Source organism: Pongo abelii, chromosome 5 (assembly GCF_028885655.2).
Source record: "Pongo abelii isolate AG06213 chromosome 5, NHGRI_mPonAbe1-v2.0_pri, whole genome shotgun sequence".
Taxonomy (NCBI): domain Eukaryota; kingdom Metazoa; phylum Chordata; class Mammalia; order Primates; family Hominidae; genus Pongo; species Pongo abelii.
In genome coordinates, this window is record NC_071990.2 from 50,082,736 (window position 1) to 50,154,824 (window position 72,089).

The 72,089-nt window shown below is 36.1% G+C and overlaps 2 protein-coding genes and 2 long non-coding RNA genes across 9 annotated transcripts in view; 1 reads left to right on the forward strand and 3 right to left on the reverse strand.

Moving 5' to 3' along the window:
- Nucleotides 1-12,270: 12,270 nt before the first annotated feature.
- LOC129059952 (uncharacterized) lies at nucleotides 12,271-26,362 on the reverse strand. Of its 4 annotated transcripts, XR_008526199.2 has the most exons (6): nucleotides 26,122-26,362; nucleotides 23,543-23,690; nucleotides 19,967-20,093; nucleotides 18,352-18,694; nucleotides 17,650-17,714; nucleotides 12,274-12,520 (listed from the first exon to the last, which is right to left on the reverse strand). It is a non-coding gene; the product is annotated as an uncharacterized LOC129059952 (long non-coding RNA). The 4 variants fall into 4 exon arrangements; XR_008526200.2 differs by lacking the exon at nucleotides 18,352-18,694; XR_008526202.2 differs by lacking the exon at nucleotides 19,967-20,093 and having other exon boundaries at nucleotides 12,381-12,520.
- A 3,984-nt stretch (nucleotides 26,363-30,346) lies between these two features.
- On the reverse strand, nucleotides 30,347-51,048 carry CRISP2 (cysteine rich secretory protein 2). 3 transcript variants are annotated; one of them, XM_024248333.3, is made up of 10 exons: nucleotides 50,914-51,048; nucleotides 49,916-50,019; nucleotides 48,679-48,715; nucleotides 46,525-46,599; nucleotides 38,553-38,669; nucleotides 37,690-37,777; nucleotides 36,248-36,393; nucleotides 35,741-35,838; nucleotides 33,757-33,845; nucleotides 30,347-30,886 (listed from the first exon to the last, which is right to left on the reverse strand). In XM_024248333.3, the coding sequence occupies exons 4-10, from the start codon at nucleotides 46,588-46,590 to the stop codon at nucleotides 30,759-30,761; spliced, it is 732 nt and encodes a 243-aa protein (XP_024104101.1). In that variant the 5' UTR covers nucleotides 46,591-46,599; nucleotides 48,679-48,715; nucleotides 49,916-50,019; nucleotides 50,914-51,048; the 3' UTR covers nucleotides 30,347-30,758. The 3 variants fall into 3 exon arrangements, with proteins under 3 accessions (XP_024104101.1, XP_024104099.1, XP_054413594.1); XM_024248331.3 differs by having other exon boundaries at nucleotides 50,894-51,034; XM_054557619.2 differs by lacking the exon at nucleotides 50,914-51,048 and adding an exon at nucleotides 50,809-50,855.
- On the forward strand, nucleotides 50,978-54,465 carry LOC129059953 (uncharacterized). Its single transcript, XR_008526203.2, has 3 exons — nucleotides 50,978-51,205; nucleotides 51,622-51,843; nucleotides 54,099-54,465. It is a non-coding gene; the product is annotated as an uncharacterized LOC129059953 (long non-coding RNA).
- Nucleotides 54,466-65,744: 11,279 nt separating this feature from the next.
- The window catches only part of CRISP3 (cysteine rich secretory protein 3), a 9,009-nt gene continuing 2,664 nt past the window's right edge, over nucleotides 65,745-72,089 (reverse strand). The window contains exons 4-7 of the mRNA XM_003776853.4: nucleotides 71,014-71,159; nucleotides 70,507-70,604; nucleotides 68,473-68,561; nucleotides 65,745-66,176 (exon numbers count right to left, since the gene is read on the reverse strand). Coding sequence (XP_003776901.4) covers nucleotides 66,049-66,176; nucleotides 68,473-68,561; nucleotides 70,507-70,604; nucleotides 71,014-71,159 — 461 coding nt within the window. The 3' untranslated portion in view covers nucleotides 65,745-66,048. The remainder of the gene's footprint in view (nucleotides 66,177-68,472; nucleotides 68,562-70,506; nucleotides 70,605-71,013; nucleotides 71,160-72,089) is intronic.

The following is a 72,089-nucleotide window of genomic DNA, read 5'->3' on the forward strand; positions in this document are numbered from 1 at the left end:
CTTCGAGGTTCTTTGTTTAGTTGAGAGAATTGTGTTTGGCCATAAGATTGGCTATAAAATTTTAATTTTAATGTGTACTCCAAAGGAGTATTTTACTATTTATAAATTTGAATAGTCAGTTAATGACTTTAATTTTACCCATTGAAAATAAATGTGCCTTTTAATAAATTATCTTCCTAGGAGAGAAAATGAAATAGTGCTTAAAATTAAATATACAATTTGAAGAAAATAGATTTTATATTAATCTCCAAACCTCCATGTGTTACGACCAGGATTATTTAAATAATAAATTTATGACGTTTTCAACTAATATCATCCTTTGTTTGATTCTGGTATTAGTGTCCATCATTTATAAAAATGCTATTCATGTTACCTTTATGAATGAAGCAAAAATTCCTTGAGCTCCTCTGAAAAGTTAGCACGAGTTGGCTGTTTTCTGTTTCTGCAACTGTGTATATATAGCATATGGGATTCTTTATTTGAAACTGCATTTAAAATAAAAATAAAATTAAAATTAACATTGAATTCTTTCCAAAATACTTACTAGGATTTTTTAAAACCACAGTTGATTACATTGGCTCAATTGTAATCGCATCTTTTTTTATTCCAATGTACAAGAACTTTCTGTTCTCCTACTGTTTACAATAGTAATGCCATAGGAGCAAAGATTGCAGGTACATCGTGCCTGTTTCTGTTGTCGCCACTTATTTGGCTAGGGAATAGGGAGAAATAGTTGATGGTTCTGAAACCTCTCCTGAGACCATGTGAGATATAAAGGTATGGCTATGCACATCCTGGGAGTAGGAAGAGTTTTATCTTTTCCTAACCTCTTCTATCTCAGGTTGCTATTGGAAATTTTTTTCTTAGAGTATAAACATGGGGCAGACTAATGTGGTAACATATAGAATTGTCCAGGAGACACTTTAGTTTAAGAACATTCAAGTAATAGACAACCATTTTGCCCCTTGCTGGACCATCCTAAAGAAAAAAAAATGACCAAGTAAAGAATCTTCTGCCCTACAAGTATTAACTTTCCTCTTTTCTTTTCTGAAATCTCTGAGGATGGTGTGAGAATGCTTTCTGATGGGACTGGTTAGCTCTGAGTTTTAGAATGATACTCAGATGAAGCTAAATTCTGAGTTCTTGTTACTTTTGACTCCTCCTGTGACATAGGATGCATAGTCAACACAGTCATCTTATATGTGTGTGTTATAGCATTTACACAGGAAGATTATCAGAAAAATTATTCAAAATTTATGTCCCATATGAGGAAGGTGAACATAACATTTTTGAACACATATGCATACAGAGTCAAAATCCACCGGAGAAAAGCAAATGTCGGTTCATTTTGTTACTGACCCTTCTTGTCATTTCATGTAAGTAATTTCTTTAATTTGTGCTTCAGTTTTCTCTCCTGACAAATCATAATAATTATATAAGGAGGTAAGCCTTCTTAAGTTAAAACTCTTAAGATATCAATTTGGGAATTTACTGGTTTTGAAAAACTTGGACAAGTTAGATAACTTTTCTGAGTTTTATAATTTTTTAAGCTGAGAATACTTACATTAATAAAAATAAAAAAATGTGGGAGATGTTCCACTGTTGTGATTGTCACAAAATAAGTTGTCAGTGGATGGTAATTTTCATTATTTTTCCCAGTATGCATTTTTAGTGGTCTCAAGAAAACACATGAGGCTATAATGTATATTAATCTACTTGGAGAACCAGAATTAATATTGGACTGATGTATCAATAATGAAAACTGAGATGTATTTAAATTAATTCTTTTATATATGATGTCATGACTACTCTTACTGAAAACAAACAACTAAACCCAAAATTGGTCAGCATAACGTTTTTAGCTGTATTAATGTTGAAACAATACAAACAAGAAAACCAAATCATGTGAAAAGGTGAATTAGCTCAGCAACTCAGTGCATATTAGTATGGCTTCATTGTATAGATTCTAAAAATACTAATCATTAGCTGATCACCACCATTTTGAGTGTAAAGATACCTCCTTAATGTTAAAAATATTCACCAACCTATATACAATATGGTAGTTTTAGGATTTATTGATCGAGAAAATACACAGTAACAAAAAACAAATGAGGTTTCCATTTCACTTTTCAGTGAGTTTGCATTTTAATTATTTTGTCATAGGAGTATATGCACAAGTTGTATATCCAAGTCTGTCTTCACTGAAACTGGGGCTCATTGTTGAACATATCTAAATTCTACAATTTAGAGGCAAAATGGGGTGAGAACTGTTTTTGTTAATTTTTGTACAAATGTAAACCTATTTTTTTCCATAGTGCATACAAAGTCATGGAGGGAGATTTGAGATTTAAAATGCAATAAATTATCATTTGTTTCTTCATTAATTCCTTCAAAAACTTCTCCAATGAGCCTGTGTTATGAGCCAAGGGGGTGCGGATACAACAGTGAATTAAGACAAAGATGCTATCCTCATGCTATTGCCACTTACAGTTTTGTGGGCAAGAAACACAACAAACAAACATTTTATAATATAATTTTGCAATAATAGTGACAGAAGTGTAAGGTGCAAGAGAGTGAGGGGGTGTGTGAGTGTGTGTGTGTATGTGTGTGTATGTATGTGCCTGTGAGAGAGAGAATGTATCAAGGAAAGTCTGATGAGATAATTAACATTTGAGCAGGCTAACATTTACATATTTGGGGAAAGGTATTTCTGGTAGTGGAAATAACATGTCCTAAAACAGTAAAGAAATTGTCATGTTAGAGCAACATAAAGAGGACAAACTAGGCTATAGGAGGGTAACCAAGGAAGGGTGATAGGAAGTGAGGTCAGAGATTTAGGTGGGGTTTCATCATCAAGGGCCTTGCAGGGCATGATTGCTATCAGACAAGTTTGCCTCAGAGGTAAAAGCAGTTATGAGAACTCTTTAAAAATAAAATTTTTGCTGCCTAATCTTTTCCCACAAGTTTGGCAAAAATTAATACAGCTTTCTAATTTCTGAATTCACATTTATATCTAGGAAGCTATGTGTTATTCTTTTTTTCACATGCAGTTAGAGAAATGATCTCTTCCTATTTTTGACTGCCCCTCAGAACTTTTTATTAATAATTCTGTATTAGTGGTGGGAAGGGGAAATAGCTTCCTATTTTATAAAACTCAGACTTCTGGGGCACTTGAAACTGGAGTTTATCTTTAATTTACTTTTGGTTCCAGTTTCTAGAACCTCAAATTTCTTGTTAGTATGGGGTCCTTTCTTCCACAATCAGAGAAAAAATTAATTAAATATGGGTATTGAGTCATCGTTGTTTATGAAGAATGGAATTATATCTGGGTGAGATGGAAAGGTAGATGTTTAGATTATGACTTTTGTGTAGTTTGAATTTTTACAAAAAACCTGAATTCTTTTACATTTAGAAAAAGAGAAACTTGTAGTTCCTTATCATTTCAACATTTTCCCTTCTCCTCTCTACAGGCTCACTTTATCTACTTCTGTGATTTTAATGTAAAAACCTAAATTTCCTGTTCTGCCATTTCTTTTGAGGCCCAGAGTCTTTTGTCTAATTAACTACTGAATATTCCACAGACAGTTAAAACCCAGGGTATCTAAAATCAAAGTCACCAATTTTCTGTCCCAGACCTGCTTCTGTTCCATATTCCCAGTCACAGCTGATGGCATCCCATTCCACCTATTCTCCCAAGTTAGAATTCTGAGTCATCTTTGCTCTTTTTTCTTTCTCCCTCATCCTCAGGTCACAGCACATTGTTCAACTGTAAGGTTATTTCTCAAATAGCACCTTGTCTCCTTTGCCATTTACTACTGCCTCTTACCTAAACTTGTGCAATAGCCTCCTGTCAGTTTCTTCAAATCTGTTCGTCTCCCATTCTTCTTAATGGTGTGCTTATAAAAATACAGTATGTGAATGACTTTTACTTGTTCCCAACGGTCTATAAGATATACAAAAATTATTCAGCATGCCATGCAAGTCTACTTACAATCTTTTAAGTTTGATATCTGGCCTCATAATCTAGGGTCTGGCTGCAACAAAATACTTGTCATTCTTCAAATATTTGCTCAGGCTTTTCTCTTCTATGGTAATGTTACCTTCACTCTCTAAGACATACATGGATCTTTCATTTCCTGGTAAATAAGCTGCCTCACATCGTTCAATATTAAATGTAGTTTTCTTTGTGAGTTCTTGCTGTTCTCATGGTTGCCCCTTTCTATATTTCTAAGAATTCTCTTTTCTGTGTCCCTTTCCTTATCTCACATTTTGTTATTATTAGCTGACAATATGTCCATCTCTTTTATAATACAGGAACAGCCTAAGAGCAGGAGCTATTAATATGTCTATCTCATTTATCTTCATGTCTACAGAACACACCACAGTGTCTGTCTTATAGTATGGGTTCAATTAATGTTTAGTGACATTAAAAAAGGAGGAGGAAAAGAAGAAGAAAAATGCAAATAAACCTGGGAGAGAACACAGTGTCTAAAATGTTACTGTGAGTATTTTTGGATCCTTTATTGAGAATATTAGGTTACATAGTAAAGAAATTTTGTGTTTGGTCTCTTACAACACAAAAGCCCTAGTAGTCAAATACCAGAGAGAAAGGTTTTATACACAGTTGAAAAACGGACACAGAGAATATTGGTTTGAAAAGTTATATATAAACAGCTCCTTCTTCATCATATTGCCCAGTGATGATTATTACTTCAAAGGTTGGTCTGGATAATATTGCTTGAAATCAGTTGTGTTCACCTTAGCACATGATCAGAACAGCCTGTGATTATTACATTAATTCTGAAACCCAAACCCCTCTGTTTAAGTGTGAAGAAACTGAGACACAGAGGAGTTGTGAGGCATGTCTGCATTTCTTATTATGGATATAATTTGATTCTGTGCAAAGCCTAGAGACTTCCAACCCCCATCATCTTTTATAGCTCCTTTTAGAGAAGATTGCAAATTCCCAAACCCCTAACATGGGATATACACCAATAAATTTAACACAATTGGTTTCATGGGTTAAATTTCCCTCTATTGGGATACTAAGTTGTACAACTAACTTGAACTAAATCAAGATCTGAAATCTTTTATGAATGCTCCATGTGTCCTATTCTTTAATTTTTTTATGAATGCTCCATGTGTCCTATTCTTTAATTTTCCTCTAGTCCTCTCCATCATGAAATAGCAATTCCCTAGTTCTAGTTGTTTGGTTCAAAAATCTTAAATGTAACCTTGATTTTTCTTTTTTGTCTTACATTCTACATCAGATCCATCTGCAAATCCTGATAAGCCTCCATTCAAGACATATTCAGAATCTCACATTTTCTAGTTACTGCACAGCAACTACTTTGTCCTAGGTACTTTCATCTCTTGTCTATAACATTTACCATATTTTCTTGTCTCCTTACTTTGGCTCTTGCCTGAACATAGCCTAATCTTATAGTACTAGAATAATCCTATGAAAACATCAATTGTATTATCTCATTTCTCTGTTTAAACCCTCCAATGGCTTCCATTTCACTGTGAAACCAAGCCAAAGTCCTTACAAATGGCCCTCAAGATTCTACATGATTTGCCTTCCTCCCTCTAGTTCTCTAATCTCCCACTATTTTCCACCTTACTTACTGTATTCTGGCCACACCAGCCTCCTTGCTTCTTTGAATTGTGGGCACTCTCCTATCTGAGTATTTTAGCCCTTGCTGTTTTTTCCCTGGAGCGTTCCTCCATGGAATTCCACATGGTTCATTGCCTTATCCCCCTTCAGACTTTTCTTCAAATGTTATCTTTGCAGTGAGGACTTCCCAGGATAGCCTGATACTGTAACTTCTTCTCAGACCACAGGTATCCCTTATCTCCCTTACCTGTTCAATTTTTCTCCTTGGGGCTTATTACCATGAATCACGTATTTTCCTAATTTATCCTCTTAATTGTCTATCTCCCTCAAACTCCAAAGATGAGAACCACAAGGACAAGGATTTATGTATGTTTTGTTCACTTATAAATTCTTAACATTGGTAACGGTGTTTAACACATAGCAAATACTAAAAAAGTGGCTGAGGGAAATAATGAAGGGTTCAAAGCAAAATACACAAAAAACTGCAACAAAAACTTTTTATGTGTCAAAACCCTTCACAAAATCAATGAATCCAGGAGTTGGTCTTTTGAAAAGATCAACAAAATAGGCCGCTAGCAGGACTAATAAAGAAGAAAAGAGAGAAGAATCAAATAGATGCAATAAAAAGTCATAAAGGGGATATCACCACCGATCCCACAGAAATACAAACTACCATCAGAGAATACTATAAACACCTCTATGCAAATAAACTAGAAAATATAGAAGAAATGGATAAATTCCTGGACACATACACCCTCCCAAGACTAAACAAGGAAAAAGTTGAATCTCTGAATAGACCAATAACAGGCTTTGAAATTGAGGCAATAATTAATAGACTACCAACCAAGAAAAGTCCAGGACCAGACAGATTCACAGCCAAATTCTACCAGAGGTACAAAGAGGAGCTGGTACCATTCCTTCTGAAACTATTTCAATCAATAGAAAATGAGAGAATCCCCCCTAACTCATTTCATGTGGCTAGCATCATCCTGATACCAAAGCCTGGTAGAGATACAACAAAAAAGAGAATTTTAGGCCAATATCCCTGATGAACATCGATACCAAAATCCTAAAAAAAAATACTGGCAAACCGAATCCAGCAGCACATCAAAAAGCTTATCCACCACGATCAAGTTGGCTTCATCCCTAGGATGCAAGGCTTGTTCAACATACTCAAATCAATAAACGTAATCCAGCATGTAAACAGAACCAAAGACAAAAACCACATGATTATCTCAATAGATGCAGAAAAGGCCTTCAACAAAATTCAACAGCTTTTCATGCTAAAAACTCTCAATATTGATGGACTGTATCTCAAAATAATAAGAGCTATTTATGACAAACCCACAGCCAATATCATACTGAATGGGCAAAAACTGGAAGCATTCCCTTTGAAAACCAGCACAAGACAAGGATACCCTCTCTCACCACCCCTATTTAACATAATGTTGGAAGTTCTGGCTAGGGCAATCAGGCAAGATAATGAAATAAAGGGTATTCAATTAGTAAAGAGGAAGTCAAATTGTCCCTGTTTGCAGATGACATGATTGTATATTTAGAAAACCCCATCGTCTCAGCCCAAAATCTCCTTAAGCTGATGAGCAACTTCAGCAAAGTCTCAGGATGCAAAATCAATGTGCAAAACTCACAAACATTCTTACACATCAATAACAGACAAACAGAGAGCCAAATCATGAGTGAAATCTCTTTCACAGTTACTACAAAGAGAATAAAATACCTACGAATCCAACTTACAAGGGACGTGAAGGACCTCTTCAAGAACTACAAACCACTGTTCAACAAAATAAAAGAGGACACAAACAAATGGAAGAACATTACATGCTCGTGGATAGGAAGAATCAATATCGCGAAAATAGCCATACTGCCCAAAGTAATTTATAGATTCAATGCTACCCCCATCAAGCTACCACTGACTTTCTTTACAGAATTGGAAAAAACTACTTTAAAGTTCATATGGAACCAAAAAAGAGCCCGCATAGACAAGACAGTCCTAAGCCAAAAGAACAAAGCTGGAGGCAACATGCTATCTGACTTTAAACTATACTACAAGGCTACAGTAACCAAAACAGCATGGTACTGGTACCAAAACAAATATATAGAACAATGGAACAGAACAGAGCCTCAGAAATAACACCACACATCTACAACCATCTGAGCTTTGACAAACCTGACAAAAACAAGCATTGGGGAAAGGATTCCCTATTTAATAAATGGTGTTGGGAAAACTGGCTAGCTATGTGTAGAAAGCTAAAACTGGATCCCTTTCTTACACTTTATACAAAAATTAACTCAAGATGTATTAAAGACTTAAATGTAAGACCTAACACCATAAAAACCCAAGAAGAAAACTTAGGCAATACCATTCAAGACACAGGCATGGGCAAGGCTTCATGACTAAAACACCAAAAGCAGTGGCAACAAAAGCCAAAATAGACAAATGGGATCTAATTAAACTAAAGAGCTTCTGCACAGCAAAAGAAACTATCATTAGAGTGAACAGGCAACCTACAGAACAGGAGAAACTTTTTGCAATCTACCCATCTGACAAAGGGCTAATACCCAGAATCTACAAAGAACTTAAACAAATTTACCAGAAAAAAACAAACAACCCTATCAAAAAGTGGGCAAAGGATATGAACAGACACTTTTCAAAAGAAGGTATTTATGCAGCCAACAGACATATGCAAAAATGCTCATCATCACTGGTCATCAGAGAAATGTAACTCAAAACCACAATGAGATACCATCTCACGCCAATTAGAATGGCGATCATTAAAAAGTCAGGAAACAACAGATGCTGGAGAGGATGTGGAGAAATAGGAATGCTTTTACACTGTTGGTGGGACTGTAAACTAGTTCAACTGTTGTGGAAGACGGTGTGGCGATTCCTCAAGGATCTAGAACTAGAAATGTCATTCGACCCAGCAATCCCATTACTGGGTATATATCCAAAGGATTATAAATCATTCTATGATAAAAACACATGCACATGTATGTTTATTGTGGCACTGTTCACAGTAGCAAAGACTTGGAACCAACCCAAATGTCCATCAATGATAGACTGGATTAAGAAAATGTGGTACATATATACCATGGAATACTATGCAGCCATAAAAAAGGATGAGCTCATGTCCTTTGCAGGGACATGGATGAAGCTGGAAATCATCATTCTCAGAAAACTATCACAAGGACAGAAAACCAAACACCACATATTCTCACTCATAGGTGGGAGTTGAACAACGGGAACACATGGATACAGGGAGGGGAACATCCCGCACCAGGGCCAGTCAGAGGGTGGGGGTCTGGTGGAGGGACAGCATTAGGAGAAATACCTAATGTAAATGATGAGTTGATGAGTGCAGCAAACCAACACATGTATACCTGTGTAACAAACCTGCATGTTGCGCACATGTACTCTAGAACTTAAAGTATAATAAAATTAAAAAAAAAAACAAAACTTTTTTTGTGTCTTGGCTTTGCTTGTATATACAACTTCTGTTGAAAACACCCTCTCTTGGATCACCAAAGTGTCCCCTTAACTACTTGAAATCATTAGGTGTTATATTAAATATAGGCTGACATACTTATTAGAACATAATAATAATGTAAGAGTGAATATGTTTAAAATGTAATGCAATTACTAAAAATATAATTTTAAAAAATGGAAGGGTCACATATTCAAGGATGGCCTAGTTTATTAATGCTAGACGATTATTTGTAAGAGCTGTGACTACATGTAATAATTAGTCTCATAGAAGAAAGAAGCCCATTGCTTCTTGGCTCCCATGGCGCCATGGTTGTGTTTTCTAGGAAGTCTGAGGCAGCTGGATACTCAACCCCATGACTGTCCTGTTAGATCAGTTAACATGGATTGGTGACCTTTCTTTTTGTCCTTTAACTAGACAGGGACACCTCAGTTTCTCAGAATCAGTAGAATGTTGAACATACTCACTAACCCATCAGGTTCTCTGCCATCAGTCTTGTGCCCTGTCTAAAGTTTTGAAAGGCTATATTGCTTCACCCTTGAGCTAAAGATCTTATTTTTTTGAAGTCTGGCCTAGGGAGGCTGGGAGATGACATTAAATCTGTTTTATCCATTCCATGCTGTTGTGTAAAAATCCACTCACTGAAAAGATAAATATCTTGCTCTTTGTTTCATGTTTAAAATTATAGGTTTTTAAATAAGATTATAACATAATGTTCAGGTAAATCTAATATATGGAGGAAGACAGAATCAATAGGACCACAGAGAAGAGAATCTGGTGACTTGATGATATTGAAAACTTTTGGCTCCAACAGTGTGCCCACTTTGGGACTTTTTAGTCATAAGAAGTCAGAAAAAGCTCCTGCTTTGTTTAAGTCATTTGGAATTAAGTTTTACGATTTTTATAACAAGAGAGCATTAATATATCTATGTAGTTAATTAGGAGCTTACATAAAAGAAGATATTTTGAAATTGTACACTGTGATGAGTAAGATTAAAATTCACATTTATAGACTATCTATTACAGATCTTGGATTCAGCAGATTCGGCATGCATGTATTAAAAGTAAGTTATGTTCTAGGTATCGGTGACATCAAGAGGAAAATAAAACATCATATCACTCCTTTGAGAGATAAAGCAGAAAAGCCTGGAGTACTACAGCAAGAAGAAACTACTTATTCTTACTATGCCATCTGATAGGGACTCTGATACAGTTTTGTTCTGTGCTCCCACCCAAATCTCATCTAGAATTGTAATCCCATTGTGTTGAGCGAGGAACCTGTAATTCCCATGTGTCAGGAAGAGAAGTGATTGGATTATGAGGCAGTTTCCCCCTTGCTGTTTACATGATAGTGGGTGAATTATCACGAGATCTGATGATTTAATAAATGGTAGTTTTTCCTGCATGCTCACACTCTCTGCTGGCACTTTGTGAAGAAGGTGCCTGCCTCCCATTCTGCAATGATTATAAGTTTTCTGAGCCCTTTCCAGCCATGAGGAACTTTGAGTCAATTAAATCTCTTTTCTTTATAAATTACCCAGTCTTGGTTACTTCTTTATAAAAGTGTGAGAAAGGATTAATGCAGACTCCCAAACTGTTGCATTGGGAACTATTGGGAAGGGGAAAATGTTGGGAATAGAGTTTATAACCAATTTATGAAAGATCATAATATTTCCAGTTAAATGCTGTATTCTATAGGAAAGATAACATTTTGGAGGATTTTTAAGCAGAAAAGAAACACATAATAAGTATGACCCAGGAAGAATAGTTTGGTAGCAGTGTACATGATGAATTGAATTTGTGGAGATAAGACATTCATAATTAGTAGACAGGGAATACAATTTAATGAGATTTGCAGATGGCTCTCAGATTCTTACAAACCCAATCTTTTCCCTTGTTGTTTCAAGAATTTGTAATAGGTCATGGTTTTCAAGTATTTTCCTTAAGTCATATTTTATTAAAGACTCCCATACATAATCATACTTTAGAAAATAATATCTTCATGTAGTCTAAGCAAAATAATAATGATGTCTAATGTTTGCATAATGTTTACCATCACAAAATGTTCAGAAATATAATGTTGTGACATTACAAGATTCTGAAGTAATGGGGCAGGAATTTTTATTTTCTCACTTAGAAAACTACGACTCAGAGAGTTAAGTGATTATATTATATGATGTGTGAATTCACATAATGGAACCAGATGTAGATCGTTATTCTCTAGAGCTTTTTATTTATTCATATGGTGTCACAGGAGGCAGAACTGGGCTAGTGCCTACTTTTTTCCACCAAACAAAAGGAAATTAATTTAGTTTTTCACCTACTTTATCACCTTGACTCAGTGACCTGAATGTATACAAAACCAAAGTCTTTTCCTCTGCCTTTTTTTTTTTTGAGACAGGGTCTTGCTCTGTTACTCAGGCTGGTGTGCAGTGGCATGATCTTGGCTCACTGCAGCCTTGACTTTCCAGGCTCAAGTGATACTCCCATCTCAGCCTCCTGAGTAGCTAGGGCTACAGCTGTCCACCATCATGCCTGGCTAATTTTATTATTATTATTATTGTTCTTAGCAGAGATAAAGTCTCACTGGGTTACCCAGACTGGCCTCAAAATCATGGGCTCAAGTGATTCTCCCACTTTGGCCTTCCAAACTGCTGGCTCTGCCCTGTTAACCTTGACTTTAAGATTGTTTGTTATCCCTGACAGCTGCAGTTCAATAAAAAATTTGGCAAGTCAGCACCCTAACTCATCACTTCAAGTTTCCAATAAAGATGATAAACTGAATTTGCATCCTTGTTAGTAATGATCACCTCCAGTAAATAGAGATCTTCATTTTAGAAGATAACATAAAATCTATCCACATTGTTTTAATATATTGAGACCAGTATCTTCTATGAAGTCTAATCAGCATTTACAAGACATATTAGAGTGTCAATATATATTCAGTATATTTTTAAATGAGAGACTATATTTTGTTTGCCAGAGCTAGGCATAATCTGCTGGTTATCCAGTCTGTGTACAATCATAAATATAAATTTTGTATATCAATGTCCACAGTTGCCTTTTAATTTCTGTGTTTTTGTTACAGGACTGCCACGTTTGTATGCTCATTGTGCAGCAATGGACCAATACACTGAGGCAGCAGGGTTTACAGCCGAGAATGAGTTTAATAATCACAAGGCCTTTGAACTAGGAAATGAGAGGAAATCTCAAGCCACGAATTTGCTTCATGAAGGGGTCCTTTCAGGGAATTGTGGAGGATGAGAAGCTGAAAAATTTGGATTGTTGATTGGTCAGGGTAAGTGGAATGTAATCATCAGGATGTAGAAACTGCATTCCTCCATGAGTCAGCTTCTTCAGAGCAGCTGGCATCACTAGTTTTGTTGGTATGTGGAACCTAAAGAATAAATTCAAAAGCAAAGCTTATCATCTCACAATGCCTTAGATTTTATCTATGGAACAGAAAAGGAACAAAGAGTCTTGTGACAAGGGCTACCTTATACTGGGGTAGTAAGCAGTGACCAGCTACAAGGAAGAGGATGAAAGGGCAAGCTGGCTTAATGATTAGTGCTGATTGTGCTGCAAGCTTAGGTGAGCTTTATTTTTTTCCTTAATCAACTTTGGAAGCACCACTGGTGTAGTGGTATCATGCAAGAGTCTCTTAATCAATTTTATAAAGTTATCTTGGGGATGGTTTCATTCTTGTTGATCAAATGTATTGTGGTATGTTCTTTCCATTAAGTTTTTAGATATTTTTACTTTGTCTTTCAAATTTACATGCACCAAGCATTTAAGATATCAACTTACCATATTGAAATAAAAAACACTGTATTAACAAGAGAGTGAGAACATGGCATTCAACTAAACTTTTATGATTCCTTGTGTTTATTATGTTTCAAAGGGAAGTTGGCTCTTATTCCTTCCTCCCATAGAGTTGATGTTTCATGTTTAACAAAGGGGTATGGATGACAACTATTCTTTTCTTTGTTTTTGGTAGATTGAAGGGCAGGTAGTGTTCTTTCACATACACTTATAGCAGGAAATACATTAAGGATTTCCTTGGCAATATAAGTAGCTTCTTATAATGTCAGTCTCACAAAATACAGTCCTGTGGGAATTATTGTTGTTTTCATTCCTTATTTCCTTATTTATCTATTCATTAAATTATTACTCAATAGCTCACGTCAAGCGGAGTACTGGGTGCAGGATACTAAACAGAGGACTAGCTAAACACACAGCAAGCTTAATAATGAATAAATGTATACTTAAGGAAGTCTAGGTAAAGCCTGAAAGACAATCTTTTAAAGGACTGGAACTTTATAAGGAAATAGGTAATGAAGGCAAATATGATTATAGTGGATGCCTAAAAAATAATGGTATTCAATTGTAAGTTCTTGGTATGATCACTGAAACTGGAGTTAGAGAAACTGGGTTTAGGATCAATGTTAGACTTGTAACTCCTACTAATGATCTCTGCAACCTCCTCTGTTGGAGTTCCAGTGTTTCTGTCTCTCAGAGTGAAGGGCCATGGAACCTCAGAAGGACTTCTAAGCTTTGAGATAACATACTTGCAGGGTGAGTACATCCAAAGAACTGCATTCAGAATTAAAAAAACAAAAATAATATCTAAAATAGAATACTAGGGAGGTGTTCAGAAACAATTCAACACAACAAGTATTCCCTAAACATCAGCGTGGATCTACAGGGTGCTAAGCCCTTTAGCGAGCACTAGAGAAGAATCATCCATTACTCCAAATAGCTTATATAACCTGATTGGGTTGATGAGGCATGCACAGCTCACATGAGCAGTGTTGTGTCCCCATTTCAGCATGGGTCCACTTTCCAAGAAATGCCATTCTAACTCTAGAGGCTTAAATAAACTCCAATTGCTTTTCTACAGTGTATGGTTTTTCCATAAAACTTAGGAGAAAAAATTTCCATCTTATTACACTTTCCCAGAAAAGAGTTCTGATAGATTTGTTATTATCAAATCTGAACAGTGGAGACAAAAGAAAGTTACTTACAACCAGTGCAACTTGCTGTCTCATCTCTTAACTAGTTCTCCCCAACTCCCTGGCTTTCTGTTTCTCTGGTGGGATTGGGATATTTGTAATTGCAGAGAGTGTAAATGTGATAGCATTGGGATTTAAATTGAAGGAGGTAAGAGAGAAGAGTCTCTAGCCTGATGCACTATCATGTGCGTTACCATTAAAACTAGCCTTTGCCCACACGCTTCTGATCACTGTACACCAAGCAGGAGAAGCATCAAGTAGATACTTTCTCATTTGAATTCCTCCTACAAAGGTTTTTCACCTGCAAAGGGGGTTAGGTGGCCACTTAATATCCCACAGCGCCAAAAACAAAGCAAGCATAAGAATGTCCCTGACTCCTCAAAATGATCATAGCTACTCATGTCTGTTGTATGCCACAGAATCTGTGTCCCAGTTGCTCTGTGGGATGTCCTAATGAAAGGGCCAATTTTAATACACTTTGCCTCCCTATCACTATACTTCAGATACCAGTTCAAGTACTCTGTTAAAATTTAATATCAGAATAAAACATAATGCTTTGCTTATGTTCTGCACAATGCACTTTAGAATGAGACTTTTATTTGCCTTGAGTGAACATTTTCCTATAAAGGCAATTTAGATTTGCATGAATACATTGGTAGTCTTGTCATACTGTTGTCATAAGTCACTTTTGCACTTAAAAAAGCTCTATGTCTTTGTCATATGAGATACTTGTACACCAAGTATTGCTCAACTTGTTCTTTTACAATTGATTTTTAACCTAAATTCCATCTTAGTTACTACTGCATTCTAGCTTTTGATGTTTGCCACCCTTGAGTCTGTCAGTTAAGGTACAGTATTAGCCACCTGTTCAAGATTAGGATGATTCTGTTCCCCTTTAAGGACTCCTCTTTTTATCATGACAAGCTATTTAGAAAGGTAAGCAATGTGATAAAAAGGTTGTTTTTTGAACTTAAAATGAGAGCAAAGGGAAAAGGTTTTGAGAGGCATTTTATTCAGCTCACAATAAGGTTAATGGAAGAGTCCTATCCTGGGTGGAATATTCTCCCCTAATGACTGCACTGGAGTCTGACAAATTTGGTGTCTGCCTTCCGTATTCCATGCCTTAGGTCAGTCAATCTCAAATTTTCATAGTTAGAACGCACATTGCTGAATCTTACCCCAGTTTCTGATTCAGTGTTTTTTTTTTTTTTGACATTTATTTATTTATTTATTTATTTATTTATTTATTTATTTATTTTTGAGACAGAGTCTCACTCTGTCACCTAGGCGGGAGTGCAGTGGCATGATCTCAGCTCACTGCAACCTCCGCCTGCTGGATTCAAGTGATTCTTGTGCCTCAGCCTCCCAAGTAGCTGGAATTACAGGCACGTGCCACCATGCCCAGCTTTTTGTATTTTTAGTAGAGACGGGTTTTCATGATGTTGGTCAGGTTGGTCTCGAACTCCTGATCTCAGGCAATCCACCCGCTTTGGCCTTCCAAAGTGCTGGGATTACAGGTGTGAGCCACTGCACCCAGCCGACTTTTATTTTAAATTAAGGGTATATGTGCAGGTTTGCTGCATAGGTAAACTTGTATCACAGCAGTTTGTTGTACAGATTATTTCATCACCCATGTATTAGGCCTAGTATCCACCAGTTATTTTTCCTGATCCTCTCCGTCCTGCATCCTCCACCCTCTGACAGGTTCCAGTGTGTGTTGTTCCCCTGTACGTGTCCATGTGTTCTCATCATTTAGCTCCCACTTATAAGTGAGAATATGTGGTGCTTGGTTTTCTGTTTCTGTGTTAGTTTTCTAATGATAATGGCCTCCAGCTCCATCCATGTTCCTGCACAGGACATGATCTCATTCTTTTTTATGGCTACATAATATTCTATGGTGTATTTGTACCACATTTTCTTTTTTCCAGTCTATCATTGATGGGCATTTAGGTTGATTCCATGTCTTTGCTATTGTGAATAGTGCTGCAATGAACATATATGTGCATGTGTCTTTATGATAGAACAACTCATATTCCTTTCAGTATATACCCAGTAGTGGGATTGCTGAGTTGAATGGTATTTATGACTTTAGGTCTTTGAGGAATTGCCACACTATCATCTACAATGGCTGAACTAATTTACACTCTCACCAACAGTGTATAAGCATTCCTCTTTTCCACAACCTTGCCAACATCTGTTATTTTTTGACTTTTTAATAACAGCCCTTCTGACTGGTGTGAGAAGGTCTCTCATTGTGGTTTTGATTTGCATTTCTCTAATGGTCGGTGATGCTGAACTTTTTTGGTATGATTGTTGGTTGCATGAATGTCTTCTTTTGAAAAGTGTCTGTTCATATCCTTTTCCCACTTTTTAATGAGGTTTTATTTTTTCTTGTAAATTTAAGTTTCCTGTAGATGCTAGATATTAGACCTTTGTCAGATACATAGTTTGCAAAAATTTTCACCCATTGTGGAGTTTGTCTGTTTAGTTGTTGATAATTTATTTTGCTGTACAGAAGCTCTTTAGTTTAATCAGACTCCATTTGTTAATTTATGTTTTTGTTGCAATTGCTTTTGGCATCTTCATTAGGAAATCTTTGCCCATGCCTATGCCCTAAATGGTATTTCCTAGGTTGTCTTCCAGAGTTTTTACAGTTTTTGGGTTTTACATTTAAGTGTTTAATCCATCTTGAGTTAATTTTTGTATATAATGAAGGGGTCCAGTTTTAATCTTCTACATGTGGTTAGTCAGTTATCCCAGCACCATTTATTGAATAGGGAGTCCTTTCCCCATTGCTTGTTTTTGTCAGATTTGTCAAAGATCAGATAGTTGTAGGTGTGCTGTCTTATTTCTGGGTTCTCTATTCTGGTCCACTGGTCTGTTTATCTGTTTTTGTACCTACCAGTACCATGCTGTTTTGGTTACTAAGCCCTGTAGTAATTTTTCAACTAGATTAAGCATTTTTTCAACTAGATTAAGATATCCATAATAATATTAGTAAATAGACCCACATTTGAACAAAGTATTTAATGAATTCTGCTGAAACTTTAGATTAAATGTGGGCAATCGCATATAGATTTATAAAACAGAATCAATTTTGATTTATATTTATAAACTATCAAAAAGAAACAAATTTAGTGTAGCAAATTTAAAAATTATATTTTACTGTTTTACATATAATATCATGGTTTAAAAATGATGAAATCACTTTAAATTGGAGGAATTTCTCATAGATTAACGCCAAAGTTTTCTTTTATTTTTTTCCCAGGCTGGCCTCAAACTACTGGGCTCAAGCAATCCTCCTATCTCAGCCTCCTAAGTAGCTTGGATTCCAAGTGCGCATCACTATGCTCAGCTTCAAGATTTTTTTTTGCCCTTTCCGTTTGTCATATGTTAATCAATATATCGCTTTCCTCGTCATTATTCCTGGTTAACTGACAGTGATCTCATGATCGCCTTGAAATGTTTTTTAATATCCCCCAAGCATTTAAATAATTATTTACTGTGTCCTCACAGGTTAGATCATTCTTTTCCTCCTTCAGATAATTGTGCCAGGCTGTAGAGTTTAAAGATTCATCTCTGTGAAATAAAATAATAAAAAATAAAAGTTAAATAATCATCTGTCTCCCTGGCATCTATACTATACTATTTCATCCTTTCCTCATCTTCTTGTTTTCGACACTTTTGGTGGACCTTTGCTCTTATTTTCACAAACTTTTTTAAATTCTGAGATTTAGCATATTGTTTCACTTACTTCCCAGGAATCTCAGGTGGTATTGTGGCTTTAGGTGCCATCTATACAAAGATGATTTTCAAATCTTTATTTCCATTTTAGACTAAATCCCTCCTTATATATTCAACTGTCTTCTCTATGCCTACAATTTCAACATGTCCAAACTGAACACCTGATTTAGTTCCCAAACTAGCAACCACATAACATACTCTAGTCATCTATTTTCTTTCTCTCTTTCCCTTTCTTCCTTCCTTCTTCCCCATCCTCCCTCCCTCCCTCCTCCTCCTCTTCCTCTTCCTCCTCCTTCTCCTTCCTTCCTCCCTCCCTCCATCCCTCCTTCCCTCCATCTCTTTCTTTCTCTTTCTTTTCTTCTTTCTCTCTTTCTTTTTCTTTCTCTTTCTTTTTCTTTCTTTTTTCTTCCTTCTTTTTCCTTCCTTCCTCCCTCCCTTCCCTCATTCCTGCCCTCTCTCCTTCTCTTCCTACCTTCCCTCCTTCGCTCCATCCCTTCCTCCCTTCCTCTCTTCTTTTCTTCTTGTTTCAAGTTGAGGCTACCAGGCAAGGTGGCTCACACCTGTAATCTCAGCACTTTGTGAGGCCGAGACGAGTGGATCACCTGAGATCAAGAGTTCAAAACTAGCCTGGCCAACACGGCAAAACCCCATCTCTATTAAAAAACAAAAATTAGCTGGGCATGGTGGCACGTGCCTGTAATCCCAGCTACTCCGGAGGCTAAGGCAGGAGAATCACTTGAACCTGGGAGGCAGAGGTTGTAGTGAGCTGAGATCGTGCCATTGCACTCCAGCCTGGGCGGAGAGTGAAACTCCATCTCAAAATAAATAAATAAATAAATAAATAAATAAATAAATAAATAAATTGAGGCATACAGTGTATACAATACAGCACACAAAATCTTAATTGCATAGCTCATTTAATTTCTACACATGTATATACCTATGTAAATAGCACTCTAAAGGGGTCCTTCATGTTCACCCAATCAGGACCCTTCAAGGTTTAATCTATTTCTTGTCACCATTTTTATAATTATGGGTTTTTAATATAATAGAAACAGCCGTGCGCAGTGGCTCATGCCTGTAATTCCAGCACTTTGGGAGGCCGAGATGGGCGGATCACGAGGTCAGGAGTTCAAGACCAAGATGGTGAAACCTCGCCTCTACTAAAAATACAAAAATTAGCCGGGTGCGGTGGCAGGTGCCTGTAATCCCAACTACTAAGGAGGCTGAGGCAGGAGAATCACTTGAACTCGGGGGATGGAGGTTGCAGTGAGCCGAGATCATGCCACTGCACTCCAGCCTGGGCGGCGGAGTGAGACTCCATTTCAAAAAAAAAAAAAAAAAAAAAAAAATATATATATATATATATATATACACATATAGAGAAGTTAATAGGACTAAGTCACTATGTAATTTATAAAGACATATTCTAAGCCTGACTACCATTGAACTAAAGGTTTTAAATGTCACATTGTCAAAAGTGAACACATTTTCATGAATATAGAACAAGTAATCTACCTAAGAGCTTTATATAAAGGAAATATTTATTTTCAAATTAAATGTCCAGTTTGAATACATTTTTCATTCAAGCTATGAGCTAATTTTGGTTTTCGTCAGGAAGCAGAACTGTGGTAGTGCTTAAAAGTATGAGACTTTGAGTCCTACTGTATCTGTATTGAGTACATGCTTTGGTGTTCGTTGGCTGATTGTATCTGGGCAAAGTACTTAATCTTCCTATCCTTGTTTCCTCAACTGTAAAATGCAGAGAAAGGAATATTGGGAGTTTAAAGTGCAAAAATGAATATAATCGTCCCTCAGTAGCAATGGGGGATTTATTCTAAGACCCTTTGAAGATACGAAAATCCACTGAAGCTCAAGTCCTTTATATAAAATGGTGTAGCATTTGTTATGACCTACACACACCCTCCCATATACTTTAAAACATCTCTAGATTGCTTATAATACCAGATACAATTTAAATCCTATACAAATAGTTGTTATATTGTATTTTTTAGGGAATAATGACAAGAAAAAGTCTGTGCATGTTCAATACATATGCAACCATCTGTATAGTATTTTTTTCCTACTATTTTTGATGATCAGTGGTTAGTTGAATCCATGGACGCAGAACTCATAGTTAGGGAGGACCGACTATATAAGGAATTCAGCATAGCCTCTGGGATACAGTGTGTTTTCTAATTAACTTCTGCAGTGCTAAGGGGAAGCAGAGAAGAAAATTAAAATGTATTGAGCATCATTAGTACCTCTTACTCTTGAATATCTTACATACTTAACTTAAAAAAGAAATCTACTTAATTTGAAATAAATCATTATCCAATGGCATTAAAATTTTAACATGTAAATTAGGGGTATCTTATACAATCATATTTCTCAATACCATGGGTTTTAAGATCATTCTCATTGTTTTTATATGTGGATGTGTTTGGATTTGTGTGCCACATACACACACACATATATATAGTTTTCCCCTCTACCTACTATTGAAAGAGACAGAAAATCTAAACTTTTCACTCAATTATTACTGGGTATCCTTTGGCTCATAGAGACTTTTTGCATGCATACTAACAGAACTTTCATCTCCTCTGTAGCATATCCCCTTTTGTTACTCTCTACTCCAGCCTCTTTCACAGCTTTGGGATGCTAAGGACTCTGATGCCTGGGAACTCTGTAAGCACCCTGCCAACAGTTCCAGGTCTCACAAATGAGTTTCTCTTTTGGGCTCCCCGGATGCCTCCGATGGCTGCCATTGCCTCATCAGCCCCCACTGCCTTTGCCACTGGCCACCAATGCTGCAGTGATAAAGATGGACACTTCATATGAGCAGCATGAAATGGTGTTTCCTGAAATTTCCTCTAACTTAAAGTCACACTGTGTTCCTTTAGAAAGTCCTTTAGTAAGACAGCATTTCCGCCCTTTGGTGTTACATTGTATCATTTATGAATAATTTTTATGATCCTAAGGAAAGGTTGTCTCCGCAGTGACTGGGGATGTCTATGTCCTTATTTCCTACTTCTAAAATTATCAACTGATGAAGGCAGGGACTCACTTTGTTCATTGATATTTCCCTGACAGCTCTGTTTATCTCTGTATGTTAAAAGCCATAAATTCATACCGATACCACCAATTTCAATAGAACACCACAGGGTTTATTCCTACATTCTCCTTTCTCATGTTTAAATCCCTTCTCCAATAGTGAGAAACCTGGTTCTCATTATTCATAATGTATTTATTCATTTGTTCAGTCATAACATATATAGTCAGTTTCAGAAGTACTAACTCATGTGTCTATGGTAAAAACAAACACAACTTTATTCACTGGAGTCAAACATTTGTTTGCAGTTTTTATCTTTACCTAGAAGGAATATGGCATTATAATACTCATTAGGTCGGCTGTTTTTCCCCCACATTTTATTGTGATTATTTATTTGAAATATAGTTTGTTTTTTGTTTCTATCCTGTTTTTGGGCTTTCCCCCATCTCTTAATTATATTAATTATACTTTATTTTAATGAGTATGTAACACATTAATATAATTCACAAGCTGAAACTATACAAAGAGGAATACCCAGAGAAATATCACTCCTCCCAACCATTTTTTCTTACACCATTGTCATCCTCCATCCAGCCCACCCCATTCTCAGCCACCCACGGTATACTAGTCTCATTACTTTCTAGTATACTCTATGTTGCATGCACGTTTTGCAAAAATGTGAAGCCGTATATTTTTTGTATTTATCATTTTTTAATACAAAAAGTAGAATACTATAAAAATGTTTTGCACTTTGCTGTCTTTCAATTAGTGATATATACTGAAGATAAATCCATATCAGCTCATAAATATCTTTATTATTCATTTTAAAAGCTGCATAATAATCAACTGTGTGGATGCATTATAGTTTATTTAACCTACTTTTTGTGTATGTATAGATTATTTCCAATACAAATAACATTTTAATAAATAATCTTGCACATATATATTTTCATATTCTTGGAACAACAATATGAAATTGCTAGAAGCGAATTAATGATCATTTCTAAAGGACTGGTAAAGGATACATGCACATGCAACTTTGTTAGATATTGCCAAATTTCCCTCTCTGGTTTCAAAATGAAAATACCAATAAAAAAACCACAATGAGATACCATCTTACACCAGTTAGAATGGCGATCATTAAAAAGTCAGGAAACAACAGGTGCTGGAGAGGATGTGGAGAAATAGGAACACTTTTACACTGTTGGTGAGACTGTAAACTAGTTCAACCGTTGTGGAAGTTGGTGTGGCGATTCCTCAGGGATCTAGAACTAGAAATACCATTTGACCCAGCCATCCAATTACTGAGTATATACCCAAAGGATTATAAATCATGCTGCTATAAAGACACATGCACACATATGTTTATTGCGGCACTATTCACAATAGCAAAGTTTTAGAACCAACCCAAATGTCCAACAATGATAGACTGGATTAAGAAAATGTGGCACATATACACCATGGAATACTATGCAGCCATAAAAAATGATGAGTTCATGTTCTTTGTAGGGACATGGATGAAGCTGGAAATCATCATTCTCAGCAAACTATCATAAGGACAAAAAACCAAACACTGCATGTTCTCACTCATAGGTGGGAATTGAACAATGAAAACACATGGACACAGGAAGGGGAACATCACACACCAGGGACAGTTATGGGATGGGGGGTGGGGGGAGGGATAGCATTAGGAGATACACCTAATGCTAAATGACGAGGTAATGGGTGCAGCACACCAACATGGCACATGTATGCATATGTAACAAACCTGCACATTGTGCACATGTACCCTAAAACTTGAAGTATAATAATAATAAAATAAAAAACGTCTTTAATTTTTAAATACAATTATCAGTACTGTCTATAAGCCTAAAACTTTAATTTTAATCTTATACTTAACAAAAAATACAATGTATAAAATATTAAGTGAAATATGTTTTATTAATGTATTAGCATATTCAATAAATAAATATGAACTAGCATATGTAGTATAAACATTGATAAATCATGAATCCTTCTGAAGCTACTAATAATTTCTTTTTCTTACATCGCTTTCTGCCAGGAGTAATATTATCTAACTCTTCCTGACCTTTGACATCACTGGAAGCATCACATTGAGCTTCTAAATTTTCTATGCAGAAACTTTTCATTTCTAGAATCTTGAAATGCAGTGTTCTCGTACAAAACTCTTGTCGTGCAAACAAGGGCAAATGATCACACAGTACCCATGACAAAACTGCTGGAGTAGGGATTACTGGGGAAAATTCATAGAGGGGGTGTCAGAGGGTTAATCTGTTGTCCATCACCATTTGGGTCAGTGTGAAGAGATACAGTAGGTTCAGACATTAGACTGTTAGAGATTTCCATCCTTGAGCCCTGGAGCCTTTAAGTTTCATGATCACACAACATGGATTTCTCCTATTATGTACTCAGGGGCTAGGATCAGAAGTGAAGTGAACCTTGCTTCAGTTCCATTGTGGTACCTTTGCTTTCTGGATTGGGGCAGGCTTGGGGGACAGTTACCCCTCCCCTGATGCAGCAGAGGCCTGGGATCTAAGCCAGATGGTTAAAGTCATATGGCGTAACAAATAAACAACAGTATTAGGCATACCTGTGTTCACAACTGGGGAAATACCAGCCCTTCCTTTGATATGCCGAGGGACTGATGTTCAAGTTTTGAGAAACTGTCTCAATCACTGGGCCATAGCTTGTTGCCATGGAGCTTTGAAGGAAGTCAGTCCCATCTCTGGGAGGTCAACCTGCAATGGATGAGTCTTAAGCAAAGTCTTACTGTTCACTCTTAGTTTTACATCTTTAAAACAAATTAATAAAACTATGGTTCTGAAAAATTAAGTGACATGCATTTTTACAGTTGGAGAAAAGCTTGAACAGGATTCAGTTCCTTGTATTTAGAAAAGCATGTTTGTTTTTGTGTTATGTGGTGCTTCTTCTGTTAATACTAGAAGACTTTAAGATACAGATGTTTCTTTTTTATTTTTTAAAGCTAGTCAACTGGGAAATATACAGAATATAAATACAAATAAAATACAAAATAAAAATGCTTTTTTTTTCAATTAGGAAAATACATTAACTATTGTCTGCCACAAATGATTCACTGAGCATTTACTAGCAACCTAGCTGGTAACTAATTGGGCTTTGAGGAACAGGCCAAAAAGCCATTATATTGTGATGAGAAAATATTCCAAAAACAGATCTTACTCTGTTAATGTTACCTATTGAGTGTGGATTGCCTCTAAATTTTGTAGAAAATTTTGAATACCATTAATGTCTATGTTGAGAGCCTCTTTCCAAAATGACTGCTTTATATTACATTATTTTCACAAAAATGCATTTTTGAATCTCATTCATTTAAAAAGTCTCATATTGATTAAGGTATTATTAGTTGAAATATTTGTAGCAGTTACATTACCTTTATAGTTTGCTCTGAGTAAATACTAGCCGTACACCCTGGATTATGATTTTCTCTTTATTTTATTTTTTTTTGTGGGGGAGACTGAGTTTTATTCTTGTTGCCCAGGCTGGAGTGCAATGGCGCCGTCTCAGCTCACTGCTACCTCCATCTCCCAGATTCAAGCGATTCTCCTGCCTCAGCCTCCTCCCAAGTAGCTGGGATTATAGGCACCTGCCACGACGCCCGGCTAATTTTTGTATTTTTAGTAGAAATGAGGATTCACCATGTTGATCAGGCTGACCTGATCCTGACCTCAGGTGATCTGCCCTCCTTGGACTCCTAAAGTGCTGGGATTACAGCTGTGAGCCACTGTGTCCAGCCTGGATTATGAATTTCTGATGAAAGAAAATGATCATTCCTAAAGCATAATTTAAAACCACCACACATATTTAGACAGCCCCTTTTATACTAGCATATTTAAAATTATATTACAGACATCAAAACATCCCAATCAAAACCAAATTAATATATACCTCTAGTATGGTACTTATCATATTGGGCTATAATTACTTATGTTTTTATTATTTTCTTGCTTATATGTATTTTAATGCTATAAAATGGCACTGAGTTATTAATCTATTTTACTGGAATATAGCAGAGTCCTGGATGATAATAACGTTGTTTATTAATCACTCATTATGTGCCAAGCAGTATTTTAAATAACATACTACCTAAACAGCTCAAAATATTACTAAAACTAATTAGTTTAATGAGATGACTGGATATAAAATAGGTATAAAAATTTCTTTTTTAAAAATAATAACAATAACCCTTTAATCATTAAAAATTTATTCCATAACTTTTACATTTTTAAGAATAAGTTTTATTAAAAAGGAACAAAATGTACATGGGGAAACATTAAAATATTATCAAATTTTTTTTTTTTAAGCAATCGGGTTTATTGAGGCATGATTTACAAACGAAAAAATCATCCTTTCTGAATTATGCAGATAGTTGTGTTTTGAGAAACACGTACAGTCATATAACAACCAAGATATAGAATATTTAAATCACCCCAGAAAACTTCCTCTTGTCCCTTTGTAGTCAATCTCTTTTCCCCAACCCCAGCCCCAAGCACCACTGATCCGGTTTGCTTTTTCCATATTGCCATATAAACGAAACCATACAGTATACAACCTTTTGAATCTGACTTCTTTTACTCAGCACAATGCGTTTGAAACTTATCCGTGTTCTTCCACACATCAGTTCCTTTATATTGATAGGAAAAATTCCATTGTGTGGCTATAACACCATTTGTTTATCCATTGAAGGACACTTGGATTGTTTCCAGTTTTTCGGAATTTAGGAATGAAGCTGTTACAAGCATTTGCATTCAAGTCTTTGTATGCATAGCTTTTTAAAAACAGTTGATGCATTAGCTTATGTGGCTGTAGGAAAGCAAAGAAATACTGAAGGAGAAAAATATAATGTATATTTTTTGGAGACAGGCTGAGACTGGGAGAGAAAGAAAGAAGAGAGTGAGTTTGTGCATGAGCTTGTGAAAGAAAATGAATGTTGGAATGTTTGTCTATGTTTAGAGACTTTATTGCTAGGAGGAAGGTGGAAATGTAAACAGATTGGCAGTAGTTGGTGGGACCAGTGTCATGCTGTCTCAGAGAGATACAATCATACAGTGAGGTGTTGTGACACATAAATATTTGCTGAGTAAACAAAAAGATAAAAATTGAAATCCATATCAGCTGAGCACTGTAGCTCACCTCTGTAATCCCAGCTCTTTGGGAAGCTGAGGCGGGAGGGCTGCTTGATTCCAGGAGTTCGCGATCAGCCTGGAAAAGAAAGTGAGACCTCGTCTCTACAAAAATAAACCAAATTATCCAGGTGTGGTAGCACAAGCTTGTAGTCCCAGCTGCTTGGGAGACTGAGGTGAGAGAATCCTTGAACCCAGAACATGAAGGCTGCAGTGAGCCATGATCGCACCACTGCACTTCAGCCTGGGCAATAGAGTGAGATCCTCTCTAGGGGGAAAGAAAAAAAGAAATCCATGATTGACACAAGAGATTGGTTTTATTCGAAGGACTGAATAGAGGGTTCTGATTTTGTGAAAAGAATTTCAGATACATGGCTTTCTAGTTTTCAAAGGACAAAATAAGATAAACATACCAAAATCGATCTTTGTTGAATCTAAATTATGAACATAGAAACTCAAAGACCCCTGGATTTTAAGTGCCGTGGATAAAATGCTGTCCGGCCGTGGAGGTCCCCTGAGCATCTTTCAGTTTATCTCTTGGCTTCCCAGGAGTTTCACTGTGTCGGTGGTACCAGCCCTCTCCTACTCTCCATAAGACCCAAACCTCCATCACCCTGGACGCCCGGAAAACCCAGCCTCCTACCTCACTGTGGTGACTGAGGCAACCTCTCGTGAGTTCTCTTACTATTCTACTCAACATCTCTCCACTTCTTTAACAGAGCTTCCTTTCTCCCTTCATTTCTGTTAGGGGTGAAGAAGCACTATGGAGGGACCATGTAATTTCTCATTCAAACCAGGATACTTCTGAGAGTGAAAGGACACACAAGTAACACTTACACAAGCACACGATGCATTAGAACTGTGTGGGAACAGTGTACAACAACTCTCCTGGGTGAGCCGGAACCTGTGGTCACCCTGGAAAGTAGAAACTGTCTTTGCCCAGAATAGTTCTCTGCCTCTGCTTGGTCATACTTTATGTCTTCTCCAGGACTTGGTTCCACCAATTTATTTCCTCTTATTATTTCTCAGTTTGTCCATTAGTTTATTCACTGAATATTCAAAAAAGTGCCTATTATGTCAAGATTGTCTCTAACAATTCTTTTTTTTTTTTTTTTTTTTGGAGATGGGGTTTCATTCATTCTTTTGCCCAAGCTGGAGTTCAGTGGCATAATCATGGCTCACTGCAGCCTCGAACTCCCAGACTCAAGTGATCCTTCCACCTCAGCCTCCTGAGTAGCTAGGAGTACAGGCACATGCCATCATGCCCAGCTAATTTTTAATTTTTTTTTTTAGAGACGGGGTCTCACTATATTGCTCAGGCTGGTCTCAAACTCTTGGGCTCCAGTGATCCTCCCTCCTTGGTCTCCGGGAGTGCTGGAATCACCACATTTGGCTGACAATTCATTTTTAATGGTAGCTTAGGAGCTCATAATTTTATTCTGCATTCCCTCTCTCACAGAATGTGGAGGGTTACAAAATTTTTACCATTTTAAATAATCTCTGTCATATCCTCATTATCTCCACCATCAGATGCATCCAATGTACCATCACCTCTCTCTCTGATTTTGTGAGAGCTTCCATATCAAATGTTTTCCAAGAACATAAAGTATACTCTGAGTAAATGGAGGAACTTATCGCATTCTTAGATGGTATGCGTTAATCTAAGTTCTAATCAGAATCCCCCTCTCCTCACTATTCTTAACAAAAAGGTGATAAATTCACCCTCTTCCACATCACTCTTTCCAGAAAGAAACCAAATTAGAGGACAGTGGGAGGGTTTTCAAAGCAGAAGACAAAAATGAGTATATTAAAAAAAATTCTCAGCTGTTTATAAGAGCATCTTCTATCTTTAAAATTTCTATATCTGCTTTTTTGGAATTAATAAATATCAGTCAGCAATTTGAAGAGAATTTGCATTTGGAACATAGTTATGGATTTTCCTAATGTAAAATTCATATTGTTTGCTTATCGAAAAAGTTATTTTTAATATTCTGTACCCTTAGGTATCTTGTCTCCTATTTAGTCAATACCTGATTGAGAACAGAATTGATGATAAAGACATCTGCATTCATGTGGTAAATACTGAATGATAGCCTACCATATGTACACCACAGTGTGCATGCACTGCAAGCCATAGGAATAAATAGTCACAGGTTTCTCCTGGGGTAACTTAATATTTAATAGAGAAAGCACGTTTTCACAAAAGAAACCCAAACAAATCCTGTGTGATCCAAGAGGAAGGAATAATTTCATATGAAACATTTGACTGAAATTAAAATTAAATACTATTCTGACCAGATTAAGTAAGAAAAACTAAGATAAACAAAAGCAAGGAAGTATGAAAATAAATAGGCTGAGGCACAATCAAATGACAGAAATCAATGAATTATGGGAGCATGAATGTAGAAGCAAACACAGATTAATAGTTAATATGTGACCAAATGAAGGAGGAACTTGAGTTAGCAATGATATCATAATGTTCACTGAAAATGTTCATTTTGGAAAAGATTCAGCAAAATCTATAAAATCAAATGTTTGTGGGTATTTGGAGTATTTCTGAAGACATTTTATTTTAGATTTGGACATTTTCGTTGGTTAAAAAGCTATATATCAAAATCGTCATTAACATTTTGAAAAATTAAATAACTATACAGTATCTAAGAATTTACTATTATTATTGTAGAATGAAGGTAAGCTTAGTGATACAAATTCAATCATATAAGACAAAACATACATTACTAAAACAACTGTTCAGTTTAGTGGGAGAAAAAGTGTTTTGAGTGTAACTCTTAATTAGCAATTAAATTTTAAAGATTCTGGTATAAAGGGTTTTTTTTTTTAACCAGTCACTAGAGTTAGATAAATTTTAAGAATGCTATGAGAATAGCAAAGATTTTCCTACTACCTGAAAGCATTTATAAAGGTTATTTTTTAGTCACTTCTGTTAAGGACCAGATCAGGTCTTCCACCCACAAAGCTAACTCTAATCTTAAAATTTTAAAGAAAACTTTGTATTTAAAACCTTTCAAATGCCACCTCAATAACGGAGTGCTTCATACAAGAACCACTCAAGTGGAATATTCTGTTTGCTTCTCTCTCACATTGTCACTCTACCTCAGTGCTCTTGCAGTTACAAAAATAAATATTCCTTTTCTCCCCTAAAATAGGCTTAAATATTTTAAAACATAGTTTGTAAGACACTTGAATTATTAAGATTAGGATGAAGAAATGCTAATCTCGTGGAAAAATCAATTTCCAAAGAAATTCGTGGGGAGCTGTATATACAATGAATATATTCTATAATAGGCAATTTATCTTCTAGACACAGTTTAATTTTGATTTATTCTTGTAATTTGTTTCAAGTCTGTGTCAGGGTATATTTTCCTTTTACTATATTGTTGATATATTTACTAAATGTTTGTTTAAAATTTTTCCATCTGTGCTCGTGATAGCGATAGATCTCTCTCTCTATATTTTTTCTGTTGAAATGTCTTTAGTTTTAGTACTAAGATAATACTATCTCAAAGACTGAATTAAGAAGTATTTTCTCCCATGTAATTTTCTGGAAGAAACTGTAAAATTGCTATTAACTATTCTTTTAAGTATTTGACAGAATTATGTGGTGAAACCATTTGCAGGCCTAGAAATTTCCTTTTTGGAAGCTTTAAGATTATTAATTCAATTTCCTTAATGGTTATAGGATGATTCAGATAATCTGTTTAATTCTGGAGGCATTAGTAGCTCATGCTATTTCACCATCTGTCTAGCCAGATCTGCTTTCTGGTTTTCAATAACCTTTCCACTTTAAAAAAAAGTTTTAGTGTATGTTTTCTCATCTATAAAATGGGCTTACTTTACCATGTCTTTACCAACCTAATATTGATTATTCCACTTGTTTGTTTTCTTGGAAGGCTGCATTTGTACATTTGGTTAAATTATGTCCTCTTTTCATTGGCTTTAAAAAAATCAGCTAAACCAGTAGGGAGATCAAAATATCAAAAAGGAGAAAGCAAGTAAGAGTAGAACTGATTCATTTTTTGTTAAAATTTAACTTCATAGACAACTATATTGAAAATGTTGCTCTGTTTTATCATTTATCTCAGATGAATCTAGCTGGAGTTAATTATGAATGGTATAAAATATTGCATAAGAATCATATCATATGGTTGCTTAGAAAAGTTCTTTGTTCGAAAAGCTGATTACCTTTGTTTAAAAGAAAGGTCTATAAGACAATCGCAGATGTAAAGCTTTGAATTTATTGTTTATGCAAGTAAAAGCTCAGGTAGTAGGAATGGCAATGATGTTACAGTCTTCTTCTTTAGCGTGTTTCAGGAAATACATAACGCACCATTTTGATCCAAAGTCCCAGTGACCTAAATCCTATGGTTATACAGTTTTCAAAATCCTCAACCTGATTCAGTTCTTTATAACGCACTAAATTTATGTCAGAGTTCACAGTTGTCATCATATACTATGCTACTTTTGTAAATTATTGCCTGAAAGTGATTTCTGTGATGATCTGGGAGAAGATGCATTGCTCTTTGAAATCAAATTTGTAACTAACATACATACAATTTCCCCGGGTATGTGTCAATTAAACGATGCAGCCCTTATCCATGCGGTCTTGCACAATGCTCACTAGGCAAATCAGTAAATTTTATTCTCACATAGGCAAGTAGCCTTGCACTTTTCCTTGAGTAACTCATGTTCACAGCCAGCTGTATTCTTCAAGGAATCACAGTTACTTAGGAGATCTTGATACTGGCAACTATTGGCTGTAACAAAAACAGATTAGTTACCTCATTATCATTTTCCTCAGTAAGAGCAAAACCATACATTCAAAGTGTGTGGGGAGGGGGTAGGAGGGAACAAACAAGTTAGCATCACTTACACTATAATGGGTCTTTCATGTCTTAAGGGACATATGAGGTGCCTTAGTTGAGCTCACTGACAAATCCATCACTGTTTAAATTCCACATTTAGTGATATGTTTCTAAAATAAATTGACCTATATTTCCCCCTCAGCAAGCAGAATAATATGAATGTAATTAAATCTTTCTACGCCTGCACAGCCAAATATGGGAGCCATTAGCTACACATAGGTATTTAAATTAAAATTAAAATTAAAATTTTAATTTCTTAATCTTGTTAGCCACATTTCAAGTGTTCAAAGTGTGATTAGTAGCACATGCTGATAGAGACTCTTTCCATCATATCATAATATTGGGCAGCATGGCATTACACTCCAATGCTTTTTTTGAGTAAATAATCTTTATGGGTGGATAAAAGTGTAAAACAAGGACAATAGGCCCTTTTCCTTTTGATGTTTCTACTTGGATGTTCCCTAGAGACCTAAACCTCAATAAAACTCAAATTAAATTCCTTGTATTAGCTAAAAGGCTGACAATTCTCAGCAGTGATCTCCCTGCACCACCCACAATCTAAGGGAAATGAAGAAAGTTCATTCTTTTTCCTTCTTTTTTTCATATAGCCTGTCTTCAAGCTCACTGGTTCTTCTGTTTAATGAATTCTGCTGTTGAGACCATCTAATGTTTTTTTCAGTTTATTTATTGTATTTTTCACCTTCAGGATTTCTGTTTTTCTAAATGTCAATCTCTTTTTCAAATTTCCCTGATAAATTTCTAAATCGTTTCTCTGTGTTTTATTGAAGTTTGTTGGGCTTCCTCCAAACAGCTATTTTGAATTCTGTACCCCAAAGATTACACATTTCCATCTTTCGAGGGCTGGTCACTGGTGCTTTACTTAGTTCTTTTGATGAGGTCATATTTTCCTGAATGTTCTTAAAACTTGTGGATTACTATCTCAATATCTAGGCACTAAAGAATTAATTATTCTAGTCTTTGCAGTCTGGGCTTGTTTGTACCTGTTTTTCTTCAGAAGGCCTTCCAAGAATTTAAAGGAGCGAATAAGTCTCCTAAGATGGCAGTTATTTCATTATTAGATGATGTTCTAAACCCAGGTTTGCTGCAAACTTGGTTACCAGAAGGGTGACATGGACAATTCCCTGGATGCCACAGCTGGCACTGTGCCTTGATGCATCTGAAACCCATGGACTCTCAGACCAGGACAGAACCAGGGCTTGCCCAAGGCCAGCAGCTGTTATGACTTTCCAGCTACTACAATTCATTTGGGGTCTGAGGCCATTTTAGTTGACCAGTAGTACTGGGACTTGAGTCTGTCCCACTGGGGCAGTGGATTCCTTTTTGGTGCTATGATGGGTCTAGAGGCCCACCAATCTGGATACCAATCTGCATACCAATCTGGATTTAGGAGCTGTGGGTTTCTTACTGGTGTGTGTTTTGTTGTGGCAGGCTCAGTACTAAATCCAAGGCAGAGTACCCCACACACTTCCTTCTCCTTCTCCCAAGTGGAGAGTGTCTCTCTCCCCTCTGTGTTACCTAGGGTTTATGAGAGGGGTGATGCAGGTAATCCCATGGACACAGCAGCTGATACCAGCTGATACCATGACAGATGAATTCCAGACTTGTTAGCAAACAGCATTCAGCAAAATGTATAAGTATTCAACAATTTTTTTTTTTTTTTGAGACAGTCTTGCTCTGTTGCCCAGGCTGGAGTGCAGTGGCTAATCTCGGCTCACTGCAATATCTCTGCCTCCCGGGTTCAAGAGATTCTCCTGCCTCAGCCTCCTGAGTAGCTGGGACTACAGGCGTCCACCACCACACCTGGCTCATTTTTGTATTTTTAGTAGAGACAGGGTTTCACCATATTGGCCAGGCTGGTCTTGAACTCCTGACCTTCTGATCCGCCCACCTCTGCCTGATTTATAGCTTTGGTATCATTAATATTCTGAAATATAGCTATATAACTGAGTCAGAAAAAATGCTTAGTAAAGGTGAGTGCATTGAAGAGGTAAAAATTTCAGTGATTGTGTCAACTTTATCATTCATAATAATTTTAATAAAAGTGTCCCAACTAGAAAGCCAGCAGCTATTTTTACTTCTATTCATGGCAATTTACTAAATGAGATATATGATATTTATTTCATTTTCTCCTTTTGCAAAAATATGTGCACAAGTTCTATGAGCCAATATTGTATATAGATTGAGTTTTGTCATAAAAATGTATACAAAACAATTATGAAATTATAGGGCAAGTAATCATTTATTAAGGCAAACACTATGATCCTAATTATACTGTAAAAAAGAAGTGAGGAAATCAGCATGACAAACACATTAGCACAAATAAACAGTAATATTTGGCGTGCCTGTCTAGACTGAGCCATAATGTGGTCTCACACCTTAGATTTATACATTTTGATTCTTTTAAAATATCACTTTTGGTATAGTGATATGAACTTTGAGAATTGAACTATTTACCAAAACGGTATATGGTTATATTAAATGGCTCTGCAGAGTCCCAAAAACACATTGATGATAAATATTCCATTATGTTACATAGGGCAATATGCTTTTCATTACAAATAATATGTAGCTCCTGCAGTGTGTAAAATGTTTGTTTAAGCATACTTTGTTGAATATTTTTTGGGTTTTTTCACAAATACATTATTTCAATTCGTTACTTTAGGAGATTTGTTAAATTATATAAGGAAAAGAAAATATCAATTCTATAATAAATAATAGCAAGCTAATCACTTCAAACTTACTGCATAGTCCTTTGTCACAGTTATCCGGGCAACTGGCACAAGGTGTTCCTTGTTGGTAAGGGGTATTCTTTCTATTCACATTATTACCACTGAAATTTGAAATACATGTCAAATATTTTTCACTTTACTGTTTATACTCTAAGGGCAGTATCAGTCAAATATACATAAATAGTTATTCAGTGTTTTTAGTATGTTAACAAAACTGAAAAATTACAATTCCCAATGTGTATTTCAGATAACAATCCAAATTAAGAAAATGCTTCACACATGGACATATCTTCTTGACCATAATTTCACAGGCTGGGTAACTAAATTTGATGACAAGAGTCTGAAATTTTGAGAGTATATTCAGTGTGGCAACACTATCTTTATCTCCCAGTATATTGAGTCAAATTACTAAGGCAGTGTACCCCAAGGTGCCAATTAGGGGTAAAACATCCTGTAGAAGGAAAGGAGAAGATCCTAGGAGTAGCAGATTGTAGCAGGAAACAAATATGCAATGTTAAAATATCATTTTCCATTTGAAAAATGGAAAAAAAACTCCATAGTATCTCTAACAGAAACTATGAAAAATATAGCTCCAGAGTATTTTTTTCTTCCAGATGGAGGTTGTGATTTTTCAGTAGTTAGTGGTGTGTGTGTTTGTAGGAATGTGCTTAGGAAGGTTTGTGAGCTTCTAGAGGTGGCATGTATGAGATTTTTACATTTACCAAAACGGAATATTAGTTTTTGTTATCCCAGAACTTAAAGTAAAAAAAAAAAAAAAAAAAAAAAAGATTAAAGAAAAGCTTTTATAAATACTGATATCCAGGATATAATAGTTATGCAATGACTAACCATAGGATAATGAATTACGTGGGAGTCCAAATCTCAATAGACCAAGTGGATTAAGGACCCAAGGAAGTGCAGCTGAATCTCAGTCTCTTTGCTTAGAATATAGCTGTGTGTGTATGAGCTCTTGGAAAATAGTGAAACAGATATAAAAGGATTTTAAAAGTTCTAGTTCCCTTGGCTTCCCTCATGATCTATTCCGACTGTCACTTCTGACACCTGGCTGCTGATGCTTCCCTCTGAGGGCCAGTAAGTGAGTTTGGATACATTCTCCTAGGGCTTTTCAATTCTCTCTACTTGAATCCTAATAGGTACTTGAAAGAAAATGACTTTGGAGGTTATACTTCTCAAACTGGAATTCTACATCATCTTCGCTATCTACAGTCTCGAAACAAATCCTGTAGTTGTGCCCCCTACCACAGCCTCCAGTGGTAAAGAATTTCAAACATTAAATTTGATATTGTGAATATCTCCTTAAAATATCCATAGGATTTATTGTGGATAACTCTAAACATATTGTTTAATAAGAAGCATGTTTACTGCTACAAATCAAACCTTACAAGATGGTTAAAGAGCTTTCTGTGAACAATTCTAAGAATCAGAGACTTAAGATGTTATCTTTTCTGTATTCTGAAATAAAGATGTCCTGAAAAGCCATTGAAATCCAAATGAGTGAATCATTTGTAATGGTATTTGTGTGTGTGTGTGTGTGTGTGTGTTTTACATAAGCAGAAGTAGGAATATTTGAGCAGAAAGGGCCAAAATCACAATCCATTTTCTATTTGCAATCTTACCAGCACCCTAAAGCATCTATACTCTTAGAGTATGAAATTAGCAAGACGTGATGATACCAATTCTAGAGAAATACATATTACACATGCTCATAGAGTAACCCTAAGCTGAGGGAAAGCCAGTTGAAAGAAAAGACATTATTCTATTAATGAGGAATGAGAGCTTCAGTTTTTATACCTGAAAGTGAGAAGTTGTTCTCCTCTGAGAAGCTGAAAGTGTCTCAACCTTAAAAAACATTTCGAAGCATATATCCCCTCCCTTTTATTGAGATATGTTTTTATTCTGGTTTAAGATATGAGAATTATTAAAAAATAAATTGCAGATAGAATTATTGCCATTAAACTCTAAACAGTCTACTTACGCAGGACAATATTGGCAAACGTAGTAGTATTTTAGACTATCTTGATTGGGACAGTAGGCAATTCCACAGCCTACCTGGTAAGTCGAGTACCAAACAAGCTGCAAATTAACAATGGAATAAATATATAAAAGTACATTAGAGAAGATGAAAAATATTTTAAAAAGTATCAAATATAAAACTGAAAAATGTTAGTTTTAGTTTATAGACATATACCACAAAAATATTTAAATTATTGAACCAAAGTCATAAACTTTAAAAATATTTAATTTTCATGTACATTCATCACTTTAAAATTTATAATGTAGGAACAATACAGAGTCTGCTTTCCTACTAAGAGTTTGACTGACCATGGACAAAAATGACAGCTCTACAGCAGCCAAATGCCAAGACTGTATTCTACCCACTCGGACTGTTCTCCTAAATTGAACATTGCAGTGGTCATAATTTGGAGAAGCTTTCCTCTATTAGAACATCTGTGACATAGGTATTTTCATGCATTCTTCTTACCTGAGTATAATGTCCAACAACTGCATTGGGACTCTTTGGTCCTACACCATAGACAAAATCTAGGCTCTCGTCATACCAGCTTTGGATTGCAGCTGACCAGGAAGTAGGGTCACTTGACATATAGAGATTCTCACCACATCTTGTACCTAAGGGGCAGATCATTCATGAGCAAGGTAATAAACATGCAATGGTAAAAGAAATTGACTACACAAACACAAAGATGTTGCCTTTCAAACCCAGGGTCCAGCAGATGCTAACTGTTGATTAATACATAAAGGAGTGCCTCAGTTCCTTATCAGCTATAAAGCTGATGAGAACACTTAACTGCCTGACACACTGAGGCTGGCCTGACCACATAAAACTTTGAGTAGGTTAACACTCTGCTCCTTAAAAATCCTTGCATGCTAAATTTTTCACATGTGTATGCCTTGAGTGTTCCCAGCTGTATATGGTAAGCTTGCTAAAGGCAGTGACCAACTCTTATATTTTTGTCTTCTGCTCTAGTAACCCTCAACAGAGATTTTTCAAATATAAGACCCTAAATAAATGTATAAGACTTTGTGTGAGATATGAAAAAAAAGACTTTATAGGCTGTCTTTAAGAGTCCCAATCAAGAGAAAACTGACACCAAGAAGGACAACAGTTTTCAAAATTTATGGGTTTTCTCTTAACCAGGAAATCAGATATCACAAGCTGAAATCCTTGTGAGTTTGTCAACAAGTGCCTTACAGCCCAGAAACACTTCATAAATTATTTGGGCATTTACTAGTTTTTATAATCCTTGATATGTCTTTTTAAAACTCGAACATAGTATTCTGTGCATTGTAGGTATCCAGTCCACAAAAAATACTTGCTAGCCTGATATTAAAAATTAATATATTAATATATTCAAAAATATTCATTTTTATAGAAATTTTGAATATGATAAATTTAAATCCACTTTATCCACTTTTATCCACTTTAGAGCAAAACTTAGGAATAATTCATCATAAGTTCAATATATTTTATGGATACAAAAAATAGATTTCAAAGCATCAGACAGCTACATAAATTAACAAAAAGGACAGTGGGTTAGAAATCAGAAAGCTTGGTTAAAAATTTCTAGTACGACACTGTTGCAGATTATGTTCTTGGGTAAGTCACTTCTCTTTCAAATTCTGGCTTTCTAATCTTTAAACTTACAAAAAGAAAGATGATATAAAATCTGCTGTACTCGTGAGCTGGTTGCAAGAAGCAAAATTATTTGCATAATGTGCACAATAAAAAAGCACAAAATTGTTCTTATTGTAAATATCCCTCTGTATACAGATACTTTGACTTCAAAAAGACAGCAGTATAAGTAACATTTATTTTCAAAGTCTTCTTATTATAGAGCATCCTACAATGCTCTATTATTATTTTATTCATTTATTTATTCAACAAATATTTACTAATTTACATACTGGTTTTGCGGTCCTCTGGATCACTGTGTTGTAAAGTGCACTGGTTTGCCCACCTTTGGGCATTTGTTGTTACCTCTCTGCTCCATTCCTAAACGTCACAAGAAAACAAAATACACTTAATGATTCAGCCACAATGAAACATATACTTCATAATCTGTTTTGTAAATACTTTAAAATTTCTGTAATGTATTCTCTAATACTACTATTATTAAAATGTTTTTAAGTGTTTTTATCTGTTCTGGTGCCAGTTTACACATGATGGGTAGTCCATAGGTAATATATCTAAAAAGCAAAATAAGACAATAATATGTGATTATTTATGATAGCAAAGCAGTCATACCTAGGATATTTATTAATTATGCCAGTCTAAATATTGATAAACATGTGAAATATTCTAATTATATTTTAATAGTAATAAGATGGCCAACGTTATTTCCAGTTCCATTTGTTTTCATATGTAGGCCATTGCTTTCATATCGGAGATACCTGTCTTTCAGGGACTGTGCCCTGGGAAGTGGGCTTTTACTCACGACAGCTGACACTTATCCTGAAGGAAAGGGGATTTCTTGATTTTAAACCAGAAAAGAGAATGAACGAAAAGTGTAATGGCTTAACACTGAGTGCCTGAATATTTGACTTCCAATTCCGCCTTCCAAATTTAATAACTCTGTATAATTGAGTTTTTTTAACCATTTTTAAAACAAAAACAAGAATACAATCCTCTCCATATAATGGTTCAAATAAAATAACAAAACAGAGACACAACTTTGTAAACCACAAAGTTCTTAAGAGATGCCAGTGGCCAGCCGTCGACTCCTTCCACAGCTGGTTCACGCCCATCTCCTTACAGCACTGCCTCTTACCATCTTTAGCATGTTACTGGCAGGTGGAGAGACTGCTTTCCTTAGTTCATTGTGTTTATTTACAATCTCCCTTTGCACTTGCAACTGGGTGGTTAACAAAGCAGTAAAAGAGGGATCCTAAAAGAAAATAAAATTAGAATTATTATTTAACAATGTTGTAAATTTCATATAATAGTGAATAAGTTAATTCAAGAGAACAAAGGTCACTTTAAAAAGTGCAAAATATTTAGTTATCATGTACATTTATTAAATACTAAAGTTATTTAAATAATAAAAGCCAATATTAGTTGTTAAGCATTGCCACTAAATCTGAGTTGAAGATATAACTTTTAAATAGTAAAGTAGTAGATTGAAACGTTTAAATAGGAAAGTAGTAGATTAAAGCTTTGGGAATTGTGAGTAACTCATGGCATGACAAACTAAAAACCCCTCTGAGGCCACAAATGCCGATTTCTGGTTTCAAGGGAACTTTTCAAAAAATAGTTTTGGGGGAACAGGAGGTAAATGGTTGCATGAATAAGTTCTTTACTGGTGATTCCTGAGATTTTGGTGCACCCATCACCCCAGCAGTGTACACTGTATCCAACGTGTAGTCTTTCATCCCACGCACCCCTCCCACCCTTTCTCCCAAGTTCCCAAAGTCCATTGTATCATTCTTATGCCTGTGCATCCTCATAGCTTAGCTCCCACTTATTAGTGAGGACATATGATGTTTGGTTTTTCCATTTCTGAGTTACGTCACTTAGAATAATGGTCTCCAACTCCATCCAGGTTGCTGCAAATGCCATTATTTCATTTTTTTTTATGGCTGAGCAGTATTACATGTGTGTGTGTATATATATATACACATACATATATATATACACACACATGATATATATATATATATATGGCTTTTATGGCTGAGCAGGATTACGTGTGTGTGTGTGTGTGTGTATATATATATATATACACACACACATACACACACACACACGGTATATATATATATATGTATACATTACATATATATATAACATTTTCTTTATCCACTCATTGATTAATGGGCATTCGGGCTGGTTCCATATTTTTGCAATTGTGAATTGTAGTGCTATAAACATGCGTGTGCAAATGTCTTTTTTTCATATAATGACTTCTTTTCCTCTGAGTAGATACTCAGTAGTGAAATTGCTGGATCAAATGGTAGATTTACATTTAGTTCTTTAAGGAATTTCTATACTGTTTTCCATAGTGCTTGTAATAGCTTACATTCCCACCAGCAGTATAAAAGTGTTCCCTTTTCCACATCCACACCGGTATCATTTTTTTAAATTAAATTATGGCCATTCTTTTAGGAATAAGGTGCTAGCCTCACTGTGGTTTCAATTTGCATTTCCCTGATAATTAATGATGTTGAGCAGCTTTTCATATGCTGGTCAGCCATTTTTATATTTTATTTTGAGAATTGTCTACTCATGCTGTTAGCCCACTTTTTGATGGGATTTTTTTTTTTTCTGATTTGTTTGAGTTCCTTGTAGATTCTGGATATTAGTCCTTAGTTGGATAAATAGTTTGAGAAGATTTTCTCCCATTCTGTGGGTTTTGTGTTTACTCTGCTGATTATTTGTTTTGCTGTGAGGAAGCTTTTTAGTTTAATCAAGTCCCATCTTTTTGTCTTTGTTTTTGTTGCATTTGCTTTTGGGTTCTTGGTCATAAGACATTTGCCTTGGTCTTAGACATTTGCCTAAGCCAATGTCTAAAAGAGTTTTTCTGATGTTATCTTCTAGAGTTTACATGGTTTGGTCTTAGATTTAAGTATTTGATCCATCTTGAGTTGATTTTTGTATAAGATGAGAGAGAAAGATTCAGTTTCATTCTTCTACATAGATCTTGCCAGTTATCCCACCACCAATTGTTGAATAAGGTGTCCTTTTCCCACTTTATGTTTTTGTTTGCTTTGTTGAAGGTCGGTTGGCTGTAAGTATTTGGCCTTATTTCTGAGTTCTCTATTCTGTTCCATTGGTCTATGTGCTTATATTTTTATACCAGTACCATGCTGTTTTGGTGACTATAGCCATGTAGTATAGTTTAAAGTGGGGTTATGTGATGCTTCCAGACTTGTTCTTTTTGTTTTGTTTTGCTTTGGCTATGCAGGCTCTTTTTTGGCTCCATATCAATTTTAGGATTGTATTTTCTAGTTCTGTGAAAAATGATGATGGTATTTTGATGGGAATTGCATTAAATTTGTAGATTGCTTTTGGCAGTATGGTCATTCTTACAATGTTGATTTTATCCATCCATAAGCATGGAGTGTGTTTCCATTTGTTTGTGTCATTTATAATTTCTTTCAGCAGTGTTCTGCAGTTCTCTTGTAGAGGTCTTTCAGCTCCTTGGTTAGGTATACTCCAAAGTATTTTATTGTTTTTCCAGCTGTTGTAAAAGGTACTGAGTTCTTGATTTGATTCTCATCTTGGTTGCTGTTGGTGTATAGCAGTACTACTGATTTGTGTACATTGATGGCTAAAGATAGGACCACAATCCGTTCTGGCTTATAGGGTTTTTGCAGATAAATCTGCAGTTAATCTGATAGGTTTTCCTTTATAGGTTACCTGATGCTTTTGCCTCACAGCTCTTAATATTCTTTTCTTGATCTTGACTTCAGATAACCTGATGACTATGTACACAGGTCATGATCTTTTTGTGATTAATTTCCCAGGTGTTCTTTGAGCTTCTTGTATTTGAATGCGTAGGTCTCTAGAGAGGCCAGGAAAATTTTCCTCAATTATTCCCTCAAATAAGTTTTCCAAACTTTTAGATTTCTCTTCTTCCCCAGGAACATCAATTATTCTTAGCTTTGGTGATTTAACCTAATCCCAAACTTCTTGGAGGCTTTGTTTATTTTCTTTTTATCACTTTTTTTTCTCTTTGTTACAATGGGTTAATTCAAAAGCCATATCTTCAAGCTCTGGAATTCTTTCTTCTACTTGTTACATTCAGTTGTTGAAACTTTCCAGTATTTTTTGCATTTCTCTAAGTGTGTCTCATTTCCAGGAGTTGTGATTGTTTTTTATTTGTGATATTTATTTTTCTGGAAATTTTTTCATTCATACTTGTATTACTTTTTAAATTTTTTTGAGTTGGTTTTCACCTTTCTCTGGTTCCTCCTTGAGAAGCTTAATAATTAACCTTCTGAATTCTTTTTCCAGCAATTCAGAGATTTCTTCTTGGTTTCAATCCATTTCTGGTGAGCTAGTGTGATCTTTTGGGGATGTTATAGAACATCGTTTTGTCATATTACCAGAGTTGTTTTTCTGGTTCCTTCTCATCAGGTAGACTATGTCCAAGGAAGGATCTGGGGCTCAAGGGCTGCTGTTCAGGTTCTTTTGCCTTGAACCCTTGATGTGGTACTCTCCCCCTTCTCCTAGAGATGGGGCTTCCTGAGAGCCAGACTGCAGTGATTGTTATTGCTCTTCTGGGTCTAGCGACCCAGCAGAGCTACTGGGCTCCAGGCTGGTACTGGAGAGAGCCTGCAAACAGTCTTGTGATGTGATCCATCTTCAGGTCTCTCAGCCATAGATACTGGCACCTGCTCCAGTGGAGGTAGCAGGGGAGTGAAGTGGCCTCTGTGAGAGTCCTTGGCTGTAGTTTTGTTTAGTGCACTGGTTTTCTTGAATGTTGGTTATGCTAATAGTGAAGTTGTCATGTGGACAGTCTCAGGACCTCTGGTTAGCCAGGATGTTACAGGCAGTGGAAATAACTGTTGTTTTGTCTTTCCTTGGAGTAGAGTCATTCTGTTATGAGTTGCTGTAACAGCTTGAGTTGGTTTCAAGACAGCGTAAGCTGTGAGTATGGGGGGATACAAGTTTGCCCTAAGGTCATCTGGATAAGTATTCAGGTTTTTCAGGTGATGGGCAGGGCTATAGAGCTCCCAAGAGTTTATGTCTTTTGTCTTTGGCTACCAGGGCGGGTAGAGAAAGACCATCATGTGTGGGCAGGATTAGGCATATCTGAACTCTGACTCTCCTTGGTGGGGGCTTACTGCAGCCACTGTGGAAGATGGGGGTGTAGTTCTCAGGCCAATGGAGTTATGTTCTAAGGGGGCTATGGCTGCCTCTGCTGCTTCATACAAGTCACCAGGGAAGTGGTGGAAAGTCAGCAGTGACAGGCTTCACTAAGCTCCTACTCAGCCAGCAAGGCCAGTCTCACCCCTGCTGTGCTCCCTCAACGGCCAATAGAGCTGAATTTATATCCAGGCCTCTGTTGTGCAAGGCTGAGATCTTGGTCCAGGCTACAAGGCTCCCCAAGGAGATGGTAAGCAGGGCTTTCAGGCCTTTCCCCACTTCCCACCTACTGCAGCTTCTGTACTCATATTTGTACTTCCCATTCACAATCCCAGATCTGCCCAGAAAAATTTGCACTTGGTCAAAATTATTACAAAGTTCAGCTGGAAGTCTCCTCCCTGTGGCCCTTCCCTAATTCCACTGGCTTTCCTCCTTGAGGATCTCTGTGAGATAAAGTCAGAAATGGCTTCCCTGGGCTTCTGTGGGGACTGGGAGTGCCTACAGGGCTCTTCTCACGGCTTCTTCTTCTTTTTTATTTTGCATGGCTCTCTAAATTCATTTCAGCTTTAAGTAAGGTTAAATCCTTCCCCCATGATCTGGATTTTCAGCTTCCTCAGTGAGGATGTGTGTTTAGAGGCAGACTTTCTTCCCTCACACTTTGGGCACTCATAGTGTTTCAGCTATCTCACAGAGTTTGTAGCGGCAAGCCACTTCTTTCAAAGGGTCTGTGAATTCTTTCAGTTTTCCTGTCATGCTCCTGCAGTGATTCTTGGCACAAAAGTTCATGATGTGAATCTCCACATATTGCTCTGTTTATCCAAGTGGCAACTGCAAGTTAGTCCTGCCTCCTATCTGCCATTTCCCCCAGCAAGGGAACTTTTAATATGATTTGTATAGACATATGAATAATAATATTTTATAACTACAAGCATACAAATTTAAAACCTTGAGATATATTCATTCACATTTGATCAGGCTGCAAGATAGGGTAAAGCTGGAGCCCATGATTCATCCTAAATTTTATGGGGCAGTTTTCCTTGACATGGTATCTGCCTTTAAGGAAAAATGTTTAGGCCCAGTTGAAGTGCATGTCTGCATTCAGTACTATAGTGAAACCATTATACCTATTACGTAGCAAATTTTATGGGTTGCTTAAAAGATAACTTTGTAACACTAAAAAATATTTAAAGCAATTTGGAGGGATCCAATCTATCTAATGAATGGACTATTGCTGACTTTGTTCCTTTTAGTAACAGAAACATAACTGATAAGGTATTAAATTGGGTGCTAATATGTTTGGTTTATCTTTGTGGTTGTATATTTGTCTGTGTGTGTGGTATGGGGCCTGCTAAGCCTGGAGGTGGAATAGGATGTGAAAATTGCTGGGTAAAGGTCCAAGCATTTGATGACCTAAATTTACACAAGAATATGATGTTATATAGGTATGAGCAAGATTTTGAGGTATAAGTCTGAAAGGAACAGGGCCCCTTATAGATTTTTTCTGACACCTTGCAATAAGTTATCCTCCTCTCCTCCCATACTGAGTTCATTTAAGGCTCTCAAAATACTTACACCATAGGTCTGAGCACGTTATTGCCATTATCTACAATATATACATTTCTCTTTCCTGCTTTTAGGTTCCTAACAACAGGGACTGATCGTGGACACCATTGTACCAATAAATATGGCAAAGTTGCTGACTAATAAGTTAGAAAGGATGTGCATATAAAATATCAGTAGAGGCAGATTTCTGCATCACATCAAAGCATAAAATAACATCCCTGGATATTTTCTCTTGACCTAAAAAAATCTGGTTATTGTGGTTTCATTTCAAAACACATAAAAAGTTAATTTCCAAATTATTTCCTGCTTCTTACACCTTTTTACTTTGTAGATAAAAATTGTACTGAAAAAGAGATGTATTTTTAAATGTGTTAATAAAGCTATTACATGACTAGAAATATTAAACATATCGAGAATAAAATAAATATGGTATCTATCTTTGAAGAGTTTATATTGAATAGGTGATGTGACATAAGTAAAAATTACAATATACATGATAACAAAACTGATCTTAGCGATCTACAAGATAGAGAGGAAGGAGGGATCAATTCTTCTTTGAAGTCAGAGAAAGCTTCATAAAATGTGATTCTGGGGTTCTGAAAGATGAACAGAGTTTTCTAGGCATCTTGAAAACATCAGAAAATCATACTGGGCAGAGTGTTTGTAGAGCATCTGATTTAAAACATTTAGTGGTGCCAAAGACCAAATGACATCTCACTTTTTAATAATTTTATAAATGAAGACCAGGAGATGAGCTGAGAGGTTAAATGGGATTGGAAACAGGTATGAAAGAAAATCTTTCAGGGAAAAAAATGAAAAGAACAGAAAATTATTTGAATGAGGCCCTAGGTGGTGAATGAATTATCTGCACATTGATAATTTAATTACAGTAATACAACAACTATATTTCTGAATGCCAAATGAAGTTTGACCTGAGTGTCAGAGTCCTCCAGTCTGAAAAGTCCTAGCTAGTCTAGTGTGCACAGAGTTAATGGAAGATGTGACAACAAACAGCAATGCCAAAGCTGTTTCAGAGGCTTCCTGGTCAGGAGATACACACTGTATGTGAGCACTGCACATTTTATCATTGAAGATTGCTGACCATATTATGGGGTCAATTCAACAAAGTAGCATATTAGAAATAACTCTAGGACCTGAATTCAAAATCCTCTTAGCCCTTCACATACTGACTCTATTATCACTACTAAACAAACCACTAAGGCGTTTAGAGTTAAGGTTTTTGTTTTCTTAATTAAAAATATAAATCTAATTATTCTTATACCCTAATTATAAAAATTAAATGTGTTAATATAGTGGAGAAGTTGTGCTAATTTAATATTATATAAGTATATTGTTAATTTTGTATAGGGATCTCATTAAAAAGAAATAAAATTAAGGAAATCAGAAAATAGATTGGGGCAAGAGGACTATCATCAGCTTTCTAACCCCATAGACCAGTGATGTTTACTAGAAAAATAATTTAAACATGATATGCAATTTTAATTTTTAAGTGATATTAATTTAAATAATATATTTTATTTGTAATGAGTTAGGTGGTAGGCTCCAAAAAGACATGTCCATATCCTAATGCTCAGAAACTGTGAATGTGTTCTTATTTGGAAAAAGTCTTTGCAGATGTAATTAAGTTAAGGATCTCAGGATGAGATTAGCCTTGATTATCCAGTTGCCTCTGAATGTGATGACAAGTGCCTTTATCAGAAACGTACAGAGAGGAGAAGATAATGTAAAGATGGAGGCAGAGATTGGAGTGATACAGCCAGAAGCCAAGGAATGCCAAGAAGTGACAGAAACCACCAGAAGGTGGGGAAAGGCATGGAACAGGTCCCTCTTAGATCCTCCAGAGGGAGCTCAGCCCAGGAGATAATTTGATTTTAGATTTCTGGCCTCCATAACTGTGAGAGAATAAGTTTTTGTTGTTATAAGCCACTTAGCTTGTGGTAATTTGTTGCAACCACCCTAAGAACCTAATATATTATTTAACGGAATATCCAAAATATTATCATTTCATCATGGATGCAATATTAAAAAAATGAGACATTTTCTTCTTTCTTTGTTCTAAATATTTGAAATCTAGTGAGTTTCTTACCATCAGAGTACACCTTGGCTGTTCAAACCTCATTTCAAGTGTTCAGTAGTCACATGTGACTGGTGGCTACCATACACATGCAGAACACACACAGCATAACCTTGGCCTTTCATCTCAATAATTGTGTTAAGTGCCCTGAGAACTCTGAACCAGTGGAAACTCTGACATACCAAACTCTCTTACCCTCCTTTACTTTCAAAATAGCCTGCCATACCACAAAGTTGCTGGATAGCTCTGAAAAGATTTTCCATTTTAACCTTACCTTTCCTTCGGCAGGTAAAGATGTAAGCAGCACAGTAACCAGAAACAACACCGGTAGTAAAGCCATTGCTGGAAACTAAGTCAAGAAAAACAAAGGTCTGCATTGAAATAAGTAGTTTAAAAACTTCTAAGAGGGGGAATACCAATATAATGATCTCGATTATCTCAAAGGAACTGTGATTCCCAGATTCATTAACAATGGAACAAGAGAAGAATTGCCCTATGGTACCAGTAGAATCATAATGAGACCTACCTTGTCTTTGATAGTGACAATAAAAAAATAAGCTGAAGAACTCTACTGATGCCCTTGAGGTACATCTATAAAAGATAGAGATATACTCCCTTCTTTCTGCCTACTTCTGCTACCCTTACGCCATCGAAAAGCAAATAGATTCCTTAATAGTTAATTATAGTACTGACGTTCGTTGTTCATCTCAATTTTTGGAGGAAAGTTTATTTTCAATATGTACCATCTCTCAATCGGCTATTCTATATGAAAAGTAGAACGGTTTGTCCTTTTATTTATACCAGACTCTAATTAAGATGACAAGGTTGTGATTACACAGATATGGTTGTGCAAATACTTTATTAGCTGTTATTTCCCTAATGGAGTAACTAGAAGTTATGTTTATTTTCTTCCTTATACTTGTGAATATTTTCAAATTTCTCTGTATACAAAAAATACAATTAATGCATTGAAAATATAGCTTGTTCAAGTTTACTCAATCCATTATTTGGTAAGAAGATTGTTTCATATTTTCATTATCTCCTAAAAAGACACTCAGGATTTTGTTACCCATGTTGTCCTTTCTCAATATGTCAAAAAATCCTACGTCCTTCAGATGAAGCAACAAGACCACTTAGCTTTGGAAACACTCACCTTTCTGTCATTAGTCATATAAATTGTTTAATTTGTAAATTAAAGTTATGCTGCCTAGATTTGTTTCTTGTGTGTGAGATTGGCACTCCCAAATTCTTGGAGAGAAAGAAAATTCCAAGCAATTTATCTGTGATGCTTCTCAGGCTTCACTTACTGTAAATAGTGTATCATTGATACTTGTTCCATCCATTGCCTTTATGCTCAATTATGTGCAAAAAAGGGATGGGGGATGAACAATTATTGATGGTTTGTGGAAAATGATATACAATTTCACTCCCATACCTTACTGGGTATTACTATTTATATTGTATGGATGATGTAATTAAGGCTTAAGACAGTTAATTAACCTATGCCAATGCTACATTCTTAGGTAATGTCAGAAATTAGTCTTCATCCAATTATGACTTTGAAGTCAATGACTTTGTAAGAGACATTAACTCATTGAAACAAACCCAGTTTTAATTGGGAAAAGGCAGACATTGTTGCAGCACAATGGAGACCCTCTATTTTTCCTTTAATAATTCCCTTATTAATACATAACTGTATATGTTAATAGTAAAATCATTAATATGCCAGCTTATACAATATACTTAAACAGCCATACTTTTCCATTTTCCTATTAAAGGTAGTTCTAGTATAATTGTTTAAAGTCACAAACATGAGAATTAATTCCATTACTTATTTTTAGAATAAAATGTAAAAAATTTTTACATATCAAATTATTTTTGTGTGTGTGTGTAATACTGCTGTAATTTACCTTCTTAACTGTAAAAGAATAAAACTAACTTGAGGTCATTCTCAATACAAATTTATTAAAGTTTTGAAAATCATGGATAGGCCAGGCACAGTGGCTCATTCCTATAATCCTAACATTTTGGGAGACTGAGGTGAGAGCACATAACTTGAGCCCAGGAGTTCAAGATCAGCCTGGAAAGCATAGTGAGACCTCATCTCTACTAAAAACAAACAAACAAACAAAAACAAAACATAATTAGCTGGGCATGGTGGCAAGTGCCTGTAGTCCCAGCTACTCAGGAGGCTGAGGTGGGATGATCACTTGAGCCTAGGAGTTTGAGGCAGCAGTGAACTATGATCACAGCACTGCATTCCAGCCTGGGTGACAGAAAGAGACCCCGTCTCTAAAACAAACAAACAAACAAACATAAAACAAAAAATAAAATCATGGGCAAACTCATTAATCATTTTACCCTTGACAACATAAAAATGATTGGCATGATAAAATATTCACATTAAAATCAATGATTTAACACTTACTGTTGGTTTTCTGAGCAGGATGAAATATCTGCTTTATCTTTAGAAAGAAAGAAGGTGGAAGATTTAGAGCAGCATATATATTACACATATTCCTGTTTTGTCAAACTCTGGTTTTGTTAAATAAATCTAAGTCAACAAAGTTCTGAAATAGTATTTTTCATACCAGTAACCTTAAACTTCATTGCCAGTTGTCTGATAATGCTTTTGACATTATTTGCTTCCCACATAGTTTTTAACATGAGTAAATCATGCCCTCCCTTTCTAATCAGTCCTCCCTTCTCCTTAGGCACACTATAATCTGGATGTGGCCTTTTTGGACTAGTATTTCTATATTGACAACCCAAGACAGGTTAATTACTGTGAAGGTTACCAGGATTCTGCCTTATAGCTGAACTCTCATAGTTCAGCTGTCTATGATTTTTACTTTCTAGTTATCAACTACCTGTAGCTTATTGGTTACGGGTGCAGTCTTTGGAAACCATCAGGTCTAGGAAATCTATGCCAAGCTTCAGTTTTTTTCTTATGTAAAATGTAGATTTTTGTATCACAGGTTTTTCTTTGAAGACTGAAGGGACAATGTATGTAACACCTCTAATACGATAAACACATTATGCATATAATACAAATAAACGGAAATTATTCATGTTTTTATTATCCTTTGCAATGCCTGCTAGTTTGCTGAGCTCATAAGATCTTTCTATAAACATATGCTGTTTGATTGAATTGCTAATTTCTAAGTGTTTAAGAGACATGTGTTTCCTTCCAGGTGTTACAGGAAAAAAATAATCAGTATAATCTAATTTGAGATTCACATGTTCAAGGCCTGGTTCTATTAGAGACCTTCTGGCTAACTTTAGGAAAATGCTCTAACATCTGGGCTGTTGTATCCTCATCAGCTCATTGAAAGCCATACACAGGAGCCTGAAGAGTTTTGTATAGCTCAATCACCCAGTGTATGCAGCTGATGAGCCAGAATTCTATAATAGGCCATGATGCCATATTCTCCTCTTTGCCGCTCTTCTCTCCCATACCCTCAACCATCTAACCTATAATCATCTTCATTGCGTCAATGAAAGCAATGCCACTGTTGGTGAGAGTATATTCAAGGAAAAATATTTTTTTCTATTCCATATAATTACATTTTATTCCATTCCATATAATTACATTTTATTCCTTTAAACCCATATTGATATATAGTTGAAAAGTTGGCTACCATTTTTTTTTCTTTGCTACTTACTAATGGTGAAGTACTGTGCTCTTTCTTGCAGGTGTTTTAAGATCAGGATGACATGGTTTTCCTAGAGTGTCTTTAGGAGGGCCATGGTGTATAATTTTCTAACCCTATAACAAGGAAACAAAATATTTAAAATAAAGATGTGAAGAATACCCTTATAGATGGTATCTACAATCTTTGGCACAAACTTAAATTTTGACTCAATTGTTTAGTATTGTTTCTAATACTTTACTGTATTTATTTGATCTCAGTGTTAAGACCATATTGTCCTTCTGAGGTCAGATTGTATTTCAACGTCCTGATATTTCCTTCAAACACTAACAAAAGGTGGACTTCTTGAAGTTCAGTAACTACTAGTTGGCTAACTTGCCTGGAAAATTGCAACCTATTTTCAAGACTCCCAACCCCTTATCTAGGACTTCAACCCATTCTTTAAAAGATCATTTCCATAAGCAGTGTCCCACATGATAAGTATTAACTACGTGGATTTGGGGGTAACAGTTTATCTCTTCATTTTTTTTTTTTTAATTCTGGAAGCCAATAGATGATATAAAGTCCAGCAGAGTCAATGACCCCAATTCTAATTGTTATTACAGTTTCTAATAACTGTACATTCAAAACATCAATTAGAAACTAAGAATCTTAATTTGATTTCGTAAAAAGCAGACTGAGAAATGGCTTCAGGCTTCTACTATGATTCAGTGGGTCTTATGTACTTAGAATGATTTATCTTTTAAGGTAGGTAAAAAGTTTCAATAGACTAAACATAGAGAAGCATGTTGAAAGTTATGGTAGGTCGGTGCTAAGCAACAAAATTGAACTCTGTCTGCCCGACATCAGCTATGTGCCCTCCAGATGCCGGAAGGGGAGCGAAGGAGGATCAGTAGCCCCCTCACCTCAACGATGGTTCTCTCCCCTGTGCTTCACCCCACTTCCCCCTCCCTAGCCGTTTCTAGTCTCCAATCTGGGTCCTATATTTACCCTGGCTCCAGAGCACAGACCTTCCTGCAGTTGGGCCGGAGCGTTGCTGGCTGCGGCGCGCCCCTCTTAACCGCGATTGTTCACTTGCCAGGCGCCACGTGTGGGCGACGTCACTGGGCTTTATGCTTTCATCGCCGCTACCTGCCTACGTGGGCTGCTCTCCTCCCAACGCCTCTCCGCCCCCACTACGGAGAAAATCTTGCACGTTTTCCCTTGTGAAAAGCAGAGTTCTCTTTTTCTCATTACCACCAGTTTGATGACGAAAGAAGATGTCTGTTCGCATACCTGCGCCGTACTAGGAGGAGGAGGGAGGTCATATAAGGATTCGGATTGCCCAGGGGTTGGCTTGAAAAAGGAGGCGTTCGCATTCAGACAAGAATGCGTGAATTAATGTAGTTCAATTTAAAGAGCTAATTAGCAGTCCACAGGTGCTTAGGTTTGCAGTGAGCTGCCAGTATCATGCCAACGACGCACTGCAGTTACACAGGTTGTCAGTTTCAGGCTCTCTCATAAACACTTCATGTTCTTGCCCCCTTCCCCCGTTGGCAACAGTTTTATGGTGAGAAAATTCACGAAGAGTAACAGGAACAACTCTTATGAAAATACCCAGAATTCCTGACCCAAGGCTAGCGGCTTCAAGTTTAGCATATGTGTCAAGCATGGGTTAAAGACATGTTGCCTCTCTCAGAAGGCGGATGAGTAATAGGTGCATTTTCTTCTATTCACAGTTCTTTTCAAAGTGAAAAGGAGTGAATTAGCTTATGACCTAGAGGAAGAGAGTTGGGTCAAAAGATGTCAAACGAAGGATTAATATCCGTCATACCTTGGTTCTCTGTAAGCCATGCGATAAGGGGCTTGAGATTTCACCAACTCTGGAGACTCACTTGGGCACAACTGAAACTATAACAAACTTGGTGCTCAGTGCCATTTTCCTTTGGCAGTGTTACAAGGTAATTTCAAGGGATCAGCACATAGACATTGTTTTAGTTTTCTTTTTGCTGCTTATTTCAGTTCATGCAGCACTGACTAAAAATTTTGGAATTTGGACTGCTTTAACTCTTATATCTACATCCAATCAAAATTTATTACTGACAGTTTGCCTTTCTAAATATTTATGAAATCTAGTCCTCAATCTGTCTCTCACTTCTATATTCATGTTTTCACCATATCTTGCTTAAGTTATTAATTGGACATTTCAAATACCTATATGCACAAAATCTCTGCCTACCTGTTTGTTCTTTCTTTCTAGTGCCAAACAATTCATTCTCAGCACTGTAATAGTCTATCATTTACTATGAATATCTAATTTTTCATTTTTGGAGAAGAGTCATTCCTGTAATTATTACTTGTTCCCATATTCACATTGATGATATCAGAATGAGAGCAACTTGAGCGCTGTGGTGCCAGATATTGTTGGTGAAACTGAATTTCAGAAATTGGCTATGTCTGTCTTGATTATTGCTGTATCTCCAAAACTAGCACAATGCCAACTATAGGTGGTAGTTTGTAAATATTTGTTAAGTGAGTAAATATAGACCCGACATAGATTCTTAGAAAATACAAAAAAAAGGACATAAAATCTCTTTCTTCTAAGACTCATAGTACTATGAGAGAAAGGAGTATGTATATGAATAAGTAAAGAATACCATTAGGCAGTGTAGTTTAATGCTAAGTAGGGTGACCAAAAATATATACAGTAATTGAGAGTTCTGTGAGTTGATATGATCTGGGTAAAACCTAGGAAAGTTTTGACATTTGAACTGTTATTGAATAATGTGTATGGCTTGATTTGAAGGGAGAAAGAGTTGGAAGAGCAAAAGCAGATAAATCTTTATATCACAAGGCATATTCAAGACAGAAAGACAGACTGTTGAAAAGGTTGAGGAAACTTTGTATAGAAGTCTAAGGAGATTTGTTTCGCTGTATAACATGGGAAAGTAATTTCATTGACATTTTGGAGGGTTGAGAAATTCTTTGATCAAAAGAATATTTCATAAAAGCCACATGATCTCACTGCATGGGGTGATTTACAGAGCTGACAAATTGATGGCAGGAAAAATAAGTGTGGTGACAATTCCCCAGATTAATTTTGTAGTAGTAGAAATAGGACGAAAGGGTGGAATATGAAGAGATTTTTAAAAAGTGTTGATAGATTTTGTATGAAGGGCAAATCCAGAATAGAAGACTTGTAAGTTTGGTGCCTGAATGTGTTGGAGAGCACATGGAAAGCAGATCTCCATTACTGAGAGCAACAGTACAGGTACTTCTAAGAACATTGCCAGGAGTCCTTTGCTTTTCTAGAAGGGCATCATTTGTTAGTTCCTTTTTCCATGGTTTGGAGTAAAAGAAGCAATGATTAGAAATGCATTCTTCATAGTAGGCTCTATAGCAGATTCTACTGTATAGGCTATAGTTGAATACCAGACTTTAAATTCTCTTGTGAAAATTGTGATAGAACTGGCTGAATAGAGAAGTCTCTGTGCAGCTGCTGGCACTTGTGGCCTATGGAGAAATACATCAAATGAAGACTATAGAGATTTAGCTGTAGAGGATAAATGAAGAGATTGCTCAGTTAAGTAAGTAGGTTCTTTAGCTCATTTTTTGATCTATTTAATTTTAGGTGGTTTGGTTTATGGGTAACCTGGGTAAAGAGCATACTCCAAACTCTTGGTATTATCCTCCTGATAGTCATAATAATAGTTTCCCTGGTACACTGTATTCTCTCAAAGGTTTTAAATGCTTGCATGCAGCCATTGCTAGAATGTCAAATGGTCTCTCTTCAACTAGAATGACAAGAGCTGAAAGAAATGTGTGACCATGAGGACACCATAACCTATGAATAAGGTTCATAATAATGGTAACCGAGAAATAATAATGGTAACCGAGAGTGGTGCTAAGGCCCTAAGTTTTGGTCACACTCTCACCTAAGTGAGAACCCGATCAAAAAGTGGGGAATTTTCTTTTTAAGTAAAAGCATAGGCGGCCATTGTTTTGGACTGAGTTCATTCACTAGGCCCCAAAAGACCAAACCAAACCAAAACAGAGTCGCTTGTGCTAAGACTTTAAGGAAACACATAGATCCTAGAAAAGACCAGGTTTTGTTTTTCTCCTGCAAATTTCCATAACAAACATTGCTGAAAGAATAGATATCCACTCCCTGAAATTCCCATTAAATCTTTAACCCAATTCATTTCCTCTCGCCTAGAGACCATTAAGCTTTAGATGATCATGTGACAAGGGTTCCAGCCAGCTCCAGGTGAAGACGCCTCCACTGGCCATCAAGGAGCTACCCTTCCTCCACTAGAGAGAGCAAGGCAAGAGGTCTGTGATCCCCACGCCAGCCATAAAGCATTTACAGAAGAAAGACCATCGGTTGTTCCACCTCCCATAAAGACTTATAGAGATCACATCTTTCAGGGAGGAATTGAGGCAGGAGAATAGGGCCTAGAGGCAGAGAACGAAAGGACTTTCAAGGACTTTCTAGAACTAAATCAAGTGGAAACACTTCTTCTAGGAAAACTGTATTGGTAAAGAAAAAATTTCTCAAGTGAGCATGTGTACAACGCCATTAAACACACTGTGCATGAGGCTGCTCCCAAGTGCTAGCAGGCTACTGCACATGCAGATGGCCTAATCCAAGGGAAGAGTAATGCAAGACCCTGCAAGTATGCCAACATATAAAACCCCAAGTCAAAAGGTCAAATTGTTAGAGGAAAGAATGGCTACTCCATAGGCAGAGCAGCCCCAAGGGCTGCTGGTTACCAATTTTTATGGTTATTTGTTGATTATATACTAAACAAAGGGTGCATTTTTCATGTCTCCCCTTTGTAGACCATATAGGGTAACTTCGTGACATTGCCATGGCATTTGTAAACTGTCACAGCCCTGGTGGAAGTGTAGCAGTGAGGACAACCAGCGGTCACTCTTGTTGCCATCTTGGTTTTGGTAGGTTTTAGCTGACTTGTTTACTGCAAACTGTTTTACAAGAAAGGTCTTTATGACCTGTATTTTGTGCCAAACTCCTATCTTATTCTTTTACTTAGAATGCCTTAACTGTCTGGGAATGCAGCCCAGTAGGTCTCAGCCTCATTTCACCCAGCCCCTATTTAAGATGGAGTTGCTCCAGTTCACATTCCTCTGATATTTCTCCTCTCCCTTTTATAAGAGAACCCTTCATCCTAACAGTTGCAGAAGGATGAAGATTCATCTTCTTTAACTTCTTCAGGCTGAATGGGGCAATGATATTTCTGTGTAACTATTAGGGTCTCTTGTGTTCAGGGTACAGAGGAGTTCAGTCAGAATGCATTAGTATGATGAAGGCCATTCATAACTCTTGAATTCCAAGAAAAGGTGATACCTGGAAGACTTTTTTAAAAAGTTGAGTAAGTTTATCCTCTATTCCTGCACAAAGAGCACAACAGCAAGATATTTTAAAACAGCAAAGCAAAATAAGCAAAATTGTCCTAAGTTAACTAAATTAGAAGGCTTTCCATGAATTGGGCAACTATTGAAACCAAGCTGATATGGGGTCACTAGCTGATTCCAGTGTGCCCAGAATTGGAATATTGATTCAGGTTTTTACATTACCCATTCCTTCATTTTCTTCTGAGCAGCAGCCAGAGATTGCTGGTTGGTTCACAAGAATAAGCAGGGTTAGTCTAAATTGCAGAAAAAAACTCAAAACAACTGATGAGACTAGAATCTAATAGCAGGTACACCATAGTTCTGGAGAGAGAAACATAATTCTCTCTCCAGTTTCCCATTTTTATGAAGGACAAATAATGGTAAAACTGACTTGCTTTATTATGCTTGGCTGGATTCTTTGTATAAAGTGTAGCAAGAATAATTATTTTTCACGTAAGCTTTTTAAAAATTGGCTTTGATGGAACTCTGTTTCATAAAAGGAATCTCAGATAAGGCTTTTTCAAAGTCAAGCCCAGCCATGGGTTTTTTACCCTCAAATACCTAACAGTTGGCTAAATTCCTCCACTCTTGAGGTTTCAGGACAACTTGGGGCTTTTAGGCCTGTCAGAAAGTGACATTCTTTACTTACCAAAGGTGAGGAACCCTGTAGAGGGACTGTGTAGACAAGGTATGAGGCCAGTTTTCTGAAGGGCCTTTATTGGCTTTACTAGTCAAGTTTGATTCCTTAAAGGAAAGCACAGCATTCCAGTCAAAGCTTTGATAAAATAAACAATTTCTCCAATTGTGTCCTGTTGCAAAAGAAAACAGATTCTTATTGCACTTATGCAAATAACTACATTGCCATAAATTAAGAATACCCACAAACCGTTTTCAAATTCTGGATAAATCAGCAGAGAGAAACAAATGTGCTCCTGATTTTGTTCATAGAAGCATACTTTACCTAATTGTTAAAGGCTGTAAATAGCTTAAAATAAAATTTTCTAGACTCTGAAAAACAAAACAAAGGATTAGCAACATTTTAAGTACAGTCAAAAAGATTATTTTTTTAGTTTAGTCCATGCCATTAACTTCTCTTCTGAAAAATAGTCATAAATATTTCAGCTCTTCATCAGAGTCCTGAAAGTTTTTTCCTCTATTCTAATGTCACAATTTCCAAAGATATCAGGAAACCTGCATTTAGCACCTGTGAAAGTCCTATAGTTGATCATAAAACCACCTTTTTAAGAGGGTTAAAACAAGGCAATAATTGTCTGTGGATGACAAAATGTTTTAGGGCAGCCACAGTCAAAAACATGATTGACAAAGAAATTTGGTTACCTTTGTGGTATACAATGATTTTATGTAACAATTATTAATAATATACACTAAGTCATATCAAAATTATAGGAGATTTTTATAATTTTGGAACACATACCAGTAACATACTAATACAAATACAGCCCAAAGAAGGCCAAACACCATTTCATATTTGACAATGCTTCCTGTATGACTTTTATATCAAATAAGCCAAATTTCACTTCTGCGTTAGTGTACTATTAACTTAAACCCAATTTTTAATAAAACCTTATAGACAAATCTATCCAATTTTAATGTCTGACCATAAGGTAATATTCTCTTAAATCTTTTATAACTCTTTATAAATTTTTGTTAAATAGTAGATCAGTGCTCTAAGAAAAACCTGTTGTGCTTTTATTCCAATGTTTAATTTTTAGAAAAACTGAAATAATACTGCTTTAACTTTAGTCAATATGTTCACACCCAGAATTTCTTTTACAATTAATTTTTCACAAACCTTTCACAACTTGCTTAAAGCTTCAGCTTCATCTGAACTCAAACAATCCTTTACCCTTTAGGCAAAAAACAAGTCACATTCCCATGACTTCTTATAATTTTTTTTAAACTGAAAACACATTTTACTTTCTTTGTACACCTTGCATGTAAAACTTTTTCTTCAGTAGTCTCAATTACATGTTATAATGTTAACTCTTAGCAACGTTTACTTTTGGTGAAAACCTTGGTAAGTTCAGGATTTTAATTATGTACTAAGTGTAGAGCCTAGGATCCAGATAGAAGTGCAGATAAGGTCTGACTTTTTCCAATGTCTAACTCCACATGTCTCAGGCTTTACCTAGCTGTAAAGTAGGCAAGTTGTACAGTTAAGAGTCATAGTGGCATTTTATGAAGCATTTAAGAGGCCTAGTCACCTTTAAATTGCACATTTCTTTCATAAATTCTATTTTATAAATTCTTTCATGACTTAACCAGACCATCAATGAAGTGCTTGGGCTTTCTGACTTGTCCTAAACATCCCTCTTTTTAAACAACCAGTTATTTTACTTTAGAACAAGAATTTACCATACAAGATCTTTTCTTATATAAAATCTCTTTTCTTTATAACCTTGTTTACATAGATAGGGGACATGGATAATTCAACATGTGCCCAGGCTTTTTGTTTTTTTGTTTGTTTTTTTTTTGAGATGGAGTCTCTCTCTGTCACCCAGACTGGGGTGCAGTGGTGCGATCTCGGCTCACTGCAACCTCTACCTCCCGGGTTCAAGCAATTCTCCTGCCTCAGCCTCCTGAGTAGAGGGAGTACAGGCGCATGCCACCATGGCCAGCTAATTTTTTGTATTTTTATTAGAGATGGGTTTTCATCGTGTTAACCAGAATGGTCTTGATCTCCTGACGTCATGATCCGCCTGCCTCGGCCTCCCAAAGTTCTGGGCGTGAGCCCCTGCGCCCGACCGCATGTCCCCAGGCTTTATATAGAATCTAATGCTCCAAAATAAATTGAACAATTTTTGAAAGTTGAAGAAGCAGTTTATGACCTTAAAGCAAACCTAATATCTAACCTGTATAATTTAGACCAAATGTTTACATTTTGAAGATATTTTTATTTTACCAATAATGTTTAAAACTGTCTTTATTTCCCAAAGATTACTTAAGTCACATGAACTAAATAAAAGATATTACACTTTTTACTTTTCTGACAAAATATTCTATTTGAGCTCTTATATTAAACCAATTAATTAAAGCTCTTTTATATCACACACACAACATAGATAAATACATAGACAGAATAAGATAAAGGACTCATTCCCTAAGCTGGGAATTGAACCCTGAACCTGGGCTGCCACTGTGATGATGGAGACCAAGAGAAAGTACTGCCACAAGGTTGCAAGGTGACACTCCCAAGGACATACAAGACAAGACAGAAACCTCATCCAGGTTTTTGTATTTTTTTTCAGGGACTTGCAGCAAAGTTTGTAACTGACCAGTTTGCTGGGTCATCTTGAACAGTGGGCTTATGGGAGTACTAAGCCCACATTCTATCCTAAGGTACCACTCTTTTATGACAGAACAATACAAAAAGACACACAAAGCACACCGTATTTATTATAGTTTAAGACTAGTCTCACAAATCCTTTTTCCCATTAATCAAAACTTTAAAGAGAAAATAAACACTGATTTTTACCATTCATTCAACAGGTTTGCACAGAGAGAGAAAGTAAGGGGAAGGGAGAAAAGCATTGCTTACAGCAGAATGGGGAAGTGAGGTGCTCAGAGAGGCCAGAGAAAGACCCACCCATTGCAGCTGGCACTGAATCAAAAGTTCAGGTGGCTGCTTGTCAGTCAAGAAGGGATCTTTTCCAGTACTCCCTTTGGCAATCAAGTTTCACCTTTTATGGAGGAAAAAGTTCCCCATGTCCCATGATCCTTTACATGCCTAATTCTGTCACCCACAGCTGTCACCAAAGAGTGCAAGGCAGATTAATACAAAGAGAATAGTGGTTAACATTCCATAGTGCCAAACCTGTTTTTAGCCAAAAGGGATTTTACTGACAGTGGCCTCTAACCCCTTACATCTTAGGAAGGACTCTAACCTTCCTAAGTTGGGCCTTGAACCCAAGTTCAGTCAAGCATCCTTACTTTTATTAAGAGGAGCCTTTTAACCTACTCTGTCTTAGGAGAGACTCTAACTCCCCTAAGTGGGCCTCTAACCCTATCCCATTCTTTACTCAGGTATATGTGCCCCACTTACCTAAAGTCAGCCAATCAGTGCTGCAGTCTATTTCCTTTGGGTTGGGAGTCTCCTCAGTATTATCTCTTCATGGTTACTGGAAAGATGTTACAGGAAAGGGGTCCTGATCCAGACCACAAGAGAGGGTTCTTGGATCTCAGAGAAGAAAGAATTCAGGGTGAGTCTATAGAGTAAGTGAAAGCAAGTTTATTAGGAAAGTAAAGGAATAAAGAATGGCTACTCCATAGGCAGAGCAGCCATGAGGGCTGCTGGTTGCCTGTTCTATGGTCATTTCTTGATTATATGCTAACCAAAGGGTCAATTATTCATGCCTCCTCTTTTTAGACCATATAGGGTAACTTCCTGATGTTGCCATGGCATTTGTAAACTGTCATGGTGCTGGTGGGAGTGTAGCAGTGAGGACAACCAGAGGTCACTCTTGTCACCGTCTTGGTTTTGGTGGCTTTTAGCTGACTTCTTTACTGCAACCTGTTTTATGAGCAAGATCTTTATGATCTGTATCTTGTGCCAACCTCCTATCACATCCTGTAACTTAGAATGCCTTAACTATCTGGGAATGCAGCCTGGTAGATCTCAGCCTCATTTTACATAGCCCCTATTTAAGATGGAGTTGCTCTGGTTCACACACCTCTGACAAAACCATGCACTTGATCTCTCAAGTTGCCTGCTTGGCCTTCTTCCAAGTGTACTTTAATTCCTTTCATTCCTGCTTTAAAGATTTTGAGTAAACTTTCATTCCTGCTCTAAAACTTGCCTTGGTCTCTCTGCCTTATGCTCCATTGGTCAAATTATTTCTTCTGAGGAGGCAAGAATTGAGGTTGCTGCAGACCTGTATGGATTCACTGCTAGAACAATACCAGATATATTTTATGCATGTGGAAAGATATATACTCTTATTTTGATGAATATTGTTTCCTGTGCATTGAAAGCTATTTGGATCAGGAGGCTCTTACTGAGATAATGCCCACGTATGTAGCACAAGGCTTCTTTGAAATCATTATTTTCTCATGTTTAGTTTCAGCTGTACAATACCATCGTTGTAGATCTTATCAACAAAAGTGATGAGTGAAGTTTGGCTCTTGATATAGAATAAGAGAGTTAAAGACACAGAGTCCTGTCATGTTCTGCGTCACAAATCTCTAAATCAGTTCCGATCTGTATTTGTTGCCACCTCCCCTGGCATACAGCAGTAAAAACTGTGATCCTCTTTATCATTATCTTGGTTTTTTCTTTTGCTTGCATGGCTTGCATGGTTTCTAATGAGAATTCCACTGTAATTATTATTCTGTTCCTCTATCAGTAAGATACCCTCCCTCCTTTTAATCATGTGACCTTGCTAAACTTACTAGTTCTAGTAGCTTTTTTGTTGATTTCTTCAGATTTTCTACAAGATCATTTTAATTTTCAAATTAAGGCAGTTTCTGCCTTTTAAATCTCTATACCTTTAATTTTTTTCCTTTACTTATTGCATTGGCTATAATTTAAATAGTGAACTGTAAACCAGTAGTAAAATTCAAAGGTTCCCCATAATCATCTGAATCACTCTTTCCTTGGCTAGGGCACCCTGAAGTTTTACCTGAATGACTGTATCAGGCCATGGTGGGAAGTGGGGGTCGGACATGCCTCATTGTACCTCTCTAGCATTAACATCAACACAGGCCTTAAGCCTGATAAGAAACATTTACAGTCTATTCTCTCCAAAGCCTGCTACTTGGAGGCTTCATCTGCATGATAAACCTAGGTCCCCACAATGCCCTAATGTAAGCCAGACATTGCTTTCTACTGATAATAAGTCTTTCAACTAATTGCCAATCAAAATATGTTAAAATCTACATATGACCTGGAAGCCCTCCTGCTTCGAGTTGTCCTGCCCTTCCAGATTGAACCAATGTAAATCTTACATGTGTTGATTGATGTATTATATCTCCCTACAATGTATAAAAGCAAGCTGTAGCCCTACCACCTTGGGCATATGTCGTCAGGACCTCCTGAGGCTGTGTCACAGGCGCATCCTTAACCTTGGTAAAATAAACTTTCTAAATTGATTGACACTTGTTTCAGATACTTTTTGGTTTACAGAACAAAAATGGTACAAACTAACATATTTGCCTTATTCCTGATTACAGATTCCAGATAAAAAATGATGCAATCATCTTTTCAATGATAAGTAATAAAAAGAAAAAAACATTAAAGACTTAAACGTTAGACCTAAAACCATAAAAACCCTAGAAGAAAACCTAGGCAATACCATTCAGGACATAGGCATGGGCAAGGACTTCATGTCTAAAACACCAAAAGCAATGGCAACAAAAGCCAAAATTGACAAATGGGATCTAATTAAACTAAAGAGCTTCTGCACAGCAAAAGAAACTACCATCAGAGTGAACAGGCAACCTACAGAATGGGAGAAAATTTTTGGAATCTACTCATCTGACAAAGGGCTAATATCCAGAATCTACAATGAACTCAAATTTACAAGAAAAAAACAAACAACCCCATCAAAAAGTGGGCAAAGGATATGAACAGACACTTCTCAAAAGAAGATATTTATGCAGCCAAAAGACACATGAAAAAATGTTCATCATCACTGGCCATCAGAGAAATCCAAATCAAAACCACAGTGAGATACCATCTCACACCAGTTAGAATGGTGATCATTAAAAAGTCAGGAAACAACAGGTGCTGGAGAGGATGTGGAGAAATAGGAACACTTTTACACTGTTGGTGGGACTGTAAACTAGTTCAACCATTGTGGACGTCGGTGTGGCGATTCCTCAGGGATCTAGGACTAGAATTACCATTTGACCCAGCAATCCCATTACTGGGTATATACCCAAAGGATTATAAATCATGCTGCTATAAAGACACATGCACACGTATGTTTATCGTGGCACTATGCACAATAGCAAAGACTTGGAACCAATCCAAATGTCCAACAATGATAGACTGGATTAAGAAAATGTGGCATATATACACCATGGAATACTATGCAGCCATAAAAAAGGATGAGTTCATGTCCTTTGTAGGGACATGGATGAAGCTGGAAACCATCATTCTCAGCAAACTATCGCAAGGACAAAAAACCAAACACCGCATGTTCTCACTCATAGGTGAGAATTGAACAATGAGAACACATGGACACAGGATGGGGAACATCACACACCAGGGCCTGTCGTGGGGTGGGGGGAGTGGGGAGGGATAGCATTAGGAGATATACCTAATGCTAAATGACGAGTTAATGGGTGCAGCACACCAACATGGCACATGTATACATATGTAACAAACCTGCACATTGTGCACATCTACCCTAAAATTTAAAGTATAATCAAAAAAAAAGAAAAAAAAGAAAAAACATTCAGTCATTCACTATTAAGTATAAGGTTAGCTCAGGGATTGATTTTGCAGATGCTCTGTATTAGAATAAGAAAGTTACTTTCTATTCATAGTTTTCTGAAAATTGTTTTCATTAAATGCTGTTAAATCTTAAGTGCATTGATTTGCATTTTTTCAGATGATCATATTATGTCTTTATTTTATTAGTATGGTATATAATATATATATATACACATACACACATATATTTATAATTTAGTACAATTTAAGTTAATTTCTTTTTTAGGGAATAGTTTCTTTTTTTTTTTTTTCTTTTTTTCTTTTTTTTTTTTTTTGAGACAGAGTCTTGCTCTGTAGCCCAGGCTGGAGTGCAGTGGCGCCATCTAAGCTCACTGCAAGCTCTGCCTCCCAGGTTCACACCATTCTCCTGCCTCAGCCTCCCGAGTAGCTGGGACTACTCCAGACCTCCCGACCTCGTGATCCGCCCGCCTGGGCTTCTCAAAGTGCTGGGATAACAGGCGTGAGCCACCGCGCCCGGCTGGTAATAGCTTCTTAACTGATGTCTTGCTTCCATTCTTGTCCTCTCACAATATTAGATCTAATAATATCACTCTTCAATATACTCTGATGATTTGCCACCTTAATTATAATAATATCCCAATTCTTTACCTACCCTAGAGGGCACCATATAACGAGATTCCTGGCTAAGTTTCTTACCTCTTTTTAATATTTTATTTACCATGCTCCCTCTACTCCAGCTATTATGGACTTCTTGCCTTTAATCAAATATGCCAAGTTTATTCCTACCTCAGTAACATTTTACTCACTATTCTTGCCTGAAAGTCTTCTCCATCAAATTATCTATTGGTGGTTCTCTCACTTGTATTGTGTTCTTGTTCCATAAAACACAATTCAGATTTTGTGACTCTTCTGTTTAAAATCTTACAATTGGTTGTTCATTACTAAAAGGATAAATTCAAAGCTCCAAATAGCACTTTAGAGATGATTTACATGATAATCTTATTTAAATTAACATTTCTCCCTCTCAGCCTATCCTCATTATGCTCTATCCTCTTCCCAAGTTTAGTTCATAGCGTTTGTCATTTCCTGACATTGTATTAAGTATTTATTTGCAAGGTAGTTTTCTTGCTCTTTCCTCTGCTACAGTGTGAACTTCATGAAATTTGGAATTTGGTCTGTCTTGCTAATTGTTCTATTTCAAAGTGCCTAATTGAATACTCGACCCACAAGTGTCTTTAATAAATATTTGTTAAGCACAGGAATGAATTATTACACACTGTGATGATTACTATAAGAAGAAATATAGGGAGCTCTGAGAGAAAATGGGGGGAGCTTCCCTAGATTATGTGCTCAAAAGAATCTGTTGATGAAATAATGTTTAATGTGAAGTAGCAATTCTAGAAAATAATACAGTGATCACTGTTCCAAACAGAGCAATAGCAAACACAAACACCATAAGGTAAAAATAATCTTGAGGAATTTGAGATAATTTAACGGGCTCATCCTACTGGAGCAAAGGAAATGAGGGAGGGGGGAATGAAGTGATACTGGAGAGGGAAATATAAAAAAGATTATTCAGCTTCTTGCAGATCAGTTTAAGATCGTGAATATTATACTAATTACTTCTGAAGCCTATTGAAAGGTTTTGAATGGAGACTAATTAGGAAATTTATTGCTTAAGAGATTAAGAGATGCATCCAAAAATAGCATCTAGGACCTGCATTGGCGGTCTTGCACCTTCCTGTTTTCCTTTGCCTCATGATTACTTAGATCCTTGAAATTTTTACTGAAGTTTGATACTGGATAAGCATGTCTATCTGATATGACAACCCGATCATTGATATTACCTGAAAGGACAAAATCAAACATATAGCAGTGGGATAAAGGAGCTGAAGGTTAAAAGTCTAGGAAAGAATAACTAGATAATCTGAAGAAAAGCTTTGATGTGACATGGAGTCAAGAAAAGAATTCTTGTATTTTTTTCAAGATACTTTTTATTTTGCATTGCTTTCTTAGACTTACTGAAAATTTGGTAAGATAATACAGAGAATTCCCAGATAGCCCTCACCCAGTTTCAGTTTCTCTAATGTTAACATCTTACATTACCCTGCTATATTTGTCAAGATTAAGAAATCAACACTACTGTTAAAAATACTCCAGATTCTATTCAGACTTCATCAGTTTTTTCATTACTGATCTTTTTCTGTTCCAGGATCTGATTCAAGAAGCACATTGCATTTGGCTCACACGTCTCCTTAGTCTCATGTGGTCTGTGATTGTTTCTCAGGATTTCCTTATTTTCCATGATTTTTACAGTTTTGAGGAATACTCTAAAATACCCCAGAGATATTCTGTAGAATGTCCTTCAACTTGAGTTTGCTGGATGTTTTAGCTCATAATTAGATTGGGATTATGAATTTTTGGAAAGATTACCTAGAACAAATCCACATGACTTATCACTGGTGACGTTAATGTTGATCACTTGGTGAAGACGGCATTTGTCGTTTTTCTCCCCTGTAAAGTTACTATGTTTCCCTTTCCATACTCCACTCTTTGGAAGTGAGTCACTGCTTTTAGTGAAGACTCACAAGGGAGGGGACTGAGTTCTACCTCCTTGAGTGGAGGGTATTTACCTATATTATCTTGGATTCTTTTTTAAGGAAGGTTTGTCAAAGAGAAGAGAGGTTTACAAATGAAGATATGATCATATGATCATATTCTACTGTAAAATTTATGCAGATAAAAAAATCAAAGGATTGTATTGATTTTGGCAAAATAAAAGTCAGGGTTGTTTTAGGAGGAACAGCTTCAACTCAATTGTGAGGATGCCAGCGAGATGATTGGGAAGAAGGGTGAATGAGTGAAAGGAATTAAGACAGCATATGGGAGCACGTCTTTGAAGATGCTTAGCCTTAGAGTGGAGCTAGGAAAGGCAACTACAGCCAAGGGTTCATGTGAAAATTATATTGTTCTTTTTGTACATTTTGTTGTAGGAACATAATTCTCACTTTCAATCCAGGGTTTTAGTGAACTTAGTCATATGAGAATACAACTTTCAAAATTTTCACCCTAATTAAATTCAGTAAATTTAAGTCACAAAGTTTATATATAAATACAAAGTTGTTGTTATAGATTTTGTTTCTTTTTAACCATTTGTATGAAAAAGATTTTTGTAAAATAAAAAGCAGATCAGAAGAAAAACATTTGAAATCAAATGTGTATCAAACATGCCTACAATTTCTCAGCTAGTATATGTTAAATCTAAGTAGATGCCAAATCTAAGTAGATAATCTGACTCCTCTCTACATAGCCCTACTCAGTGTGTAATGCGTATTTAATAAATGCTGTTTGAACAATTGCAGGAGGCCTTGCAACTGTCCCTGACCAACCGATGTTTACAGGTTAATGTGAGCTTCAAACTTTTACAGTTACTATAGAGATCTTCATACTTGCAACCATTGGCTGGAATAAAAACAAAGAAATTAGTCACTTCATTATCATTTTCTTTCATAACAGCAACACAAACAATACATTCTATATGAACGGAGAGTAAGGAAGTGAGTAAACAAGTTGAGATTATTACACTAAGATGGCCATTTTATATCCTGAGGGACACATAAGGTCACTTAGGTAAACACACTGATTCTTTTTTAAATTCGAGCTTTTGGAAATGTTTCTAAGATGAACTGACATATTTTCCTCACTCAACAAGTGAGCAGAGTAAAATTAATTTAAATGAATTTCTCTAGAACTGCAATATCCAAAATGGTAGATATTTGTCATGTGGTTGTTTAAACTTAAATTAATTAAAATTAAATAAAATTAAAACTAAATAAAATTAAAATTTCAGGTCTTTCCTCAACAACACCAGTTATATCAAGTGCTCAGTAGCCATGTGTCTAAGGGCTGCTTTATAGGAATATTGAACATCTTCATCCCTGTAGAAAGTTACATTGGATACAGTTGTTCTAGACTCTAATGCCGCCAGTCTTTCTCTCAGGTCTAAGTAATTATTATAGGCAGATGTAAATGTATAATGTAAAAGGTGGAGAGAATGCCATTATGATTATTGGACATTTCTACTTGGATGTCCTTCAGTGGCCACAAACTCAATAAATCTCAAACTAAATTCATCATCCTATCTACAAGCTTGACATTTCCTTATTATTTCCCAACAACTGTTCACTTGGTTCACCCAGTTTCAGAGAAATGGCACTCCCAACTATTAAACAATTCAAAACAGGAGCCAGGAATCAACTGGAACTTGTTTCTATTTTTTTTTTTTTTGTAATCAATACTCAAAAATACCAGGTAACAACTGACTATTCTACTTTATTCGTATTTTTCATACCTATTTTTTTCATTCATTTTGCCCTAATGCAGTAAAGATACCCATTTGTTTTTGAGTGGGGGTTTTTCCAACAGTCTCCTAGCTGACTTTCATCCAATTGCTTCTTCCTGCTACTGTCGGGAGCTCTTTAGAAAACACAGTTCAGATCTTATCATTTTTCTGCTTAAAATCTTTCAGTTGGCTGATTATTACTAATAAGATAAATTTCAAGCTTCTTAGAAAACAGCATTTGGCAGTGCTGGAAATATTTGGATTTTCCTTCTTTAGTTGATTTATAGCTTTGGTATTATCAGTATTCTGAATTATAGCTATACAATTCAGTCAGAAAAAAAATGTTACAATTCAGTCAGGTGAATGCATTTGAAAGGTAAAAATCTCAACGAATGGGTCAACTGCATTGTCAGTAATAATTTTAGTAACATATCCTAGTTAAACAAAAATATCAACTCTTTGTACTTTTATTTATAAAAGTACAAAATGAAATTGTATGAGATATATATTTATTTACTCCTTTTTGCTAAAATATTTTTGAGGCTTCTGCAAGCTAATACTACATACAGATTTGATTTTGACTTTAAAAATATATACAAAATTATTAGCAAGGAGAAGTGCAAGTGATTATTATATTAAACTTGATGACTGTAACTACACTATGGCAAAAATGAGGAAGTTAGTATGATAAATTCATTAGCATATGAGGAATTGAAGTATTTGGAGTCCCTGTCTGGACGGAGCCATATTCTGTGGTCTCATACTCTTAGATGTATATTTGTTTTCCTTTTTTAAAAAAATGCTGTATTTCGTATAATGATATAAACTTTGATGAGAATAAACTTCCTATTTAATTACAATATGTTATTTCCACAGACACATTTTCATATATGCCAATATATAACATGGATGGTAAGTGTTTCAACAGGTTACTTATGATAACAGGCCAAATTTTAGATTGCAAATAATACATAGATACTGAACAGTGTAAAATTTTCACTTAAAAACACTCTGTAAGGCTGGGTGTGATGGCTCACACCTGTAATCCCAGCACTTAGGGTGGCTGAGGTGGGCAGATCGCTTGATGGCCAGAAGTTCGAGACCAGTGTGGCCAACATGGCAAAATCCTGTCTTTACAAAAAGTACAAAAATTAATCAGGTATGGTGGCATGTGCCTGTAGTCCCAGCTACTCAGGAGGCTGAGGCACGAGAATCACTTGATCCCTGCAAGCGGAGGTTGCAGTGAGCCGAGATGGCACCACTGCACTCCAGCCTAGGCGACAGAGCCACACAGACTTTTTTTTTTGTCCTTTGCATAATGGCATTGCTTAAGTTGGTTGTCTTCAGATTTCCCAATTCTTAGAAGAAATGTCAGATCATTTTATTTTATTATCAAGTTAATCACTTCAAACTTACTGCATAGTCCATCGTCACAGTTATCTGGGCAACTGGCACAAGGTGCTCCTTGTTCATAAGGGACATATAGTCTATTAGCCCAATTACCACTGAAATTTGAAATAAAAATGTCAAATATTTTTCATTTTTATGTTTAGTTTATGTTCCAAGGTTAGTATCAGTCACCAAATATACATGAGTATTTATTAAATGTTTTTAATTATGTCAAATAATTAAAAATATAATCTCAGAGTATATTCAGACAATAATGCAAATTAAGAGAATAATTCACATATTCATTCACTTTCCTGATCATAATCTTGCAACCTGAGAAACTGAAATAGGATAATTAAAGTCTAAAGTTTTTAGAGTATATTTCAATGTGGCAACACACTTCATCTCCCAAGAGACTTCGTCAAATTGCTAAGATGATGTACCACAAGGTGCTGGCAAGGGGTAAAACATATCCCCTAGAGAGACAAGAAAAGTTCCTGAAGCACAGAAGGTTACAATATGAAAAATAACATTTAATGTTAAATGTAACTTATAATTAAAAATAAAAAATACCATAATTTCTACAATATGAAGTAGGGTAAGTACAGTTTCAGCGTAAATTTTGGCTTTTAGGTGGGGTGGTGATTTTTACATGGTTTTTGCTGTATGTGTGTGAAAGGGTATTGGGCTTGGGAAGGTTTGGGAATGTCTAAAGCTGGTGTGTATCAGATGTTTATGTTTGCCAAGAATGGGAATGTTAGGGAAAAAAAGATTTAATTAATACTAATCTCCTCTGTGTGTTCATCTTACGGTGACTAGCCTGTACATCATTGATGATTATCTTCCTATCAGTAATTATCATCTGAAAATACAAGAAAGTCAAAGTCTTAATTGCACTAAGTAGGTTAACAGTCCAAGGCTATGTAGCTGAATCTCAGCCTTTCTTCACAGAATATAGCTGTAGGTGTGCGAGCACTTAAAAAAATGTGAAATAGATATCAAAGTGTTCTGGAAGTTCTCTTTTCCTTGCTTTCTCTCATTACTAATTCCAACTCTCACTTCAGATGCTGACTCCAGATGCTCTCCTCTCATGACCAGGCATTTGGAGGCAGTCTCCCAGGGTCTTTCAATTTTCTGTATTAACAATGATAATTCTTTGCTGAAAAATGACCTTACAGGTCATATTTCTCAAACTGGAATCCTACATCACCTGGGATATCTACAGCCTCAAAATAAGTCATGCAGAAAGCTGAGTTTGGGGAAAACCCCTCCCACTAGTGGTGAACAACTTCAAATATTAAAAAGAAATTAAAGCTAATAGGTATGTTGTGAATATATCTTCAATGTATCCACAGATTTTTTTTCGTGAGTAGGTCAACTATATTGCTTGAGAAAAAAAAGTGGACTTTCTGTGGAAAACCCAAGATAATTAAGAAATTAGGATCTTAATGGATGGTTCCATGAAATTTTTTTTGTGGTAAATTCTAAGAAGCAAAAATTTAAGATATTATATTTTCTTGGCTATTTGAAATATATTGTGGATCTCTTAAAAGTCTTTGAGGTCCAAGATTTAATCATTTCTTAATGTATAATGTGAAATCTTCTGATAAGCATAAGTAAGAGCATTTGAGCAGAAAGGACTGATATTACTAAAATGGGTCGTTCCTCATTTGTTTGTTACCTTACTTTATCCCTGGACTAATTATCAAGCTTCCAGTTTCTCGTGTGTAAACTTAGCATGAACTGATAAAATTATATTTAGATAACTACACACTACATGTATTTATGAAGTAACCATGAGCATAGGAAAAGGCAATTGAGAGAGGAGACAAATTATTTTAGGCATGAGGAAAGACAGCTTCCTGTTCAATAATACTTGGAACTGGAACTGAAAACTATCTTTCTGAGAAGTTGGTTGAATGTGTCTTCAACTTTAGAAAACATTTCTAAAGATTAATCTCCTTCACCTTTACTGAAATATGCTTTTTAGTTTGTTTTTTTTTATTAAATGTTAAATTGCATTTAGCATTATTGACAATAAACGCTAAAATATATACTTACGCAGGACAATATTGGCAAACATAGTAGTATTTTAGAACTTTTTGATTGGAACAGTAGGCACTTCCACATCCAACGAGGTATGAAGAGTACCAAACAACCTATAAACCAATAAGTGAAGATATGAGAGCACATTAGAGAAGAAGGAAATACCAAAAAACAAATAGTAGGAAATACAAAATGGAGAAGAATGTTACCGACATATTTTGTTTTCATATACCTTATGGCTATATTTAGTTAAATTATTGAATCAAACTAAAACACTTAAAAATATTACATTTCCATGTACATTCCTTTTTGAGACTGTTGGACAAAGATTATGCTTCCCTACCATGATCCTGCAGTCTATTGAAAAACGACAGCTCACAGCTGAAATACTCACCAAATGGCAGACTATTCTATATTCACTTGAAATTTCCCCCAAATTCAACTTGGAATCAGTCAAAATTTGAAGAATCCTTTTTTTTAGGGCACTTATAAAGGAGATGGTTTTTCATTTCTTCTCCTTACCTGTGTATAATGTCCAACCACTGCGTTGGGAGTCTTTGGCCCTACACCAAAGTCAAAATCATTGTGCTCATCAAACCAGCTTTGGATTGCTTGTGACCATGAACTGGGGGCACTTGACATGTAGAGATTCTCACCACATTTTAGACCTAAGAAGGAACAGACCACTCATGAGGAAAGCAATAAAGCATGCAATGGCAAAATACACACACACACACACACACACACACACACACACACACTACACACAGAAGAATCTCTGTTTTTTAATACTGTCCCCAGTACCCACCGTTAATGAATATTGACTAATACATAAGGAGGGTGCCTCAGATCCTTATCAGCTATAAGCTGAATAGAAGCCAGATTTGCCCAATACTTGAGGCTGGTCTCAACATGCAAAACTTTGAGTAGATGGAGAAGCCTTTTTTCTTTAATGTCTGCTCTCCCTGGATTCATTTATTTACACATTGAATTCTTCACATGTGTGTGCCTTATGAGTTTTCAGCTTTGTAATGTGACCTTGCTGAAGGCGGAGATCAACTTAGTAATTCCTCTCCTGCCCTAGCCCATACTCACCAGAGATTTTCATATATAGGAATCTGAATAAGTGGTTATAATTATTATTTTGTGTGAATTTTTAAAAAAGTCTTATGCTCAGTCTTAAGAGCCCTAAACATGAAGCAAATGACACCATAAAAGACAATATTTTCACAGGTTACAGGCCTCCTCTTAGCAAATCAGAACATCACAGGCCACACTCTGCTCAAAAAATAAGGAAAAAAGTGCCTTGCAGCCCAGAAATATTTCAACACTTTTTCAAGCCATGAAACTGATATTTATATTTGGATGGCTTAACAAGGAATGTCTACATGCTACTTAAAGAGAGTATAAACTACCTTTGTATAGCTCCTTTGAGAGGGAAAGAAAGAAGCTAAGATTTTAACAATAGATTGGGATTTTCAAGACCATTTCTTTCAATCTTCTCGTGACCATAGTTACCCCCTTTCATAAATTTATTATAGTTTTATATCAAAAATATAGATAACAGTGGCAGTCCTCTTTTCAAAACAAGCCAGTTA

Coding starts and splice junctions, on each gene's coding strand:
- CRISP2 (XM_024248333.3), bottom strand. CDS start 46,590: ATGGCTTTACTACCGGTGTTGTTTCTGGTTACTGTGCTGCTTACATCT. Junction 35,839..36,247: donor TTGTTGGACATTATACTCAG/GTAAGAAGAATG, acceptor GTTAATTTGCAG/CTTGTTTGGTACTCGACTTA. Junction 30,887..33,756: donor CTGTGACAAAGGACTATGCA/GTAAGTTTGAAG, acceptor TTTTTGTTACAG/CCAATAGTTGCCAGTATCAA.